At 34.8% G+C, this 66,561-nt stretch overlaps 3 protein-coding genes across 3 annotated transcripts in view; all 3 read right to left on the bottom strand.

Moving 5' to 3' along the window:
* Positions 1–16,549: 16,549 nt before the first annotated feature.
* LOC148951605 (uncharacterized) lies at positions 16,550–19,202 on the bottom strand. The gene is given in 1 exon segment (XM_089091216.1): positions 16,550–19,202. A coding segment is annotated over 1 exon segment (2,289 nt). The 3' UTR covers positions 16,550–16,913.
* Positions 19,203–19,289: 87 nt separating this feature from the next.
* LOC148951604 (uncharacterized) lies at positions 19,290–54,925 on the bottom strand. Its single transcript, XM_089091212.1, has 2 exons — positions 54,811–54,925; positions 19,290–20,400 (listed from the first exon to the last, which is right to left on the bottom strand). The coding sequence occupies exon 2, from the start codon at positions 20,286–20,288 to the stop codon at positions 19,320–19,322; it is 969 nt and encodes a 322-aa protein (XP_088947338.1). The 5' UTR covers positions 20,289–20,400; positions 54,811–54,925; the 3' UTR covers positions 19,290–19,319.
* A 3,305-nt stretch (positions 54,926–58,230) lies between these two features.
* Positions 58,231–66,561, bottom strand: part of LOC148951601 (uncharacterized) — a 277,040-nt gene continuing 268,709 nt past the window's right edge. Inside the window, exon 3 of the mRNA XM_089091160.1 lies at positions 58,231–59,174. Within this exon, the coding sequence (XP_088947286.1) occupies positions 58,231–59,112 (882 nt within the window). The 5' untranslated portion in view covers positions 59,113–59,174. The remainder of the gene's footprint in view (positions 59,175–66,561) is intronic.

Genomic DNA, 66,561 nt, shown 5'->3' with positions numbered 1-66,561 from the left:
TTACATATTCAACCTTGTTGGAATTGTTTGCTTTTTTAAGTCTTTATATAAATTACTGTCAAGATGATTTATAAAAATGCTCTGTTTTGTAGTCACAAAAACAAAGAAAATCGGACGTCATAAACTCTTAAATCCAGATTTTTTTCTCTTTTTATGTCTGTTAATGGGGCTTCACCCTGTCACTTTCTACAGGTCTAAGCATTTACCCCTCTCCCCACGGGAAATTTTCCCTCCTCCATCCACGGAAACCCCTCACCTACAAAATACCCCTCTCGCGGAAATTATGGTTTTCAAAATTTTAAAATCTTCTTTGAGTCGTTTTATTTTTGTATTTAAATGAGAAGTTTTAATGGAAGTTAAAACGAGGAAATTATTTTTAAATATTGCCCACCCCCCACCGTGGTAAAAATTTCTTATCATGAAAAATCCTCCAGAAAACTCCCACGCAAAAAATTTCCGTATTTTTCCCAATGACAAATACTATCTGAAAGCAATAGACAAATCAAGAAACTTAAAAAGGAACTGAAACTTCTCCAATGGGGTTATCCGATTGTTTTGTAGCTGGGTAGAGAGGGAGATACCTCAAAGGGAGCATTTTGATGCCGAAACATCTCAGCTCTTATTGAGCCTTCAAATAAATACAGAATTAGCTCTAAGGGAGAGACGACAGGAGGATGGAGGAAGAAATTGTTTGATAATCCCCAGGCATTTCTAGTCTGTTTCTATAAGCCGGAAGTGATTGGAAACTAACCAACCGCAAGAGGTATTTTTGGGGGGAGGGGGGAGGAGATTTTCTACAGGTAAGTATTTTCTTGGGGGGGGGGTATTTTCCGTGAGGTGTTATTTTCCACGGGTATTTCCTTAAAGAGATGTTTTTCACGGGGGGGGGGGGTAAACGGCGGCTCTCACTGTCTACATACTGTAATGTTTTTTTTACCACTTTGCTTATTTTGTTGTTGCCATTTTGTGGTATTTTCTACGCTCGTATTTGGTTATCGTTTGGTTTGAAAAAGGTTAATTAGCTGCTTCGGTGGAGCCAACACATAAGCTACTTTCTCTTTGTGTTTGGAAGCTTTTGGTTTGATTTTTTTCTTTTTTTTTCTTAGATGAATCAGGCCATTCCTGAACGTTAAGTAATAAAAAACTTTACTGAAAAAATCGGAACGTATAATTTAGATAACAAAAAAGTCGCTTTTGGTTGTTCTTTCTTTAAATTAATTAAAAAGATTCTTTCGAAAAAAAAATTTTAAATGAAAATTAAAGAGCTATATTAAACCAAAGAATACCATAAATAAATTCATATAATAATTCAAACCCAAAATTATCATAAATTAATACAAAAAAAAAAAAAAAAAAACCGAACACAAGTTAAAAAAAAAGATAAAAAAAAAAATGAGGGTTTAGGGGAAAACAAAAAAAGGGGCTATAGAGTTACATGTTGAATCCCCGTTCCAAAAAACCCTCATTTAACTCAAGCCTCTTTTAACCCAACCCTCATTTAAATCAAATCCTGAACCTAAGTCAAGGCCTAAAAATAAGTTTGAACTAATGCTGATTAAAAGCTCAAAATCTATTTCTCGCTTCATTTGCGGTTTCTAACTTGTATTACTCATCAGTGTAGCTCCTAAGCCCTCTAAATTGAAAGAAACTATATGGACTGGGCCTATCGCCAAAAGCATGGCCCGATAAAGTGTTTATTTTGTTTTTTTGCAAACTTTTGATCTTTTCATTAGTTTCAAGTCCCCCACCCACAACTTATCCTGAAAGGTCTAATTTATTAATGGAAGCCGTTCTTGAGATATTGCTGTTTAACCCTTTTGAGAATCTGCATAATCATAGTCAATTTGATTCAGTTCAATATCCGCCGAAATATTCCTTGAGAGCTTCACCTTAATACCTTTAGCTTGCGTAGTAGCAGTAGTAGAATTAGTAGCAGTGTGCACATAACACCTTTTATTTTCTTCAACGTTTTTTCAACACACCAAACTGTCCCTAGGATATTGCTGATGTGCCCTTTTGACAATCTGTATACAGATGGCGTGATGTGATTCAGTTCATCTTCCACCCTCAATATTCCCTGAAAATTCCACCTTCATACCGTTAGGAACAGCTGTAATGGTAGCCCCAGTAATAGTATTAGTAGTAGCATTAATAGTACTAGCACTAGTGCTAGTAGCAGCAGTAATATTAACATATTGCCTTTCGGTCAGCTGAAGATTCCTCTCATCAAGTTCTAGAAGCTTCAACTTAATACAAATTAGCTGTTGCTATCCCATTGCCGATATATCCTTTTGATAACTTATATGTTCATGTAATTCCTTAATTTTCATCTTAATACTTTTAGCTTACAAGTGGTTGCAATAGAAGTAGCAGTCGGACTAGTAGTAGTAGCAGTAGTAGTTGTAGTAGCAGTAGTAGTAAAGGTAATTAAAATAGTAATAGCAGTAGCGTGCACAGGGCCAGATTTAAAGCTTTGATGCTTAAGAACCAAGCCTTTTGCCGCTCGTTTTTGAAGAAATTCGGGTTATTCCCAAAAATTCAAGGCTAATGGAAGCAATTAACAGAACACAACTGATGAGCGAAAAGTGATGAAACAGAGGGGTAATACCAAATTCTCAGCTACCATTCTTGGGAGACACCTGACAGTTTATAAGTGACCATGGAATTCCTGTGTTGTTTTGAAGTCACTTTTCTGTGGATAGGCAGCGTGGCGGCAGAGTGCACCTGGCGACGATAAATTACATCAGTCCAGTTTTTGTCAAGAAAAAACTACTCAGTGATAATTTATTACTCCCCCCTGGCATAATGTGCCCCTAGGTCCGGGCCTAGGGACCTACCGGTAAATCTAGGCCTGAGCGTGCACATATTTCCTTTTGGTGAATTGACTTTCCGTTTAAGCACTCTCTGAAAGTTCCAACTTAATACACAAATCCTTTTTTGAGATACGCCATTTTCAAAATTCGCATGCACATAGTGTCTTTTGCTTTAGTTCCAAGTTCCCCCTCAAATACCCCATTTTGTCAAATTTTCAACTTGATATACATAGCCTTAATAGTGCTAGTTTAATAGTGTAGAGGTCGTAGTTGAAGCAGTAGTAGTAATAATAGTGTTGAATTAGTAGTAGTAGCAACAGTAGCAGCAGCAGTATTAATAGCAGTAGTATCAGGTAGATACCCCAGAAGTTTCATCTTGATACGCTAAGCCGTTCCAAAAAAAAATTGCCGATATACCTGTATCAGCAATCTGTATGTTATTGCAAGTTACCAATAGTTAAAATTTAAGGTTTTTAGAAGGGATGGTCGTAAAAACCTTGGAAGGAGGCTCATTCAATTGGAAATTGAAAGTTCAAGTTCAGTTTTGAAGAATCAAGGGTAATCAGAGGACAATCAGCCTTTCCCTCTTAACCGAAATTCCCCCCCCCCCAAATACATAAGATCAAAATAAAAATAAACGTTTTGTTCAAAATAGTCTAAAGGTCAAATAATCATGCCTTTGGGGTTAACAACCCCACCAGCAGCATCTGGGGTAAGGGATGTAAGTTAAGCTAGTTCCTCATTGCTAACACACAAGGTTTTTTGTAGAATAAATTTGTGTATGAACTTGGGGGGGGGGGCTCATTCGATTGGAAATCAAAATTTCCAGTTCACTTTTTAAGAGTTAGAAGTGATCGGAGGGTTTGCACCCCTCCCAATTTTTTACCAAAATACATCCGACCTAAATTTTGAGACGGTCATTTTATTTAAAACAGTTCAAAGGTTAAATAACTATGCAATAGTTAAATAACTATGGTTCACAACCCTCAGCCTCTGGTGCAAGGGCTGTAAGGTACAAAAGCTGCCTATTGTTAACATATAAGTTTTTTTTTTTATCAATAAAATTGATACAACTATAATAAATCAGTATCAATAAATAAATGAAATCCCAAAACAAACAGAAATTAAAATAAGTCAAACTATAAACGAGCAGAAATTAATCTGAGTAGGGTTCTAAACCCTATGGTTTCTAAAAGCCAGAACATAATTTGTACTTTACTGGAAAAACTCTATTAAATGTTTTCACTTTTATAACTTTAAGAAATGAAAAATTAATTAAGATTTTAAGGAATAAATATCAGCATATGTATATTAAACTGACAATGCACATTTTTTTTCAGTAAATTCATTTGAATTGTTTTCAGTAAAGTACAAATTATGTTCTGGCTTTAAAAAAGCATAGGGTTTAGAACCCTACTCTGATTAATTTCTGCTCGTTTTTAGTTTGGCTTATTTTAATTTCTGTTTGTTTTGGGATTTCATTTATTTATTGATACTGATTTATGGTAGTTGTACGCTTGGTAGATTATTTGATTCTATTTTTTTCATTTTTGGTTTAATGGAGTTCTTTACTTTTTTTTGAAAAACTTATTTTGTGCAAAAAGTTTTTTGATTAATTGTAGAAAAAGCCAAGACAGAACTATACTTCATAGAGGGTCATTACCACACCTTAAGGAGTTTGACCTTTGTTTTAATGACATACAATCTATAGATGTTTTGGTGACATACCCCTAATAATAAATATTTGGCATATCCCCTAGAAGTCTATAATTTCCCTGTAAACTTATTGAAAACAACAATAATGGAAACAATTGGAATGAAGATTTACCTTTAACTGGTTGGCTATAAAATAATCCTATGCACATTAATTTTTATATTTTCCCAAGAAACCTTGGGCTATGCCATTGTTGTTCCACATAATCTTCAAACACCCTACAAAGGGTTGATTGAAGAGTCGATGGAAGGTTGATTGAAGCACATGCCCATCGATTGATGGAAGCTTTTGATCAAAATAATTAACCGTCTAGAGTGTCCTTAAGAGCTGACAGTCGCAACAGCTTCACGATTTACTTATGTAACGTTCGCATCGTGCATCATATGCAGCGCAATCGCGCTGCCTAAGTAAAGAACGATGTTGGCACAATTTATTATTATTTTTTTTTTTTTCCATACCAAGGCACGTCGTATCGAAGGAGTTGTCGTAGAAACTTCGAAAAGGGCTCATTCGATTGGAAGGGCTATTGCCCTTTTTAATAGTGATTAAATAAAAAAAAAACAAATTTTTTTAACTGAAAGTAAGGAGTGACATTAAAACTTAAAACGAACAGAAATTATTCCGTATATGAAAGGGGCTGTCCCCTCTTCAACGCCTCGCTCTTTACGCTAAAGTTTTTTATTGTTTAAAAAAATATAGTTGTGAGAAAGTCAAACTTTAGCGTAAAGAGCGAGGCGTTGAGGAGGGGACAGCCCCATTCATATACGGAATAATTTCTGTTCGTTTTAAGTTTTAATGTCGCTCCTTAATTTCAGTTAAAAAAACTTGTTTTTTTATTTAATTTTTGAGCGTTTTTGAATAAATACAGGTTTTGATCTTGGCTCACCGTACATGAATAATTAAAACGAAATTTTCATATTAATTTACTTTTATTTGGGTAAATGACTTTCTCAATACTTGTTTAATTTTATTTACGAACGTTTTTATTACTAATAAATATACGCAACTAACTAATTAACTAAAGTAACGAGATTCTATATTAATAGATTTTTTTAATACGTTTATAAGGAGATTTACCCTCAAGTCATAACCTCATTCTTTGAGCGACAGTTTGAATTTTGTTTCACTTCTGTAAAAATAGCCCCTTAATCACAAAGGCGTTTAGTTCGAATAAATAAATTTTATGAAAGTATTAAAAAATATGTGGCTTAAAGAGTGAGTATTGACTAGGGGATGAACCCAATCATATATGTAATATTTTCTGTTTGTTTAAAGTTTTGATGTTGCTGCTGTTGCAGTCGAAAAACTTGTTTTTTTATATTTAATTTCTGATCTTTTTTTAAATAATGCTGGGAAGTCCAGCGTCCCCTTCATAGAAGTGTCCCTTCCCCCATGAAAACTTCCTTCATGGAAAGATCCTCCCCCATAACCTCCAACCCACCTCCCCCCCACTACCAGGAAAAATCTCCCCTGAAAACGTCTGTACTGTATACTTCCCAATAAACAATACTATATGTTAACATTGGGTAAAGTTCATAACTTTCAGCCCTCCTCCCGGGAACTCCGGGGGATTAAGTCATCCTAAAAGACATACTTATAATAATTTCGAACATGCTGAACAAAATGGAAATCTCAAAATTTTGATCGGGTCACTTTGGAAAAAAATGAGCGTGGGAGGGGGCCTAGTTGCCCTCCATTTTTTTGGTCACTTAAAAAGGGCACTAGAACATTTAATTTCCATTCCAATGAGCCCTCTCACGATATTCTAGGACCACTGGGTCGATACGATCACCCCTGGGAAAAAAAAAACAAAAACAAATAAACACGCATCTGTGATCTTTCTTCTGGCAAAAAATGCAAAATTCCACATTTTGGCAGATAGGAGCTTGAAACCTCTACAGTAGGGTTCTCTGATACGCGGAATATGATGGTGTGATTTTCATTAAGGTTCTATAACTTTTAGGGGGTCGTTCCCCCTTTTTTCGAAAATCAGCCAAATTTTCTCAGGCACGTAACTTTAGATGGGTCAGATTAAACTTGATGAAACTTATATATTTGAAATCAGCATTAAAATCCAATTCTTTTGATGCATCTATTTGTATCAAAATACCGTTTTCTAGAGTTTTGGTTACCATTGAGCCGAGTCGCTCCTTACTTACAGTTTCGTTACCACGAACTGTTTGAAAAGTGATTGGAAGGCAACTTATGATTTAAGAATCTTAGGTGAAATTTTGAGCAAAATGAATGAAGTTTTAGAGGTTTTGCGAGTTCAGGGGGCTAGAATTGGTTTGAAAATTAATGTTAAGAAGACTAGGTCACTAAGGCTAGGAATAAGTGAAGATGAAAAGGATACGTTGGGTAATGAAAAGAATGATCAGGTGGACAGCTTCAATTATCTCGGTAGTATTTAAGTAAAGATGGTGGGAGCAGTGAAGATGTCAAAAGTAGAATAGCCAAGGCTCAGGGTGTTTTTTCACAGTTAAAAAAAGTTTGGAAGAATAGGAAGATAAGTCTACAAACCAAGATTAGAATATTAGAAGCTACAGTGACGACAGTGGTCAAATATGGCTCTGAAGCACGGGCGCTCCAAAAAGCGGATGAAGATTTACTAAATGTTTTCCAGAAAAATAGCTTAAGGATTGTTCTGGGTACCCGGCTGTCTGACCGCATTTCAAACATGGGCTCTGCGAAAATTGTGGTTCAATACCGCTCTCTAGGGCTATAATGAAAGAAAAGTTGAGGTGGCTAGTGCTCGTTGTGCGGATGAAGGATGACAGATTGTCAAAGATTGTTCTTTTCGGCCAACCGCTAGGGCTAAACAAAAAGCAAGTCGTCCACGTTTAGGGTGGGAGGACGTCATAAAGAAAGATTTAAAGGAAATGGGAACTTCGTGGGTGGGTGTTAAAAGGAAGGCTTTGAATAGATTGGGATGGAGGAGGAGCATGCGTAGTTGTGTTGGCCTCAGGCGACTTGGTGCTGCGGTGAGTTGTCAGTAGTAGTAGTAGTAGTAACACCCCTTCCACGCCCACCATTTCCTCCAAACACATACAATCAAAATTTTGAGATAGCCATTTTGTTCGGCGTAGTTGACTTCCAGATAAAAATTATGTTTTCAAGGAGGACACTCCCCCACAGCCCTCAGGGCGAGGGTTAAAAGTTATGCCCTGGGGCATATAAGATTTTTCTAGAAAGCGTTGTCGTAGAAACTTCAAAAAAGGCTCATTCAATTGGAAATTGAAAGGGCTAGTACCCTTTTTAATAGTCGAAAGTGATTGGAGGGCCACTAGCCCCCCTCTCACGCCCACCTTTACCCCAAACACATCCAATCAAAATTTTGAGATAGCCATTTTGTTCAACGTAGATGAAAGTTCTGAAAATTATGTCTCTAAGGATGAAAAACCCCCTACAGCCCTCAGAGCAAGGGTTATAACTCATGCCCTGGAGGCATATAAGGTTTTCATAGAAAGCGTTTTCGTAGAAACTTCAAAAAGCGGCTCATTCGATAGGAAATTGAAATAGCTACTGCCCTTTTTAATAGTCGAAAGTGATTGGAAGGCATCTAACACCCTTCCACGCCCACCATTTATCCAAACACATCCAATCAAAATTTTGATATAGATATTTTGTTAAACGTAGTTGAAAGTCCTGGAAATTAGGTCTTTGAGGATGATAGCCCCCTCAGGGCAAGGGTTATAAGTTACACCCTGGGGGCATCTAAGGTTTCTATTGAAAGCGTTGTCGTAGAAACTTGAAAAAGAGCGCATTCAATTGGAAATTCAAAAAGCTAGTGCCCTTAATAGTCGAAAGTGATTGGAGGGCAACTAAACCCCTCTCACGCCCACAGTTTCTTCAAATACATCCAATCAAAATTGTTAGATTGACATTCTGTTCAACGTAGTTGAAAGTTCTGGAAATTAGGTCTTTAAGGATGAGAGCCCCCCCCCCAGAGCCCTCAGGGCAAGGGTTGTAAGTTATGCCCTGGACGGCATGTCAGGTTTTTATAAAAAGCGTTGTCGTAGAAACTTCAAAAAGGGCTCATTCCATTAGAAACTGAAATGGTTAGTGACCTTTTTAATAGTCGAAAGTAATTGCAGGGCAACTAACCCCTCTCTCACGCCCACCATTTTCCCAAACACATACAATCAAAATTTTGAGATAGCAATTTTGGTAATCGTAGTTGAAAGTTCTGGAAACCCTGTCTTTGAGGATGACAACCCCCCCCCCCACAGCGCTCAGGGCAAGGTTTGTAAGTTATAACCTGGGGGCATATGAGGTTTTTATAGAAAGCGTTGTCGTAGAAACTCCAAAAAGGGCTCATTTGATTGGAAATTGAAAGGGCTAGTGCCCTTTTTAATAGTCAAAAGTGAATGGAGAGCAACTAACCCCCCTCTCACGCCCACCATTTCCCCAAACACATTAACATAGTTAAAAGTTCAACATAGTTAGAAGTTCTGGAAATTAGGTCTTTTAGGATGACAACGTCCTCAAAACCCTCAGGGCAAGGATTGTAAGTTATACCCTGGGGGCATATAAGGTTTTTTATAGAAAGTGTTCAAAAACTTCAAAAAGGGCTCGAAACTTCAAAAAGGGCTCAAAAAGGGTAGAAACTTCCAAAAAGGCTCATTCTATTAGAAATTTAAAGGTCTAGTGCATTTTTAATAGTCGAAAGTCAATGGAGAGCAACTAACCCCCCTCTCACGCCCATCATTTCCCCAAACACATTCATTTAAAATTTTGAGATAGCTATTTTGTTCAACGTAGATGAAAGTTCTGAAAATTAGGTCTTTAGGGATGAAAGCCCCCCTACAGCTCTCAGGGAGAGGGTTATAAGTTATGCCCTGGGGGCATATAAGGTTTTCATACAAAGTGTTGTCGTAGAAACTTCAAAAGGGGCACATTCGAATGGAAATTGAAATGGCTTGTGCCCTTTTTAATAGTTGAAAGTGATTGGAAGGCAACTAACATCCCTTCCACGCCCACCATTTATCCAAACACATCCAATCATAATTTTAAGATAGATATTTTGTTCATCATAGTTGAAAGTTCCGAAAATTATGTCTTTGAGAATGATAACCCCCTCAGAGCCCCAGGGAAAGGGTTCTAAGTTATACCCTAAGGGCATATAAGGTTTTTATTGAAAGCTTTGTTGCAGAAACTTGAAAAAGGGCGCATTCAATTATAAATTCGCATTCAAAATTTTTAGATAGCCTTTTTGTTGAACGTAGTTGAAAGTTTTGGAACTTAAGTCTTTAATGATGCCGACCCCCCCCCCCCAACCTTCAGGGCAAGGGTTGTAAGTTATGCATATAAGGTTTTTTATAGAAAAAGTTGTTGTAGAAACTTCAAAAAGGGCTCATTCCATTGGACATTGAAATGGTTAGTGGCCTTTTTAATAGTCCAAAGTAATTCGAGGGCAGCTAACCCCCCTCTCACGCCCATCATTTTCCCGAACACATACAATCGAAATTTTGAGATAGCCATTTTTTTTCAACGTAGTTGAAAGTTCTGGAAGCTATGTTTTTGAGGATGACAACCCCCTAGAGCCCTCAGGGCAAGGGTTTTAGGTTATACCTTGGGGGCATATGAGGTTTTTATAGAAAGCGTTGTCGTAAAACTTCAAAAACGGCTCATTTGGTTAAAAATTGAAAGAGCCAGTGCCCTTTTTAATAGTTGAAAGTAATTGGAGGGGAACTAACCCCCTCTCACCCCCACTATTTCCCCAAAGACATATAATCAAAATTTTGAGATATTCATTTTGTTCAACGTAGTTAAAAGTTCTGGAAATTAGGTCTTTTAGTATGATAACCCCCCCCCGTGCCCTCGGGGCAAGTGTTGTAAGTTATACCCTGGGGGCATATAAGGTTTTTATAGAAAATGTTGTCGTAGAACTTCAAAAGGGCTCATTTGATTAGAAACTGAAAGGGCTAGTGCCCTTTTTTATAGTCGAAAGTCAATGGAGAGCAACTAACCCCGCTCTCACGCCCACCATTTCCCCAGACACATTCAATTAAAATTTTGAGATAGCCATTTTGTTCAACGTAGTTGAAAGTTCTGGAAAAAATTATTTTGAGGATGATAAACCCTCCAAACCTCTCAGGGTAAGGTTTGTAAGTTATGTCCTGGGGGCACATAAGGTGTCGTATAGAAAGCGTTTTTGTAGAGACTTCAAAAAGGGCTCATTCGATTGGAAATTGAAAGGGCTAGCGGCCTTTTTAATAATCGAAAGTGATTGGAGGGCAACTAGCCCCTCTCTTAAGCTCGCCATTTCCCCAAAAAATTCCAATCAAAATTGTGGGATAGCCATTTTGTTCAATGTAGATGAAAGTTCTGGATATTATGTCTTTCTGGATGATCAACACCCCCCCTCACCCCTCAGGGCAAGGGTTGTAAGTTATGCCCTGGGGGCCTATAAGGTTTGTTTCGAGCGTTGTTGTACTTAAAAAATTTCGAAGGGCTATTGCCCTTTTTAATAGTCAAAATTGATTGGAGGAAAACTAACCCTCTTCTCACGCCTACCCTTTCCCCGAACACATCCAATCAAAATTTTGAGAGAGCCATTTTGTTCAACGTAGTTGAAGTGTCTAGAATTTATGTCTTTAAGGATGACACTCCCCCCATAGGCCTCAGCGCAAGGGTTGTAAGTTATGCCCTAAGGGCATATAAGGTTTTTTTTTAGAAAGTGTTGTCGTAAAAACTTCAAAAAGGGCTCATTCGATTGGAAATTGAAAACGCTAGTGCCCTATGGTGGCCGGCGTTTAACCCCGGAAAATAACCCCCGTGAAAAATACCCCACCCGGAAAATACTCCCCTCCCCCCCAAAAATACCCCCCCCCCGTGGAAAATAAGGCTTTCCAAATTTGAGAATTTTTTTGAGTTTTATTTTTAATTTCCGTAGAGGGACGGAATTTTGGTACTTGTGTATTATGCGGCACTCACTCAAGTTTACATTGTGCAAAATTCGAGAACACACCGGTTTTTTGTTAGTTTCTTCTTTAATTTAGAAATAAATGTGCGCTATAGATGTGCACATAGGGGGGGGGGGGTAAGCATAGCGGGACTGCATGCAAAATGTGTTTGGTACAATTATTCTGCATATTAGATAGATAGAAAAATAAGTGTATTTTAAAGCCAAAACAGAAATTACAATAGATAGCCTAGTCAAACTCAAAACGAGTAAAAAGTAAAAGGAGTATGGCTGACAACACCCATGTCTTCTTCAGTTTTAATGTTACTCCTTACTTTCAGTTGAAAAAACTTTTTTTATTTATTTAATTTCTGATCGTTTTTTAAATAATGCTGGGAAATCCAGCGCCCCCTTCATAGAAATTTCCCGTCCCCCAAGGAAAGATCCTTCCACGCAACCCTCTCCTCTGACCCCCCCCCGGGTAAAGTAGTATCCAACTACTTTACCCCCCCCCCTTATATGCAAATATATAGCCCAAATCATATATCTCCCAATATTCTGTCACTTTTCTTTGTTTTGTCTCGCGCTAAGCTGAAAACCTGCTTTGTTCTTGAGTTTTACACAGCGTAAACTTGAGTGAGTTGCCCATAACACACAAGTACCAAAACTCCTTCTCCCTACGGAAAAAAAACTCAAATCCAATTCTCAAATTTGGAAAGCCTTATTTTCCACGGGAAGGGGTTTTTTTGGTGGGGAGGGGGTATTTTCTGCGGGGGGTATTTTCCACGGGGTGTATTTTCCGGGGGATATTTTCCGAGGGGGAGGGGGTATTTTTCGGGGGTATTCACCTAGAACTGGGGGCATATAAGGTTTTGTAGAAAGTGTTGTCGTAGAAACTTCAAAAAGGGCTCATTCGATTGTAAATTGAAAGCACTAGTGCCCTATTTAATAGTCGAAAGTGATGGGAGGGCAACTGATGCCCCTCTCAAGCCCACCATTTCCCCAAACACATCTAATCAAAATTTTGAGATAGATATTTTGTTCAACGCAGTTGAAAGTTCTGGAAATTAGGTCCTAGCCAGATTTTCGTAAAAACTTCAAAAAGGACTCATTCAATATGGAATTGAGAGGGCTAGTGCCCATATTAATAGTCAAAAGAAATCTGAGGGCAAATACCCCCCTATACCCATCATTTTCCCCAAACACTTCCGATCAACATTTTGATATGGCTATTTTGTTGAACGTAGTTGAAGGGTCCAGAAATTATGGTTTTGAGTATGACAACCCCCAACAACCCTCAGGGCTAACGTTGTAAGTTATGCCCTGGGAGCATATAATGTTATATAGAAATTAATGTCGTAAATACTTCAAAAAGGGCTCTTTCGATTGGAAGTCGAGGACTATTGCCCTTTTCAATAGTCGAAAGTAATCAAAGAGAGAATCACCCCACCCCCTAACGTCAATTATTTCCCCAAACATTTCCAATCAACATTTTGATATGGCCATTTTGTTCAGTGTAGTTGAAAGGTCTGGAAATTATATCTTTGAGGATGACAACCCTCCCCCCATAGCCCTCAGGACAAGGGTCGTAAGTTATGCCCTTGGGGCATATAACGTTTTTATAAAAAAGTTTTATTGTAAAAACTTCAAAAAGGGCTCATTCAGTTGGAAATTGAGAGTACTAGTGCCTTTTTTACTAGTCGAAAGTCATCAGAGGGCAAATGTCTCCCTCCTCAACCATCATTACCCCAAACACTTCCAATAAAAATTGTGATATAGCCATTTTGTTAAGCCTATCAGAGTGGTCTGGAAATTATATCTTTGAGGATAACAAATCCTCCCAGGCCTCATTGAATGGGTTGTAAGCTTTGCCTTGGGGACATATAGGATTTTTATAGAAAGTGTGGTCATATAAACTTCAAAGAGGGCTTATTGGATTGGTAATCAAACGCTCGTGCTCTTTTTAAGAGTTAAAGTGATCAGATGGCAACTACCCTCTCCCCCTACACACACGTCATATTGCCCCGAAATGCGTCTAATAGAAATTTTGAGATAGCCATTCTATTCAAAATAGTCTAAATATCATATAACAAGGCTTTTGGAGTTCAAACAAACCCCATAGATTAGGGGAAAGGGTTGTAAGTTATGCTTAGGGGGTATTAAAGGTTTTTATGGAAGGGACGGTTGTTTAACTTTAGACGAGGATCACACTTGCTCCTTGAAAAAGACTATGCGAATATGAAACGAACAGGAATTAATCAAAAAACTTTTTGCACGAAATATGTTTTTTTCAAAAAAAAGTAAAGAACTCCATTATGCCAACAATGAACAAAAATAGAATCAAATAATGTACCAAGCATACTAACTACCACAAATCAGTATCAATAAATAAATGAAACCCAAAACAAACAGAAATTAAAATAAATCAAACTCAAAACGAGCAGAAATTAATCTGAATAGGGTTTTAAACCATATGCTTTCTAATAGCCAGAATATAATTTTTACTTTACTGAAAAAGTTCTTTTTAATGTTTTTACTTATAACTTTAAGAAAACAAAATTAATAAAAATTTTAAGGAATAAAAATCAGCATATGTATATCAAACTGACAATGCACATTTTTTCAGTAAAGTACAGATTATATTCTGGCTTTTAGAAAGCAAAGGCCTTAGAGCCCTACTCAGATTAATTTCTCTGTAATTGTTGAATAGAAGCTGAAATAACAAGCTTCCCCCTTCTATTCTTGGTTGAAATCGTTAAAAAAAAGTCCTTAGATTCAGATATCACTTTATTTAAAAACTTATCTAATACAATCTTGCACACCAATGACAATAAGCAATTATTCTTTAGGATAAGAGTTAAGAGATAAGACAAGTATTTTTAACAGTCAATAAATTGTCAACATTAGAGAACAGGGTTTGGGGTTTAAAAAGGTGACTCCGATTCCCAATCCGAAAACTCCCCCTCCTCCTTTCAGCTCAGGTAGCTGCTTGAAAATACCAGTACTACCTATATTTTAGAATCAGAAATAGATACACTCTAAACTAAGAGCATTATCACCGTCAAACAGGGACACGTGCAGAGTTTGATCTTAGGTCCATGCATTCCAAAAAAAAAAGATTTTAATTCAATTTTAATAAGTAATGGAGGTTATGGAAAGGACACATCAAGATATAAAAGAAAACTTGATCAATTTGAAAGCAGATATCGCATATTTGACAGCTTTGTTCTAAGAATTTAATGAAACTAACTTACAATTAAAAGAGGGTAGCCTCGATTAAAAGAAGGTTTGCAGCTTTTCTTGAAACAACTCGCCGGCCTATATTTTTGAGTGCTACTGTTTTAATGCCTTGATCGCCTTGATGAGAATATTCAGAGACAAGGCTTAACACTTAATTGCGCTGCATGATGACTCCAAAATCAGATTTGAATGTTCTGAAGATGAAAATACCCTCATGGATCATAAATTTGTTTGATAAAGTGTTTGCAAAAACACTCCTTTGCGAAGAGTGATTAGAGGATAAAAAAAAGGTCTTTGCCTTTTTGAATTTGGGCGAGACAGAAAGTAAAAAGAGTTATTCCAGTGTGAAAGATTAAAATACAGAAAGCCGTGTTTCTGAAGGCAAACTCCCCGAAATACCATGAATATAATATTAAAAAAAAAAATGAAAACAAAGAACTTACTTTTCTTCAAATAAATTTAGAGCAAGATCAGAGCTCAAAACAAACAAAAATTATCCTGCACATAAATATACATATACGTTTATTTGTAAAAGCCAGTGACCGTACACACAAAAAAAAAACAGAAAAAAAAAATTAAATCAAGCAATAGCACTCAAAACTTTGAAATTATAACTTCTGTGTCTATAAAACATTCTTTATTAAACTTTCTACCACAATAATTAGCTCCCTAGGGCAGCTCTCCAAGACACATGGGGGAATGAAAGTGGAAAACGTGATTCTACAAGAGGATCTGCTCGAGTTTAGCACTAAAGAAGATGTGAAGGTGGAATTTAACAGAGGATATCAACTATTTTGGCTGCAGGCAGAAATACCCGAAAAATATCCTGGACTTTGGAAAATTGCGATAAAGGTTTTGATAGCATTTTCCTGGTCATATCTTGGAAAAAAAGTTATATTTTCGTTACAAACCTTTTAACAAAAAAAATAAGCAGATTGAATATCACAGAAAAGGAAAGTTTGTTGTTATTCTTAATAAAACTGAAGCCAAATATTGATAATTGGATGTCAATCGACCAGATATTAACATCCATCTCATTCAAATTATGACTATTTTGTGATTTGTCATTGCAAAAGTTACGTTGTGTTATTGACGTTTAATTTTAATTAATATTATAGCGATTAACATATTACACTGTAATATGAAAACAATAATAATTAATAGTGCAATGATGATGTATCCGAATAAATGCAACACAAGAAAATACACTCTTTTTTTCGAAATCGACTTGGGAGTTTTTTTTTTAAATAAAATAAGGAAGAAATGATTGGTTTATTTCAATGCGAAAAGTTGTCGAAAAAGCAATGTTGGCTAGTAAAATCTCCTTGTTTAATGCCCAACTTTACTTTTTTGGCATCCACTCACAGCAAAATTAATTAACTAAAATCAAACCAATCCCACAAGACTTTTTCAAAAACTCTAATTTGTCTAACCAAGAAAGGTATATTTTAGAAAATTGTGGAGAATATAGGCGGCGTAAAAACAGGAAAGAGCTAAGGCAGGAACTGGGGGTTAAGGATTAGAGGGGTTAAGGGGGTTAAGGTTAGAGCTAAGGTCAGAATCCGACCAGTTAAGGATTGCTTTAGAGGAACAGGACATCCAGAAATGATATTGTGATATAACCGCGTGCCCGTCTCTCTCTGTATGGTAGAAAGCATGGGGATCAAACTCATATTTTAAGGCGGGGCTTGAAAAGGAGAAACTAAAGTGGATAATATCAGTAAGGGGGATTTTTTTCCTGCTCAGTGACAAGAGAATATATCTTGGAAGGGTAAAGTCGAAGATAGGTCCTTACTTAAGCCTAATGTCTGGAGATTGGGAAGATGATTTTTTTTTTTTTTTGTAGGGATTAAATGGTTTAAGGGAGCAAATTTTACCGAATTTTATGTAAGGGGAGAATGGGTGAATATTATGTTAAATGATAGAAGTTTTATGGGTATTGAAAAATTGGGAAAGTTTGTGGGTACAGATATGATACATAGGTGCCATTTTCAGAAATATGTTTAAATTAAATTTGAAATTAAAGGTGTATCTTTGTGTGTGATACTTGTGTTGTTGTATTTTTGTATTAAGCAAGGCCAATAAAGGTTTTTCGGACCTGACATTAACAATGCTTAATAAAACATTTGTGCTAATAAATATTATATCATGTAACAACACTGTAAAAATCACAATGTTATTAAAAACTGACTCGGAATTAAAGTAGTTATTCCTCAAAAAGTAGTAGTTATTCATAAAGTATTCAATTCATATAGTAGTTATTCGATTGTGGTTGAAACGCCACAATTAACATTCTGAAGTCTTCATTACTCAGGTAACTCAATATTTTTTCGCTGCATTCTTGTGGCAACCCAGTAGCTTCGTTGAAAAGAAAATATAAAATTACACCCTCATGTCCAAGTAACTCTTTCCTCACCATTGCCTCTCTGAAATTGTGTTTTATCATGCTGGCATACATAGGAAATTTTGCTGCAATGTCCACTGATTTTAAAACTTGTACTATATTTTCATTCCTCATATATATTGCTAATGAGCCTTGGCTTCTTACCAAAATATCATAAAATGTCAACTTAGCATAAATAATCTTCTCACACTTCATGCTTGCTATTTCGAGTTCACATTCATTCTGAAAATCCCTGAATTTCTGTAGTCTGAAGCATTGATAGTAGCAAACTAAATTCTGGTCACTTACAAACAAATTCGCTGCTTTCAGTTTCACTATGTGGTGTACAAGACCACTAATAGCTCCTTTGCCCACAAATTCACCATCCTCAGTGTAATTGCAAGCGATGTGAAGTGCTGTTTTGCCGGCATCATCTACTGAGTTAATATCTGCACCAAATTCCAAAAGAAATCTAACAATCTCTGGTGAACCACATTGAGCAGCAATATGCAATGGTGTGATGTTATTTTTAGTTTTGGAATCAACTTTGGCACCATATTCTAGTAACATCTTTACAACCTTAATTTGACCAAACTTAGTTGCAATATGCAAAGCACTTAATCCATCCTTTTTCTTCGCATTTATATTAACACCGTCCCTCCTCCTCAATAGTATTCCTTTATCCCAAAGTATAACACGAATGATCTCTAAATGACCCAGTTCAGCTGCAATGTGCAGCGCAATGGTTCCATCCTTTTGCTTGGCATTTAAATTAGCCCCTTTATCTAAAAGCATTCCAAAACTATATTCATTTCCTTTTCGAGAAGAGATATGGAGTGGTGTAATGTCACTTTCCGTCTTACAATCAACATTAGCACCCAATTTTAACAATAGTTTTACTTTCGTTGTATTAGAAAATTGAGTTGAAATGTGCAGTGCAGTTGTTCCATCCTTTTGCTTAGCATTGACATTAGCCCCTTTTTCCAAAAGCATTTCACAAATTCTTAGATTTTTTCTATCGTCATGTTCGGCTCCCAAGTGCAGTGGTGTTACGCCACTTTCCGTTTTTGAATCAACCTCGGCACCAAATTCCAGCAATACCCAGCAAAGACATACATAACACTCTTGAACTGCAATGTGCAGTGGAGTGGTTCCATCCATATCCTTAGAATTCACATGTGCTCCTTTCTTCAAAAGCGTTTCACACATATCTATCTTAAGTTGCTCAGTAAGAAGGTCAGGTATCCCTATTTGTATGCAAGCAAAGTGAATTGCTTTACGGCCATACATATCTATAGAGTTAATGTTAGCACCAAATTTCAAAAGAGTGTCAATAAACTCCACATTACGACTGTACTCTTGACTGTACTCATCGTACTCTTGATGTGTATACCAAACCACTCCCAAGTGCAGCGGTGTAATACCACTTTTAGTTTTAGAATCAACCTCAGCACCCTATTCCAGCAATAATTTTGCAACATCCATCAAACCACGACGAGTTGCAATGTGTAATGGAGTGAATCCATCCTCTTTTTTAGCATTTACATTAGCTCCATTACTCAAGAGCAGTTTGCAAATTTCTTTACTACCGCTTTCAGCTGCTAAGTGGAGTGACGTAATTTCGCTTTTATTCATGCAAAAAAATTCGCGATACAGTTGGTTCTTTTCTTCAGAATCGAAAACTGTAACTCTTAAACGAAATGATTTAATTTCCATTTCCGTTTTAGAATCAACTTTAGCACCAAATTTTAATAATATTTTTACAACCTCTATATAACCATTTTCAGTTGCAATGTGAAGTGCGGTGGTCCCATTCTTTTCCTTAGCATTAACATAAGCTCCTTTACTCAAAAGTAGTTGGCAAATTTCTTTATTCTCCAATTTAGCAGAGAAATGGAGTGGTGTAACATCACTAACAGTTTTAGAATCAACTTCAGCACCACGTTCTAGCAATAATTTTACGAGCTCTATCTGGCCATTTGCAGTTGCAATATGCAGTGCAGTGCTTCCATCTTCTTGCTTAGCATTTATATCCGCTCCTTTGCTCAAAAGCATAGCACTAAGTTCTCCATTTCCTTTTTTAGCAGAAAGATGGAGCGGTACGATATTTCTGTTTGTTTCTAGATTAGCATATAGATTATATTCCATAAGAGCTTCTACAACTTTTGTATATCCATTTTCGATGGCATAATGAAGTGTTGTTACGCCATTTATATCTTGAGTATCTACTTTTCCACCTTTAATTATAAGTAGCTTAGCAATTTCTCACTTAAGAAATTGCAGATTAGGGTCAGGATTACATATTGAAGGCATATGAATAGCATTAATATTATGCTCTAAAAAAACTTTCACCATATCACTCAAAGTTTTATAAGAAGTAAAATGAAATACATATACATTTGAATAATGACTCAATGTAACACAACGCACTGCTATTGGTCCATTTGGATCTACCTTTAAGTAGTCATATCTTTCAAGCAGACTATCTTCAGGCAGTTCAAAGTCACTATAAGAGTCACTTAAAGCAGTAAAATGCAATGCTGTTAGCCCATTTGAATCACTAGCATTAATATCAGCACCATGTTCCAAAAGAGCTTGAACAATTTCTATGCATCCCTTTTGACTAGCAATATTTAGCAGGTGAGGACTATCTTTTATATTAGGTTTACTAGTTAAAAGTAACCGAGTAATTTTCAAATCACCATTCCAAATAGCATAAAATATTGGAGCTCGTCCGGTTTTGTCTTTAGCATTAATATCAGCTCCATAATCTAACAGATAATCAACAATTTGTAAACAACTCGTCCAAACTGCAACATGAAGTAGACTTAAATCGTTGTTATCTCTGGCATTAACATGAGCTCCGTGCCTTAATAGTAACTCAGTCAATATAATATTCTTATTCTCAATTGCACAGTGTAGCGGGGTTTCACCATATCGGTTTTGAGCATCGATTCTAGCACCATTGTCTAGAAGCATTTTCACAATCTCGGTCTTTATCATATCCTTAGCTTCAATTTTATCCTCAATAAACTTCCCTACATTTTCAATAGCATAGTGAAACGCAGTTTTACCAAAGACATCTTTAGTATCAATATTGGCACCTTTGTCTATAATCATCTTAACACCTTCAATATCACCATTTATAACAGCAAAAATAAGAGGATTGTTATCGCCAGGCTTTACTCCAGTCAATACAGCCACGGCCCAAATATCACCTTCATCACCTGACATTGCTACTTCAATCCTTGTCCTCAATATTCACAATATTGACTGGTGTTTATTGGTTAAAGTTACTGCTATTGAATCGAATGTTCTTTTCCCAATGAATTTTGTTAGTTGTTTTCTGAAAAATATAATACGACTATATAACCATCTTCTTTTTAAAATCATTAGTTAAATAAAATCAGGTTGACTCAATTATATTCACACTGCCCAAAAACACGATAAACAAAGAAATAATAAATATGATCAATCCTTTAAGTCAAGTCATCGCGTTCAAGTTAAAAGCAGAGAATTTTTCTTTATTTGATAGTGCATTAGAACTAACATTAACTAGATACGTAGAAGAAGAAGCCATTTCCATTGAAGATATTGATTGAGAATAAATATCCTGATAAATTAAATATTAACAGAAAAAAGAAAGCAAAAATTCAGCAAACCAACAGAAAAATGAAGAGGAGTGATACAACCACTATCTAGTACCCTGTCTGGTAGTAACTTGTCTTCCAAATTAGACACCCCAAAAGAATTGCATAGCCGCCAAGCTCTTTCTAGTCTTTCTTCCTCACCTGCAGAATAGAAACTCTAGCTAACGTCCTCGTTATTTGGCATTGCTAATCTAGCCCTTATCCTAATAGTCAAAATGTTGGTTGGAATTTATTGGTCAAAGCAACTGCCTCAGAATCAAATGTTTGTTCTCAAATGAATATTGTTACTTATTTTCTGGAAGTAGAAAACGGCTTTTTTTTATCCAAGCAAATCAGGTTGGTTTAATTTCATTCATATTGCAAATTAAAACGTCATAAATATAAAAATTATAAAAATTATTTAACCTTGAAACCAAGGCCATATCCAGGGGAGGGGTTTAGGGGGTTTGAACACCCCCCCCCCCCCCGAAATGTTAGTCGGACTCGTAAAAACATAACAAAAATGGATATAAACAATTTTTTTTCGTTTTTGGCATTTTTTTGTGTGCCCCCCCCCCCAAAAAAAGGAAATTCCTTTTGTACCCCCCCCCTCCTAAAAAAATACTGGATACGGTTCTGCTTGAAACCCTTCTAATAAGCTTAAAAGGAGTGTTTCTTTTACTTGAAAGGGTATTAAAATCAATTACCCATTAAACACACAAGGTTTTTATGGAGCAGATGGTCGTATAAAATTTGAAGGAATCTCACTGGATTAAAAGTCAGAAGTTCTAGTTTTTTTTTTTTTAAGAGTCAAAAGTGATCACAGAACAAATAAATCACCCCGTCCTCCACGTCCTCTTTTTCCCAAATGCATCCAATCGGAATTTTACCGTGCTATTTTGTTCAAAATGTCTAAAGATCATATAACAAGGCCTTTGGGGTTGAAAAAAACCCTCAAAACCAGGGGGCAAAGGTTGTAAGTTATGCCCCGGGGGCATATAATGTTTTTATGGAAGGGGTGGTCACATTTACTTTAGAGGAGGCTCATTTAATTGGAAATTGAACGTTCTAGTTCTCTTTTAAGAGTCAAAAGCGATTGAGAGCAACTCGCCCCCCGCTCCGACGCCCTCTTTTTCCCAAACGCATCTGATCGAAAATTTCAAGATGGCTATTTTGTTCGAAAGAGACTAAAGGACATATGAAAATCCATCCAGGGTTAACGCAAACCACCAGAGCACCGGGGCAATAGTTGTAAGTTAGGCCCTGGAACATATAAGCTTTTTATGGAATCGGTGGCCTTATAAAATTCGGATGGGGCTCCTTCAATTTAAAATTTAAATTTTTAGTGCCCTGTTTAAGAGTAAAAAGTGATTTGAGGGTAACCAGCCAACAGCCCCCCCCCCCCAAACATTAAACCAAATAAACATTAAATCAAACAAATATTAAGCCAAATTTTGAAACATTTCTATTTTCTTCCGCATTGTTGGAAGGCCTAGTAATTATAAAAATGAAGATTTCACACCACCCCACCCCCGCAGCCTTTAAGGCAAGGGCTGTAATTTAGGCAATTCGTTCATTGTTAACATATAGTAGCCTATACGTTAGTAAGAAAGGTATGCATGTTTGAGCTTTACTTTCCAAAACCACAAAGGGCTTTCAGCTGAGCCTTTCATAGAATGTCCAGGGAAGTGTTAAACTAAACCAAAACACGTTATGTGAATCAGGGTCAAACCAACATGGATTTTTCGGGTCCGATACCGATATAACGGTACTACACCGATACGATACCGAAATAATTTGCCGATAAACTCCCCTCTAGAAAATAAGACCTTTTCTGATCAGCAGCTTCTGAGCACACAAACAAAATGGCAGATATTGTGCAGGTAACAAATAAGAAAAAACTAAATCAAAGCCGGTTTAGTCACATAAACAAAAGCCGGTTTAGTTACATAAACACATGAAAATATGATTTAATAAAGTGTAAGATATTTATTGAAATCGATTATTTGAAACTCAAACTTCAATAACGCTGATTGTATCTTAATCATTCACATATTAACTTAAAAACGGTTCTTGTTAATTAAACGAAACACCTCAAGAATAACGCTTAGGTTAGATCTGAGAAAATCGGTTTCATAGCCACAAAGACAAGTGACAGAATAGATGGGAAATATATAATTTGACCTATGTATTTGCACATTGGGAGGGGGGGGTTAAAGTATAGCGAATCTGCATGCAAAATGTGTTAACTGCAACTATTCTGCATATTATGAAGTAAAAATTGTTTTCTAACTTCACGCTGCCTAAATACTTCCACCCCAGCCCTGATGTGCAAATATATAGCCCAAATTATATATTTCCCATCTGTTGTGTCACTTGTCCGAGTTTATCTATTCTTGAGTGTGTTTTGTTTAGCTAACAAGTGCCCTGAAATCTTTATGTTGATATGATATGATCCGTTACAAGCGAATCCATACTAGCCATACTGGATACAGGAGTGCAGCTAGGGTTTTAAGTTTGGCGCAGGGATTTAAGGAATATGTTGACAAAATCGTAGAGTATGCCAACAAGTACGGACACATAAGCTAAATTTCCAAGGTAAATAGGCAAATTTTCCTTGGAGCTTCCCCCTCCCCCTCGCCACCTTACGAGATCCCCTTCACTCCCTTAGCTGCACCCCTGAGTGGATATTATGGTTTTAATCATTAGAATCTTGGATTTTTCACACACGCTAGTGAACATTCATTAAACAGAAATCTATAGTTTATTGTATTCTTTTTAGTTGTTTTGGTAGAAGTGGTCCGTTCTTGAACTCACCATGCATTTCGAACATTGCTGCACCAGGAATGGATTGACAAGAATTGGCAACAAACATCTAACTTCATTTATCTCACCTCTGCTGCTCTCTCCACCATGATCAGACTTAGCTAGAGGCTCCACCCCCATGGACTGGACAAGCAAAAATTACCTGAGGAAATCTGGTGCTATCTTTTGGATAAATTGCACATACTCGTACAAAAATAAGCCGATATCCGATAGTAATACTGACCCCCATATCAGCTGGCCACTATATCGGTCGGGCCCAAATATGTATACGCGTTGTCAAAAAGTAGTAACTCAGGAATGACTGTGTATATTCATTTGAAACTTTCAGGAAATGAAAGGCAATATTCGCACCCTACTACTAATATTGCTACGACTACCACTGCTACATTTACCACTCCTACTTCTTGTAATGCTAAGAGCATTAGTAGAGATGCCTTATTGACTCCCACCCCTCACCCCTGCTGCCACCTACAACTTTTTTACATAGTTTAATGGGGACAGTGTCAATGGCCTCTTTCTCCAAGGTCTCTTTCTCCAGGTGTGTTTTTGGCCAAGTGTCCGCTATGGGAGAATGTTATGATCTAGGAAAGAATATTTGTTGTTTTTGGCCAAGTGCCTGGGAAGAATGTTATGATCCAGGAAAGAGTATTTGTTGTTGTTGTTTTTGGCCAAGTGCCGGCTAGGGAAGAATGTTATGATGTCAAGAAAGAGTATTTGTTGTTGTAAGCTCGATGCAAATGTTATGATCCAGGAAAGAGTTTGTTGTTTAGGGCGCTCTAGGAGAGAATGTTATGATCCAGAAATAGTATTTGTTGTTGTTGCTTGAGGCAAATGTTATGAGTTTCCCGGAAACAGTTAGATCACGTGCTTTATTCTCAGCCAATCAGAGGGCTTGCTTACATAACAATTCGCCCTTGAGATTTCGTATATAACGGACATGCAATGTAATTAAATTATCAGAAAGTATTTTGACACAATGGATAAATTTGATGAATTAGAAGCCATGCCAACTTCAATTTGCAATGTAAGTACATTTTTATTTTCAAATAAAATTATTTTCCTTGGTCACCCTCCAGTATATTCAGGTAAACCCCCCCCCCTCCCACTCTAGTACAAACATCACTATACAATCTTTATACTCGATAGAAAACGTAAAATATATTCTTTTTACCCTCAGAACCTAACCCCCCCCCATTGTTTTTTACAACCAAATTCTCGCAAATAGAAATAATTATCCTTTCGAAAAATTTAGCTTTTCCATATTGTAATATTTTCTCTAACTGAGACTTCCGTCACTGTTGTTATTAACCGTTCTGTTTTGACATAATGCTCTACGCGAGGTTAAAATTAGCTGTCACCCCTTTTCCCTCTGTGTTTACGAACGCGGCAGCCAAAGTCAAAAGGAACTGTTTCACTGTTAAAATTAAAACACTTTGAGACAATTGTAATAATTAGGCGCAGACACAATGCGCTATTTTGGAGAAGTGAAACAGATTATTTTCAAGCTTTCTTTCGATAAAGTTTCTTTTATATTCCCGGGAGGGAAGCGTGAATCCAGGATTTTTGCTGGGGAGGGGGTTAGCACTTTTAATAGTGACAAAATAGAAATGAAAGATTGTTTTTACCATAATTGTTTTCAACTTCAGTGTCTAACCATTTCTCTTTGATATTTTAGTGATTTTAGCTATAGCATTTGAATAAAAGGTAGTAAGATATATTCTTTATTTATATGCCTTTCGATTGAATATATCTCAAGATTAACTCAATGAGAGGGTGGACCTAGGGAAGGATTAATTTTCCTAAATTTAGGGGAGGGGCGGCGTGAATCCAGGATTTTTGTTGGGGAGAGGGTTAGCACTTTTAATAGTGACAAAATAGAAATGAAAAGATAATTGTTTCTTACTTCAGTGTCTAACCATTTCTCTTCGAAATTTAGCGATTTTAGCTATAGCATTTGAATAAAAAGGCAGTAAGATATATTCTTTATTGATATGCCATTCGCTTGAATATATCGCAAGATTAACTCAATGAGAGGGATGGCTTAATTTTCCTAAATTTAGGGGAGGGGGCGTGAATCCAGGATTTTTGTTGGGGAGGGGTTAACGCCTTTATTAGTGACAAAATAGAAATGAAAAGATAATTGTTTCTTACTTCAGTGTCTAACCATTTCTCTTCGAAATTTAGCGATTTTAGCTATAGCATTTGAATAAAAAGGCAGTAAGATATATTCTTTATTGATATGCCTTTCGCTTGAATATATCGCAAGATTAACTCAATGAGACGGTAGGTTAATTTTCCTAAATTTAGGGGGAGAGAGTCAATTTGAATCCAGGATTTTTGTTGGGGAGGGGGTTAGCGCTTTTATTAGTGACAAAACAGAAAATGAAAAGATAATTGTTTTTATCATAATTGTTTTCTACTTCGTTATGCGAACCATTTCTCTTTGACATTTTAGCGATTTTAACTATAAAATTTGAATAAAAGGTAGTAAGATATATTCTTTATTGATCTGGCATGCGCTTGAATAAAAAACTGATCTTTCGTATAATAATGCTTTGAGTTATTTCTGAGAAAATTTGAATTTATTATATTCAAACTATGATTTTCAGAGTTTAGGTTGCTTTCGACAAAGATTTCTCTTTACATACGGCAAATTTCCACAAGGTGATTGATCCATGACCCTTCTAAATGTGATAGAAGCTACTACACCCTGCTTCAATCTCTTTTTACGTATTCAAACTGAATGTTCGTATAACAATGCTTTGAGTTATTCCTCAGAAAATTGACCCCTCCAAATATTTACTCAGAGGAGCGGGTGCTGAAATGTAAAACGTTACTTATTTGCCCATCATTTTCACAGTTTTCAAGTTGGGGTCTTTGAACACACTCCCTCCTTCTCAGTTAATTCTATGAAAGTGAGCTGTATTTGTTAGAGTTTCAGAAACATTACATATTTATTTAATTTAAGCACTTTTTTCAGATATAATAATGTTTGGTGTGATTGACACAGAATATATTGGTCTGAAATATTCCTCAACTGGCATTATTTTTGAAGCAGCTTTCTTACTCCTAGACAATCATCGACGTGAAATTCATTGCTATAAATGGAACATCAGATACAATATGTATAAGTACGAGAAAAACGGATGGAGTCCAACACTAAATTTTATAAATCGAAATGGCTTTTACACTAAAACCATACGACCACATAATGAAAATGGCTATGAAATAAAACATGTACAAGAGGAAATTCAGGAAATATGCAGTTTTTTCGGTGTGCAAGCTGTTTATATTAAGGGAAACGTGCCAACTGATAAACTCTTACTAGAAAAATGTGATAAAAACATAGGACTATTCAATTTAGAAGACTTCAAATGTGAGAAATACCCGCATTCAGTCCATGACCCAGAAGATGAAGTTAAATATTTCGCTCAATGGATACCGGAAAAGATACCTGACATGGAAAAATGCATCAGATACCCAAAGTCTTAAACTTGCTCCTCCTCATATCAAATGGATTAAGCTTTTTTTTTTTTAAATATGTCATTATTTTTTTTTTCAAATGTTTTTAAATATGTTTAAGCAATAAATATCTTAAGCCTCAACCGTTTTTATTCTTTAGAATAGTCCATCGCCATGAAAATTATACTTTCAGATTCAACATGTCAGGGAACACACTTTCAAGTTCAGCATGTTGGAGAACCCTACATAGTCACCCCTAAAAAGGTAAGTTAACCCTAAGAGGTTAAAGAATTTCCCTGAAATTACACTTTCAGATCCAACAGGTCAGGGAACACACTTTCAGGTGCAGCATGTAGGAGAACCCTAAATGCTCATTCCATAAAAAAGGTAAGTTAACCCTAAACGCTTAAAGAATTTCTCTGAAATCAAACTTTCAGGCTCAGCATGTAGGAGAACCCTAAATGCTCATCCCTAAAAAAGGTAAGTTAACCCTAAACGCTTAAAGAATTTCTCTGAAATCACACTTTCAGGTTAGGTTAGGTAGGACCCCGACCCCCACTACCCCAACCCCGAAGTAACCCCCCGGCCCCAAAGGCCCCCAAAGACCCTCCGGACCCCGCAATACTTTTCAAAAGGCTTTATTATATCTTTTCAGTACAAGTTTTTTTATTAATATGCTTCTTAAACCAATTTTACAAATTCTAAATTTTTCCTTAGTAGATAGAGAAAGCTATATCATAGCTGTGAATATTTTCTCGAAAGATAAGCAATTCTATTTCAATTTTAAATTTTCTCAATGAAGTGAAGAAATGTTCAAGTTCTCTTCTGAATTTTCTCAATGAAAAAGAAATTAGTTTTTATTCAATTCTATTTTTCCAAATAATATAAACATTTTCCACTTTAGTTCAGATTTTTCTCAAAGGGATGAAAAATTAAAAATACTGTTCCAAATTTTCTCAACGAAGTGAAGAAAAGTTCAAGTTCTCTTCTGAACTTTACCAAAGAGCACACTTCAATTCTAATTTCTCCAGAGAAAACAAAAATCTTCCACTTCAGTTCTTTATTTCACAAAGACATAAAGAAATTTAAAGTTCAATTCTAATTTTTCGGTGGAAGATAGAAAAAGTAACCCCCAACCCCAAGGAACCCCCCGGTCCCCAAAGGCCCCCCGGTCCTCACAATGCCCACCAAAGGACACCGAACCCAAAGGCCCCCAAAGCCCCCCCCCCCCCGACACACCCAAAAGACCAACAAACAAAAATTTCTCTTAGAAATAATATTTTTCGTCAGTGATAACACTTTTTCTGTTCGAACTAACATGTTTTCTACCAAAGATACGAAATATTTTCGTAGAAGTAACATTTTTGATTGTGATAACGACTTTTCTGTCAGAAGTAGCAAGTTTTGCTTAACACTAACAAACCTTCTCATCAAAGTAATAATATTTTACCTTAATACTAACATACTTTTACTGAACAAACAAAAATTTCTCTTAGAAATAATATTTTTCGTCAGTGATAACACTTTTTCTGTTCGAACTATCATGTTTTCTACCAAAGATACCAAATATTTTCGTAGACGTACCATTGTTTTGTTTGTGATAACAACTTTTCTGTCAGAAGTAGCAAGTTTTGCTTAACACTAACAAACATTCTCATCAAAGTAATGATATTTTACCCTTAATACTAACATACTTTTACTGAACAAACAAAAATTTTTCTTAGAAATAATATTTTTCGTCAGTGATAACACTTTTTTTGTTCGAACTAGCATATTTTCTACCAAAGATACCAAATATTTTCATAGAAGTAACATTTTTTGATTGTGATAACAACTTTTCTATCAGAAGTAGCAAGTTTTGCTTAACTCTAACAAACATTCTCATCAAAGTAATGATATTTTACCTTAATACTAATATACTTTTACTGAACACACACAAATTTTTCTTAGAAATAATATTTTTCGTCAATGATAACACTTTCTGTTCGAACTAGCAAGTTTTCTACCAAAGATACCAAATTTTTTCTTAGAAGTAATATTTTTTTATTATGATAACAACTTTTCTGTCAGAAGTAGCAAGTTTTGCTTAACACTAACAAACACTCTCATCAAAGTAATGATATTTTACCTTAATACTAACATACTTTTAGTTAACACACACACAAATTTCTCTTAGAAATAACATTTTTCATCAATAATAACACTTTTTTTGTTAGAAATAGCAAGTTTTCTAGCAAAGATAGCAAATTTTTTCATAGAAGTAAAATTTTTTTATTATGATAACTACTTTTCTATCAGAATTAGCAAGTTTTGCTTAACACTAACAAACATTCTCATCAATGTAATAATATTTTACCTTAATACTAACATACTTTTACTGAACACACAGAAATTTCTCTTAGAAATAATATTTTTCGTCAGTGATAACACTTTTTCAGTTCGAACTAACATGTTTTCTACCAAAGATACCAAATATTTTCATTGAAGTAACATTTTTTGATTGTGATAACAACTTTTCTGTCAGAAGTAGCAAGTTTTTGCTTAACACTAACAAACATTCTCATCAAAGTAACAACATTTTACCCTAATACTAACATACTTTTACTGAACACACAGAAATTTCTCTTAGAAATAATATTTTTCGTCACTGATAACACTTTTTCTGTTCGAACTAGCAAGTTTTCTAGCAAAGATACCAAATATTTTCATAGACGAACAATTTTTGATTGTGATAACAACTTTTCTGTCAGAAGTAGCAAGTTTTGCTTAACACTAACAAACATTCTCATCAAAGTAACGATATTTTACCTTAATACTAACATACTTTTACTGAACACACACAAATTTCTCTTAGAAATAATATTTTTCGTCACTAATAACCCTTTTTCTGTTCGAACTAGCAAGTTTTCTAGCAAAGATACCAAATATTTTCATAGACGTACCATTTTTGATTATGATAACAACTTTTCTGTCAGAAGTAGCAAGTTTTGCTTAACACAAACAAACATTCTCATCAAAGAAACAACATTTTACCCTTAATACTAACATACTTTTACTGAACACACAGAAATTTCTCTCAGAAATAATATTTTTCATCACTAATAACACTTTTCTGTTCGAACTAGCAAGTTTTCTACCAAAGATACCAAATATTTTCATATAAGTAACATTTTTTTATTATGATAACAACTTTTCTGTCAGAAGTAGCAAGTTTTGCTTAACACTAACAAACATTCTCATCAAAGTAACTACATTTTACACTTATTACTAAAATAATTTTAATGAAAACACACAAATTTCTCTTAAAAATAATATTTTTCATCAGTGATAACACTTTTCTGTTCGAACTAGCAAGTTTTCTACCAAGGGTACCAAATATTTTCATAGAAGTAACATTTTTTGATTGTGATAACAAGTTTTCTGTCAGAAGTAGCTAGTTTTGCTTAACACTAACAAACATTCTCATCAATGTAATGATATTTTACCCTAATACTAACATACTTTTACTGAACACACACAAATTTCTCTTAGAAATAATATTTTTCGTCAGTGATAACACTTTTTCTGTTCGAACTAGAAAGTTTTCTACCAAAGATACAGATTTTGTTCATAGCAGTTTTGTGTTTTGAATGTGATAACAGCTTTTCTGTCAGAAGTTGGAAGTTTTACACAACACAATCAATCCTTCTCATCATACTAAAAGAATTTTAACTTAATAATAGCAAAATTTTACTGAACAAAAAAAAATTTATTATAGAAATAATATTTTTCGTCAGTGATAACACTTTCTGTTCGAACTAGCAAGTTTTCTAGCAAAGATACCAAATATTTTCATAGAAGTAACATTTTTGATTGTAATATCAACTTTTCTGTCAGAAGTAGCAAGTTTTTTTCTTAACACTAACAAACATTCTCATCAATGTAATGATATTTTACCTTAATACTAACATACTTTTACTGAACACACAGAAATTTCTCTTAGAAATTTTATTTTTCGTCAGTGATAACACTTTTTCTGTTCGAACTAGCAATTTTTCTAGCAAAGATACCAAATTATTTCATAGAAGTAACATTTTTGATTGTAATAGCAACTTTTCTGTCAGAAGTAGCAAGTTTTTGCTTAAGACTAACAAACATTCTCATCAAAGTAATGACATTTTACCTTAATACTAAAATACTTTTACAGAACACGCAGACAAAGTTCTCTTAGAAATAATATTTTTCATTTTTATGTCTGAATCTATTTGCATACATGTCTGGGTTGGTGTATGGTTAGGTTAGGTTAGCTAAGTTAGGCTAGGGTAGGTTAGCTAAGTTAGGTTAGCTAGTAAACATTTCTCCATGAAAAGTTAGGTTAGGTTAACTTATCATGAGCGCTCATGATAAGTTAACCTAACCTAACCTAACTTAAACATGGAGAAATGTTTACTAACTAACTTAACTTAAATAACCTAACCTAACTTAGCCAACCTAACCTAACCTAACCAAAAACCAACCCAGACATGTATGAAAATAGATTTAGAAATAAAAATGAAAAATACTATTTCTAAGAGAACTTTGTGTGCGTTTTCTGTAAAAGTATGTTAGTATTAAGGTAAAATATCATTACTTTGATGAGAAGGTTTGTTAGTGTTAAGAAAAAAACTTGCTACTTCTGACAGAAAAGTTGCTATTACAATCAAAAATGTTACTTCTACGAAAAAATTTGGTATCTTTGCTAGAAAATTTGCTAGTTCGAACAGAAAAAGTGTTATCACTGACGAAAAATAAAATTTCTAAGAGAAATTTCTGTGTGGTCAGTAAAAGTATGTTAGTATTAAGGTAAAATATCATTACATTGATTAGAATGTTTGTTAGTGTTAAGAAAAAAACTTGCTACTTCTGACAGAAAAGTTGCTATTACAATCAAAAATGTTACTTCTATGAAAATATTTGGTATCTTTGCTAGAAAACTTGCTAGTTTGAACTGAAAAAGTGTTATCACAGACGAAAAATATTATTTCTAAAAGAAATTTTTGTCTGTTCAGTAAAAGTTTGCTAGTATTAGAGTAAAATGTTGTTACTATGATGAGAAGGACTGTTTGTGTTGTACAGAACTTGTAACTTTTGACAGAAAAGTTGTTATCACAATCAAAAAATATTACTTCTAAGAACAAAATCTGTATCTTTGGTAGAAAACTTGCTAGTTCGAACAGAAAAACATGTTATCACTGACGAAAAATATTATTTCTAAGAGAAATTTGTGTGTGTTCAGTAAAAGTATGTTAGTATTAAGGTAAAATATCATTACATTGATGAGAATGTTTGTTAGTGTTAAGCAAAACTTGCTACTTCTGACAGAAAAGTTGCTATCACAATCAAAAAATGTTACTTCTATGAAAATATTCGGTACCCTTGGTAGAAAACTTGCTATTTCGAACAGAAAAGTGTTATAACTGATGAAAAATATTATTTCTAAGAGAAATTTCTGTGTGTTAAGTAAAAGTATGTTAGTATTACGGGTAATATGTTGTTTCTTTGATGAGAATGTTTGTTAGTGTTAAGCAAAACTTGCTACTTCTGACAGAAAAGTTGTTATCATAATAAAAAAATTTTACTTCTATGAAAATATTTGGTATCTTTGGTAGAAAACTTTCTAGTTCGAACAGAAAAGTGTTATCACTGATGAAAAATATTATTTCTAAGAGAAATTTGTGTGTGTTCAGTAAAAGTATGTTAGTATTAAGGGTAAAATGTTGTTACTTTGATGAGAATGTTTGTTAGTGTTAAGCAAAACTTGCTACTTCTGACAGAAAAGTTGTTATTACAATCAAAAATGGTACTTCTATGAAAATATTTGGTATCTTTGGTAGAAAACTTGCTATTTCGAACAGAAAAAGTGTTATCAGTGATGAAAAATATTATTTCTAAGAGAAATTTGTGTGTTTTCAGTAAAAGTATGTTAGTATTAAGATAAAATATCATTACTTTGATGAGAATGTTTGTTAGTGATAAGCAAAACTTGCTACTTCTGATAGAAAAGTTGTTATCACAATCAAAAATGGTACGTCTATGAAAATATTTGGTATCTTTGCTAGAAAACTCGCTAGTTTGAACTGAAAAAGTGTTATCACTGACGAAAAATATTATTTCTAAGAGAAATTTGTGAGTGTTCAGTAAAAGTATGTTAGTATTAAGGTAAAATGTTGTTACTTTGATGAGAATGTTTGTTAGTGTTAAGAAAAAACTTGCTACTCCTGACAGAAAAGTTGTTATCACAATAAAAAAATGTTACTTCAATGAAAATATTTGGTATCTTTGGTAGAAAACATGTTAGTTCGAACTGAAAAAGCGTTATCACTGACGAAAAATATTATTTCTAAGAGAAATTTCTGTGTGTTCAGTAAAAGTATGTTAGTATTAAGGTAAAATATCATTACTTTGATGAGAATGTTTGTTAGTGTTAAGCAAAACTTGCTACTTCTGACAGAAAAGTTGTTATCATAATAAAAAAATGTTACTTCTATGAAAATAATTGCTATCTTTGCTAGAAAATTTGCTATTTCTAACAGAAAAAGTGTTATTAGTGATGAAAAATATTACTTTTAAGAGAAATTTCTGTGTGTTCAGTAAAAGTATGTTAGTATTAAGGTAAAATATCATTACATTGATGAGAATGTTTGTTAGTGTTAAGCAAAACTTGCTACTTCTGACAGAAAAGTTGTTATCACAATAAAAAAATGTTACTTCTAAGAAAAAATTTGGTATCTTTGGTAGAAAACTTGCTAGTTCGAACAGAAAAAGTGTTATCATTGACGAAAAATATTATTTCTAAGAAAGATTTGTGTGTGTTCAGTAAAAGTATATTAGTATGAAGGTAAAATATCATTACTTTTATGAGAATGTTTGTTAGAGCTCAGCAAAAATTGCTACTTCTGATAGAAAAGTTGTTATCACAATCAAAAAATGTTACTTCTACGAAAATACTTGGTATCTTTGGTAGAAAATTTGCTACTTCTAAGAGAAAAAGTGTTATCACTGACGAAAAATATTATTTTTAAGAGAAATTTTTGTGTGTTCAGTAAAAGTATGTTAGTATTATGGTAAAATATCATTACTTTGATGAGAATGTTTGTTAGTGTTAAGCAAAACTTGCTACTTCTGACAGAAAAGTTGTTATCACAAACAAAAAAATGGTACGTCTACGAAAATATTTGGTATCTTTGGTAGAAAACATGTTAGTTCGAACAGAAAAAGTTTTATCACTGACGAAAAATATTATTTCTAAGAGAAATTTTTGTTTGTTCAGTAAAAGTATGTTAGTATTAAGGTAAAATATTATTACTTTGATGAGAATGTTTGTTAGTGTTAAGCAAAACTTGCTACTTCTGACAGAAAAGTTGTTATCAAAATCAAAAAATGTTACTTCTATGAAAATATTTGGTATATTTTGTATAAAACTTGCTAGTTCGAACAGAAAAGTGTTATTAGTGATGAAAAATATTATTTCTAAGAGAAATGTTTGTTTGTTCAGTAAAATTATGTTAATATTAAGGGTATAATACCATTACTTTGATGAAAATGTTTGTTAGTGTTAAGCAAAACTTGCTACTTCTGATAGAAAAGTTGTTATCAAAATAAAAAAAATGATACATCTACGAAAATATTTGGTATCTTTGGTAGAAAACATGTTAGTTCGAACAGAAAAAGTATTATCACTGACGAAAAATATTATTTCTAAGAGAAATTTTTTTTTGTTGGTATTTTGGGTGTGTCGGGGGGGGGGGGGGCTTTGGGGGCCTTTGGGTTCGGTGTCCTTTGGTGGGCATTGTGGGGACCGGGGGGCCTGGGGCCTTTGGGGACCGGGGGTTCCTTCGGGTTGGGGGTTACTTTTTCTATCTTCCACCGAAAAATTAGAATTGAACTTTAAATTTCTTTATGTCTTTGTGAAATAAAGAACTGAAGTGGAAGATTTTTGTTTTCTCTGAAGAAATTAGAATTGAAGTGTGTTCTTTGGTAAAGTTCAGAAGAGAACTTGAACTTTTCTTGACATCGTTGAGAAAATTTGGAACAGTATTTTAAATTTTTCATCCCTTTGAGAAAAATCTGAACTAAAGTGGAAAATTTTTATATTATTTGGAAAAATAGAATTGAATAAAAACTAATTTCTTTTTCATTGAGAAAATTCAGAAGAGAACTTGAACTTTTCTTCACTTCATTGAGAAAAATTTAAAATTGAAATAGAACTGCTTATCTTTCGAGAAAATATTCACAGCTATGATATAGCTTTTTCTATCTACTAAGGACAAATTTAGAATTTGTAAAATTGGTTTAAGAAGGATATTAAGAAAAAAACTTGTACTGAAAAGATATAATAACGCCTTTTGAAAAGTATTGCGGGGTCGGGAGGGTCTTTGGGGGCCGGGGGGACCCTTGGGGCGGGGGGGTTACTTCAGGGTTGGGGATAGTGGGGGTCGGGGTCCTACCTAACCTAACCTGAAAGTGTGATTTCAGAGAAATTCTTTAAGCGTTTAGGGTTAACTTACCTTTTTTAGGGATGAGCATTTAGGGTTCTCCTACATGCTGAACCTGAAAGTGAGATTTCAGAGAAATTCTTTAAGAGTTTAGGGTTAACTTACCTTTTTTAGGGAATGAGCATTTAGGGTTCTGCTACATGCTGAACCTGAAAGTTTGTTCCCTGACCTGTTGGATCTGAAAGTGTAATTTCAGAGAAATTCTTTAACCTTTTAGGGTTAACTTAACTTTTTAGGGGTGACTATCTAGGGTTCTCCATCGTGCTGAGGTTGAAAGTGTGGTCCGTGACATGTTGAATCTTAAATCATAGTTTTCACGGGGTTGTAATATTCTAAATAATAAAACGGTTCAGTCTTAATACATTTAATTACTAAAAATACTTAAAAACATTTGAAAAAAAAATAATGACATGTTTAAAAAAAAAAAGAAGCTTAATACATTTTATATGAGGTGGACCAAGTTCAGGACTGTGGATATATAATGCATTTTTCCATGTGAGGTATCTTTTCCGGTATCCATTGAGCGAAATATCTAATTTCATCTTCTGGGTCATGGACTGAATGCGGGCATTTCTCACATTTGAAGTCTTCTAAATTGAATAATACTATGTTTTTATCACATTTTTCTAGTAAGAGTTTATCAGTTGGCACGTTTCCCTTAACATAAACAGCTTGCACACCGAAAAAACTGCATATTTCCTGATTTTCCTCTTGTACGTGTTTTATTTCATAGCCATTTTCATTATGTGGTCGTATGGTTTTTTGTGTAAAAGCCATTTCGATTTATAAAATTTAGCGTTGGACTCCATCTGTTTTTCCCGTACTTATACATATTGTATCTGATGTTCCATTTATAGCAATGAATTTCACGTCGTTGATTGTCTAGGAGTAATAAAGATGCATTAAAAATAATGACAGTTGAGGCATATATGATTCTAATACATTATGTGTTAGTCACACAAAACATTATTTCATCCGAAAAAAAGTGCTTAAATAAAATAAATTTGTAATGTTTCTGAACATCTAGCGTATTCGGATCACTTTCATAGAGTAAACTGAGAAGGAGGGAGTGTGTTCAAAGACCCCAGGTTGAAAACTGTGAAAATGATTGGCAAATAAGTAACGTTTTACATTTCAGCACCCGCTCCTCTGAGTAAATATTTGGAGGGGTCAATTTTCTGAGGAATAACTCAAAGCATTGTTATACGAACATTCAGTTTGAATACGTAAAAAGAGATTGAAGCTGGGTGTAGTAGCATCTATCACATTTAGAAGGGTCATGGATCAATCACCTTGTGGAAATTTGCCGTATGTAAAGAGAAATCTTTGTCGAAAGCAACCTAAACTCTGAAAATCATAGTTTGATTATAATAAATTCAAATTTTCTCAGAAATAACTCAAAGCATTATTATACGAAAGATCAGTTTTTTATTCAAGCGCAAGGCAGATCAATAAAGAATATATCTAACTGCCTTTTATTCAAATGCTATAGTTAAAATCGCTAAAATATCAAAGAGAAATGGTTCGCACAACGAAGTAGAAAACAATTATGATAAAAAAAATTATCTTTTCATTTTCTATTTTGTCACTAATAAAAGCGTTAACCCCCTCCCCAACAAAAATCCTGGATTCAAATTGACTCTCTCCCCCTAAATGTAGGAAAATTAACCTACCGTCTCATTGAGTTAATCTTGCGATATATTCAAGCGAAAGGCATATCAATAAAGAATATATCTTACTGCCTTTTTATTCAAATGCTATAGCTAAAATCGCTAAATTTCGAAGAGAAATGGTTAGAAACTGAAGTAAGACACAATTATCTTTTCATTTCTATTTTGTCACCATTAAAGGCGTTAACCCCCTCCCCAACAAAAATCCTGGATACACGCCCCCCTCCCCTAAATTTAGGAAAATTAAGCCATCCCTCTCATTGAGTTAATCTTGCGATATATTCAAGCGAAAGGCATATCAATAAAAAATATATTTTACTGCCTTTTTATTCAAATGCTATAGCTAAAATCGCTAAATTTCGAAGAGAAATGGTTAGACACTGAAGTAAGAAACAATTATCTTTTCATTTCTATTTTGTCACTATTAAAAGTGCTAACCCTCTCCCCAACAAAAATCCTGGATTCACGCCCCCCCTCCCCGAAATTTAGGAAAATTAATCCTTCCCTAGGTCCACCCTCTCATTGAGTTAATCTTGCGATATATTCAAGCGAAAGGCATATCAATAAAGAATATATCTTACTACCTTTTATTCAAATGCTATAGCTAAAATCACTAAAATATCAAAGAGAAATGGTTAGACACTGAAGATGAAAACAATTACGGTAAAAACAATCTTTCATTTCTATTTTGTCACTATTAAAAGTGCTAACCCCCTCCCCAGCAAAAATCCTGGATTCACGCTTCCCTCCCGGTAATATAAAAGAAACTTTATCGAAAGAAAGCTTGAAAATAATCTGTTTCACTTCTCCAAAATAGCGCATTACGTCTGCGCCTAGTTATTACAATTGTCTCAAAGTGTTTTAATTTTGACAGTGAAACAGTTCCTTTTGACTTTGGGTGCCGCGTTCGTAAACACAGAGGGAAAAGGGGTGACAGCTAATTTTAACCTCGCGTAGAGCATTATGTCAAAACAGAACGGTTAATAACAACAGTGACGGAAGTCTCAGTTAGAGAAAAGATTACAATATGGAAAAGATAAATTTTTCGAAAGGATAATTATTTCTATTTGCGAGAATTTGGTTGTAAAAAACAATGGGGGGGGGGTTAGGTTTTGAGGGTAAAAAGAATATATTTTACGTTTTCTATCGAGTATAAAGATTGTATAGTGATGTTTGTACTATAGTGGGAGGGGGGGATTTACCTGAATATACTGGAGGGTGACGAAGGAAAATAATTTTATTTGAAAATAAAAAATGAACTTACATTGAAAATTGAAGTTGACATGGCTTCTAATTCATCAAATTTATCCATTGTGTCAAAATACTTTCTGATAATTTAATTACATTGCATGTCCGTTATATACGAAATCTCAAGGGCGAATTGTTATGTAAGCATGCCCTCTGATTGGCTGAGAAGGAAACACGTGATCTAACGGTTTCCTGGAAACTCATAACATTTGCCTCGAGCAACAACAACAAATACTATTTCTGGATCATAACATTCTCCCCTAGCGTGCCATAAACAACAAACTCTTTCCTGGATCATAACATTTGCATCGAGCTTACAACAACAAATACTCTTTCCTGACATCATAACATTCTTCCCTAAAGGTAAAAGGTAAAGGATGCGGCACTAGACCCTTAAGGTCCAAACCGGCGGTGCTGATCTCCGTTTCGTGGCCCTTCAGCCAGGAAGTGCAATGGGGGGCTGGGGGCCATCCAACCTATGCTTTCGCAAACCCTTCCTGTTTTACCTTCCCCAGATTTGTCCAGGTACCCATTTAGAGCTGGGTTGACTCTGGAGAAGCTTACAGGGTCAAACCACTGACCCGCGGCCCAAACTAAGAAACTGACTAAATCAGGGATCGAACCCGACTTCTCAGATTCTCAGCCCAGCGCGCGTCCACTTAGCCAGAACGGCACTTCCCTAGCCGGCACTTGGCCAAAAACAACAACAACAAATACTCTTTCCTGGATCATAACATTCTTCCCAGGCACTTGGCCAAAAACAACAAATATTCTTTCCTAGATCATAACATTCTTCCCTAGCGGGCACTTGGCCAAAAACACACCTGGAGAAAGAGACCTTGGAGAAAGAGGTCATTGACACTGTCCCCATTAAACTATGTAAAAAAGTTGTAGGTGGCAGCAGGGGTGAGGGGTGGGAGTCAATAAGGCATCTCTACTAGCATTAAGGTGAAAATTTCAAAAAGTATATGTATATACAGGTTTTCAAAAGGACATATACTATCTTTATAAACGAGCAATAATTTATATTCTATTTTTCGAAAACGGCTCCATATTTTTTTCGGGAAAATTGGCATCCTCGGATATTTCACCTGAAAAAAAAAACGATCTAGATCGGTCGGAAGTTTGAGAAAATTCGTTAAGAGCCTTAATTTTTTTTTTTTTTTTTGCAAATTACGAACTGTAATAAAATAAAAATTCCCTTATATTCCAATGACGTCATTTACTAAAATAAGTTTCCTTATATGACGTTATATGATGTCATTCTTATTATAAATAAGATAGCTGAGTTTCCAACGTAATCAGTTATTTATCCAACAGCATTGTCTGTAGGAAGGCCCAAAAAACGAAAATTTGCAGTTATTACATATATTGATCTTTTGACCAACACCCGAACTAACAAACATGATAAGACCGAGAGAACGGCGTGAAGAAATTAAATTCACAACGGGTGAAAATCAACCTGGACAACAAGAATCAAAAACGTGTCAAAATTGAAAATGATAGAGATGATGATTGGGTTTGGGATTTTGACTTGGATAAGGTCATCAATGCCTACTATACCTATGTTAAAAAAAACAAAGGTTTGACGATAAGTATTTCATAATGACAAAAGACAAGCCGAGGTAAAACGAACAAAACAAATTGAAAATGATAACAATAGTGATTGGGTTTTGGATTTTGACTTGGATGAGGTCATCAATGTCTACCATACCTATGAAAATAAAAAATCTGCACTAGATTAATCGTTCGAAGAAAAAAAAGTTTTTGTCCCACCACCTGAACAATTAAGAGAAACAAAGGTTCGGCGATATGTCTTTCATAATGACAAACGACAAGCAGAGGCAAAAGTTAAACGTCCAATAAAAAAAGCTGTAATTTTTAAAAGGCACCACTCCTAATTTAAGGTCTATTTCGTCGTCCCGACATCAAGAAAATGCTCAAATGGTCTGCGTTTGAACGACAAGAGATAGTACGAATCCATATATAGAAGCCTGCCACGTGCCGAGTATCTGGCAGCAAACGCGCCGGGCTCCCGGTACTCAGAAATATATTAGCAACGGCTAATTGTATTAAGTTAAAACTTTCAGGACTTGATGAGAGGAAGGTTCAACTGACCAAAAGGAAATACATTAATACTGCTGCTGCTACTAGTCCTAACGGTATTACGTATTAATACTACTACTATTAATACAAACACTACTGCTGTAACTACCATTATAACCAAGCCTGGTTGTAAGGTGATTTTATTTTGTTTCAGGGGGGGGGGAGTTAACTTAATCCGTACATGCCATCTGTATTCAGGTTGTCATAAGGGCGTATCAGCAATATCTCAGGAACAGATTGATGAGTGAAGTTGAGACTTACAAGGCTTGTTATGGGGGATACTGAAACAGCCAAAAGACAACATTTGCATCCTATTACTACTTCTTCAACTTATACTACTACCATTATTACTACCTCTACCCCTACTACTGCCACTAAAGCTCAGGCTAAAACTATTAATTCTACTGCTACTACTTCTTCTGGCACTGCTACTAAAGCTAAGGGTATTAAGGCAAAAAAAAAATTGAAACTGTATTGAACTAAATTGGAACACACCATGCCCACACAGGTTGTCAAGAGGACGCATCAGCAATGCTTGAGGAGCATTTGATGGTATTAAGTAGAAACTTTCATTGGGTGTTGAAAGGGATGTTGAAGAAACCAAAGGGGATATGCACATACTGCTACTAATGCTACAACTACTACAACAACTGTTTTACTACGCAAGCGAAGGGTATTAGGGTGAAACTTTGAAGGAATATTTAGTCGGAAGGTGAACTAAATCATAACGAACTATGAGTGTGTAGATTCTCAAAATAGGTGACAAAGCAATATCTCAAGAGCAGCTTACATTATTAGGTAAGACCTATAAGGGTAAGCTGTGGCGGATTTTGAACTAGCCGGAGGGCATTTTGTATACACTACTAATACTACTACTACAGTTACTGTAACTAATGACGCTAAGGATATTAAGATGATGCTTTTAGAGAACGCTTAGGGAAGTAATTTCTATTAAACAAAAAAATTATATGTATGCAGGTTTCCAAAAGAGCATATAAATAATATCATAGGCTGCGTCACTCTAAAATAGCTAGCTATATCATTGAAACCTTTAAAGGAGGAGATTCGATAGGAAATTAAAAGTTCTGGCGCCCTTTTTAATATTCGAAAGTGATTTGAGGGCAAGCAGCCATCTCCCCAAGCCCATTCATTTTCCAAACACATGCAGTCAAAATTTTTAGACAGCCACTTCGTTCAGCATAATAGAATGGTCCAGTAACTATGTCTCTAGGGATATTGGGTAAATTAACCCCGATACCTATTTATGCAATTTGCCTATTTTGCTTTAAAACTATATATTGCTTAAAAAATAAATCAAAATGCACTATGTGTATGGATGCCAATAAGACACCTCAAAACTTTCAGGACTACTACTATAACTACTTTTGCTCGTACTATTTAAATAAATCAAAAAAGTGTAAGTGTATCCAGGTTGCCAAATACTATTTGAGGAGGTACAATACTATTTGTGATAGGATTAAAAACTGTTAAAAAAGTTTCTCCGACAATAGCAAGGCAAACTATGAATTCTTATGGAAAAAAAAACAATTAATGATATAAAAATTTGTTTTGTTTCCATGGAAAAGGGGATGTTAATAAAGCCAACAGAAATTAACTTACAAACTTTTTCAACAAACAAGTTTTTTAAAGAAAAAAAAGAGTTCCATTAAACCAAAACTGAGCAGAAATGAAATCAACTAATCTTCCAAGCGTGAAACTACCATCACCGTCAATAAATAAATTAAGCCCAAAACGAACAGAAATCAGAACCGATGACTGAGTCAAACTCAAAACAAGCAAAAACTCAAGACCTGAACATAATTTCCACTTAACTGAAAAAATGACCATGGATTTTTAGTATAATATTAAGTCCTTAAAATCTGAATAATTTTTCATTTATTAAAGTCAAAAAAGTGAAAAGATTTTCTATGTATTTTGTTTAGAGTATGTTAAACCAATTCAAAGTACACTATATTCCTGGAAGTTGTAAAAAAGAGGGTATAAGCGCTATATCAGAAATGGCTGAGGATATTAAATTAAACCTTTCAGGACTACTACAATTATTATTAATGCTACTGTTATTACTACTACAACTACTAATTATGCTACTGCTACAGCCACTATTTAAGCTACTGCTACTGCTTGCGAATGTGACTACTTGCAACTGCAGCTCCAACTGTGACTTCGTATCTATTTGGGGATGTTAACTAAATCAAGATATTATATGAACTTAGATTTGCTAAAGAGCTTTTCTGTGATATTTTAGGAACAACCAAGCATAGAGGAGACCAGCCCATAATTAGCATGGCTCAATCAGTTTACCAATAATGTCTGGGGTAGGTTTGACAACCTGAACCAAGGTGTCGAAGCGTGGGCTCTGCTTATAAAAGCTGAGTAAACTGTCTATTTTAAGGTTGAAGGTAAACTTAAAACCCAAAACTTGATTAATTCTGGCATTATTTGACCCTATGAGATCAGTAGGTGAACTGAAATTATATTTTTTCAAGGTAAATTTCATTTACAACAAAATGGTTAGAAGTAAAACAGAGGAGAAAAGAAAAAAACAAGGATGGGATCCAGAAGTTATGAAAGCATCAGATTCTATGTCTTAGTTGACAAAAAGACAGTTAGAATCTCTGCAAGTGCCATGGCTGTCCCAAGAGGAATACTGCAAGACAACTTGAAAAAAGTTGAGAAGCTAAAATATTCCTCCACAAAGTCATGATCTGAGTTTCTTTACTCCTGGTTACAAAACAAGATCAATATTTGCACAGGAACAAGAAAAGGGACTAGAAACTTATTTGAAAATGACAGCCAATATGCATTTTGGCTGTCCTTCCCTAGAAGCGAGTGAGCTTGCATACACATATGCCATTACAAAGGGTATAAAAGTACAAAATAACTGGAAATACAAACCTAGGCTAGTTGAGACGGTAAAGGAACTTCAGGCAAGGATTGGTACAGTGGTCCTATGGCTTGGCATAAAACTCTATCAGGAAGAACGCCAGCGGGTACAAGCTTAGGACAGGCGACTGCTTTCAACCATCATACTGTATGAGCTAATTTGACAATTTGGAGCAAGTCCTAGATAAACACAAGTTCTAACAACAAGAAATCTGGAATATAAACGAATCTAGTCTGACGACTGTCCACAAGCCAAGTAAAATCATTGCACAGAAATGCCAGAAGCCAGCAGGGAAGTAAAGTCAGCAGAAAGAGGCCAGTTGACCAAAATGTGTGCTAGTGTTAATGTGATTGAGAACGAAGTCCCTCCTCTACTTATTTTCGAAGCAAACAGTGTCCAGATATTTTACTCAATGGAAATCCAGCAGGAACCTTAATGACCAGCTCATAAAATTCTTCGGGATGGATGACTGCCCCCATTTTTTTTTTTTTTTTTGCAATACTTGCAGCATTTCACAAATAATGTAAAACCCTATTAATTTAAAATTGTTAGGGCATGTTGAGTGGCAAATCGAACTAAATCAAAATGCACATAGTGCATCCAAGGTGGTCAAAAGGGTGTATATGCAGTACCTTATGAAAGATTAAGGAATTAAACTGAAACTTTCAGATTATGTAGAGGAGGAGGGTTAATTAATATTTGCTTATACTCGAAGTGGTAACATGACAGGGGTTAGCATATGTCAACCCTGTAGAACTCAAAAGATCATGCAGGTTTTCAACTCATAAATTTGAATGTATTTCCCTGTGCCTATAACCCCAAAGAATTATAGTACAGGTAATATTCAGAATTGTTGAAAATTTTGTCCAATATTCGAATTGAATGCTGAAATCAGAATTCTTATAGAGAAAACCCAAAAAGATTTAAAACGTTCTTTTCTTAACCAATGAAAAAGACAATGTCAATTAAAAATGAACATAAATTAAATAAAATAAAAATTCCACAAAAGAAGTTGTTCAAAGAAAAGTAAATAGCCACACTAAACAAAAGATGAGCAGAAATCAATTCAAAAATTTTTTCAAGGATAATACTACCATAAATCACAATTAAAAAATAGCTGAAACCTCCAAAATGAACAGGAATTACAATAAATAACCAAATCAAGCTAAAAAAAAGAAGCAGAAACTATCACAAAGAGGGATAGGACCATACAAAAAATAATTTGCTCATTACTGAAAACAAATAATATTTTAAACATTTTCTCTTTTTTAACTTTAATGAATCCAAAATTATTAACACCATCAGGAATTAATATCAATATATATTTATTTATTAATATCAACTGTCAATCCATATTTATTTATCTTTTTAATTAATATTGTTTATAATTTTCTTTCTTTTTTTTAATGTTATGAGAAAACGAATGACCAGCTCAGAAAATGCTTCTGGCTGGATGACTGCCCCCATTTTTTTTTTTTTTTTTTTTTTTTTTTTTTTTTTTTTGCAATACTTGCAGCATTTCACCAATAATGTAAAACACTATTAATTTAAAATTTTTAGGGCATTTTGAGTGGCAAATCGAACTAAATAAAAATGCACATAGTGCATCCAAGGTGGTCAAAAGGGTGTATATGCAGTACCTTATGAAAGATTAAGGAATTAAACTGAAACTTTCAGATTATGTAGAGGAGGATGGTTAATTAATATTTGCTTATACTCGAAGTGATAACATGACAGGGGTTAGCATATGTCAACCCTGTAGAACCCAAAAGATCATGCAGGTTTTCAACTCATAAATTTGAATGTATTTCCCTGTGCCTATAAACCCAAAGAATTATAGTACAGGTAATATTCAAAATTGTTGAAAATTTTGTCCAATATTCGAATTGAATGCTGAAATCAGAATTCTTATAGAGAAAACCCAAAAAGATTTAAAACGTTCTTTTCTTAACCAATGAAAAAGACAATGTCAATTAAAAATGAACATAAATTAAACAAACAAAAAAAATTCCACAAAAGAAGTTGTTCAAAGAAAATTAAATAGCCACACTAAACAAAAGATGAGCAGAAATCAATTCAAAAATTTTTTCAAGGATAATACTACAATAAATAACGATTAAAAAATAGATGAAACCTCCAAAATGAACAGGAATTACAATAAATAGCCTAATCAAGCTAAAAAAAAAGAACCAGAAACTATCACAAAGAGGGATAGGACTATACAAAACATAATTTGCTCATTACTGAAAACAAATAAGATTTAAACATTTTCTCTTTTTTAACTTTAATGAATCCAAAATTATTAACACCATCAGGAATGAATATCAATATATATTAAACTGTCAATCCATATTTATTTATCTTTTTCAGTAATATTGGTTATAATTTTCTTTCTTTTTTTTAATGTTATGAGAAAACGAATAGCTTGAAATCAGGATTTTTTTTTTATTACAATGCAAATTATGCTGTGCTCTTTAGAAGGCACAGGAGGTGTTAGCCATACTCTTCCTTGTAGTAGTTCCTGCTTGATTGAGCTTGACTTTCTGCTTATTTTTAGTTTTACTTGGTTGTTTACTGTAACTTCCCTTTGTTTTGATTTTCTTTTGTTTATTGATGGTAATTTATAGTATTTAATGCTTGAAAAATTATTTGACTTTATTTTTGCTCATCCTTGGTTTAATGTGGCTACTTACTTTTCTTTGAAAAATATCTTTTGTGGAAAAAACTTTTTAAGTTTCACTTGGCTTAGATTTCACTTGTTTGCCTGTGAGTCAAAGCAAATTCAGTCCCGGATTTTGCATACAAGTCCAGTGGTCCATTGTCCATCATGCATCAACCCAAAATCCATCTAATCTTTCATCCCTTAGTTCTATGACTATCTATCTTAATTCTGCCTTAGGAATGACAAATGGACAGATGTTAGATAGACTTATCTATAAACAAATGAAATAACATCATTTTCATAAATCCTAAAAAGCGCTTATACCAGATTTGCCTCTCACTCACTCAGACTATCTGTCTTGGCTTTTTCTACAATTAGCCATGGCTTAATGCCCACAACTACTTGATTTTTAATTAAAAAAACAACAACCCATAAAACAACAAAAATTTATTTAATATTTACCCTTAATAAGAAACTTTATATTTGTCTCTTAAAGGAGCCAAGTGTTTGTGACTGCAGGATCTCAGCAGGAACCAAGTTCCGAGCACGCCACACAGTCACGGCCAGACCCAATGTCTGAACAAACCAAGGGAGTAGCTGGAATCATCACATCCTCCCAGTTTTGAACTGTGTACAAATTTACTTTCCCTACTAGTTTAAGTAGTTCAGAAATACAACATGGGAGATTTCCATGGAGGTATTGATATGCCAATGAATTCTAATTCATTTAATTCAAAAACAAGACATAGCTCTCGTGGGCAAAGCCCAAATATGATGTCTCTTAGTCATGAATAGCAAAATAAAGTTGTCTGATAAAACTTCATTAGGATAAATAAACTAAAGCATAAAAACACTTGAGATTGAGAATAAAATTGTCAGATAAAACTTCATCAGGATAAAATAAACTAAAGAATAAAAACACTAGAGATCATTGTAATATTTCACAAAGCTTGGCAAAAAGCTTTTACTGCAGGGCTTTGTTTTAAATTGGACTGGTTTCTGTTTTGGAACCTTCTCCGCCCCTTCCCAGGGGGGGGGGGGGCAAGATCTGAGAGGGCCACAAGGTGGGGGACGGAAAAATTGGTAGATGGGATGTTGGAGGAGGGAGAATCCAAAACTTTGGTATAATTTTTCTTGGCAGGAAGAAAAGGATTCAAGATTAAATTCTTTGAGGTAAAAGGAGTAAGTTAGAGGGAAACCACCATAAACGATTTGCAGTGATCCCTTCTGAACTCACTCTATTTTATCAGTTTCATCCTGGGTAAGGGCAAAGTGCCAAACCAGACAAGCATATTCAACTAACGGCGGGATGGAACTGCAAAATATTAGTTTCAGCTTGTCCTCAGGAACTCAAAATTTTTACAGTGTTTTTAGCATTTGGATTACGCCATTAGCTTTTTTTTACAATTGTCTTTGTATTCTCTCACCATGAGAGGTCAGAAGAAATCACCACCACACCAGGTAAAGTTATTTATGACTTATTAGCTCAGAAGCAATAGGAGGTTTGAAAGATGGTTGAGTTTTCTGAAGAAAAGAAAATGTTATGACTGAGCATTTGTCTTTATTCATAACCATGTTTAGTTCAGCCGCCTCTGAGGTAACTTGGTCAACAAAACCAGCAGCATTGCTCTTCAAATCCTCAGATACAACTTCTGTTGAAGATAGAGATGTAACATGAATATCTTTAATCTTAAGGAGATCAGCAGGGGTGTGTGTAGTCAACTGGAGAACTCTTGATGCTTTCCCATGAAGATGGTGAACAGGAGCAAGTAAAGAAGGAAATGTATACATCCACACAGACAAGCGGTAACATATATAAGTGTAAAATGATAGAGAAATATAAAAGATGGAGGATAGGAAAAGGAAATGAATGCTTTAGTTTTCAGATGATTTAAAGTCCACAGGAAATTTTCACTCTTATTACTTGAACATGCCACTTAAACAATAGATTTTCAACCAAAAGAACTCCCAGGAATTGCACATATCAATCCAAGGGGTGACTTATGGAACCTCTTGGTGTACAAAGCTCAGTAATTGTATGGCAGCCCACACCTGTATGAGAAAAAAACAAGAAGATACAACTTTTTTACATTTAAAGCTAGTTGATTTAAGTCAAACCAATTAAGTATCTTCTCAGTCATTGCTTACAGCTTTAGAATAAGAGATGTTTCATCCAGAACTGCAGAACCTAGAGTAGTGTCATCTACCAACTGCAGAACCTAGAACCTAGAGTAGTGTCATCTAAAAATGCTACCAATTCTTCTCACCTATCAGATGTGAATGCTGACTTAGTCTGAGAGTAAAATTTATGACACAATCCACAGCAAACATTGGGGCGTTAAAAAGTTGGTAGAGGTCGTTCATGTAGATGAGGAAGAGGGTTGGCCCAAGAATAGAACCTTGGGTAATCCATATTCAATTGGACTTTGTTTGTCTGAATCTTCCATGATGATAGATCTGTCACTGAGGTATGAAGAGAACCAAGACACTGCTTACCCATGCACACCATGATGAGAAAGTTTACCAATGAGGATCTTGTCTGTAAGGCTGTCAAAACCTTTCTTTACATGAAGAAAAATAGCTGCAGGAATGAGACTAGAATCTAAAGATCGTTGTATAAACTGAAGAAGTCTATTACAAGAATGTTCTGTAGAATACTTTGTGAAAAACCCAAACTGATGCTGATGTAAAAAAAAATTTACTTCAATAAATCTCACCAGACATTTGAGTATTGGCCTTTCAAATATCTTGGAGAACACTGACAAAACAAAGATTGGCCTGTAGTTCCGAGAATCCTCACAGTCACCTCCTTTGATGAGACCTATCACATGCACCAATTTAAAACGTTGGGGAAATACTCCTATTAGACATGACCTATTAATCAAATGGGAAGGTGGGGTGATAATTGATGGAAGGATATGTCTAATTACTTTAGTAAAAGATGCTGAAAATACTTTCATTGTGCTTCATTTAAACCATAGGATGGCAACCTGCAGGTTGCAAGCAGCCAACTAGGCGTTTTGGTGTGGTGTATTAGTATACTATGCATTATGGCCAAGTATATTAGTATATTACAGCCAACAAGGTGTATTAGTATATTTATCACTTATAAGAGTTTCAGTTACAGGAATCATCCTTCTGAAATTTTATGGAAGATTTACCTTTAACTGCTTGGCTATAAAATCACCCTATGTACTTTAATTTTTATACTTTCCCAATAACCCTTGGGCTATGCCATTGTGGTTCTACGTAATCTTCAAACACCCAACAAAGAATCATTGTGGGTCAGTCAAATTCCTGCATCCATCCAAAAAGAGGTCAGGGAGTTTGGGGTAGTTTTTACCTCACCTAACCACTAATGTAACAAAAGGACCAAAAACTACCAGGGTCAAATATTTTGATAAACAGTTGCTAGGGGGTCTGAATGGCTAACATTTGATAGGGAAATTATGGTTGCACAAATCCCATAATCTATGTTTTCTTATATACAGAAACTGATGGTTTTTTTTTACCTTTTTACAAGGAAGCATAGCATTCCTACCAGTCTATAAGTATTTGCTACCAAGAAAGTTAATGTTTTCACCTTCTTTGCCTTTCCATTTTATTTGTTACTTTTTAGAAAGTCCAAATGAGTAGTCATCAGAAACTAAGAGAGGATGAAGTCATAGAGCACTTGAAACCAAAGAAGATGCATTGGGTGAAGGTTGCAACAGAGATCCTAATTTTTAAGGTTGAAAGAACATTGAAAAAAATGTCACCCAGGAAGAAACTATAAAAAGGAGAAGGTAGACACTGTCCTGTCAAATTTGTTCTTCAGATATATAGTAGCCCCAGACCTTGTTTGACAAAAATAATGTTCCTCTTGTAAGGCAGCAGAAGAAGCCTGTGAGTTTGCTTATAAGTAAAGACAGCAAAACAAAACAGTCCAAGCAGCCACTGCCAAGTTCAAAAATCAAATTACAAGTTCCTATCTGAATTTTTTTTTTTATTTACAATTGTTTAGTGGTGGGTCAGTTACATAACCAAAAAACATCCAACCAGTTAAGGGCTAAGTTCTAAGGGTAGATCAATAGTATTTGAGCTTTCAGAAAATTTAGAATCAGCAGGGGTAAAGAAACTGATTTTAAAGGACTGTGCAATTAAAAATTTTACTTGGTTGAGAACAGCCACAGAAAGAACCTTTGTACTTTTGATACTGGCATAAATGAATTAATTTTTTATTTTGAGAATGCCAAGATTGTACACAAAACTGAACTTCTAGGTATGGAAACTTTGAAATGTCAAGATTAAGTAATTAGTGTTAATATGTTCATCAGTTTCTAAATCTAAGATGACTTAAGACTTTGACAAACTTATAGCTGCATAAGTTTACAAAATAGTCCAATTTCTAGAATAAGGAAAACTTTAAATAGAAAAAATCTACTTATCAAGCAAGTCAGATCTAATGAACTAAACAAATGGCAACTTTTTTAAGTCTTTCAGATTATTAGTTAAAACTGAGAGAAATACTATGCCTCTGTTAAGTTCTGTTGTTAATTTTTTATCTATAGTAATTTTCTTTTTTTTATAGACTAAGCATGATTATTTCTTTTATTCCTCTAAAAATACCCAACAAAGACTTTAGGAATAGCCTAGCCTAGAGTTTATCCCCTTTAAGAATATGCTCCCTTAAAGGCTCAAGATGCACTTTGCCCCAAAAGCAATTATTATATTATTAAAAAGCATCAATGAAGTAGCATAGACATAGACTCAATGCTTTCAGACTGAAAGGAACACTATTTCCCTGCTAAAATATGTTGCTACTTTTTTTTTATCTGAAATAATTTTACTTTTTTATTAACTAGCCTATGTACAATTATTTCTATTATTCAGCCTCTATAAATAGCCTAGAAAGACTTTAAGAATAGAGTTTATCCCCTTTAAGAATATGCTCCTTTAAGGGCTCAAAATACATTTTGCCCCAAAAGCAATTATTGCATTATTAAAAAGCAATAAAAATGGCATGAAGGGCTATAGACCTCTTCACTTTCATCCTTACTAAATTATGTGGTAAATTGAAAATTTAACCAGGCAGTTGGCCTATACATTTTCACATTAAAGGAGGGTATGGGAGTAAGGTTTAATTACTTATTCTACCTTTACCAATGATATAGCCTACACATACACTAAGTAAGTGTTGAAATGCTTGAAGTGGTTAACACAATTTGAGTTTTCATTTTAGAGAGTTGGTAGGTAAAATTCTACTTTAGCTGCTTTTGACTATCTTGGAAAGGGGACTCCACCCTTTGACTATTGGAAAAAATTAATTTATAAGCTTATATAGAATGGTACTATCCAATCTCCTTATAATTAAAAACATTTTAGTCATCTAGTTGGGAAATTTAACCCATCTGTATAGGAAAAATCTAAATTTGCCAACTAGTTGACTAATAACTTCTCCCCAGCAAAACTTTCATTTTCCAACTAGTTGACTAATAACTTCTCCCCAGCAGCACTTAAATTTTCCAACTAGCCTAGTTAACAATAAATGTTGCCCCAGCAAAGCTTTCCTCTTCCAACTAGTTGACTAATAACTTCTCCCCAGCAAAACTTTCATTTTCAAACTAGTTGACTAATAACTTCTCCCCAGAAAAATCTTAATTTTTCCAGCTAGTTGACAATAAATGTTGCCCCAGCAAAACTTTCCTTTTCCAACTAGTTGACTAATAACTTCTCCCATGCATACTCTTTCTCTCTCTTTCACTATTTCTGTAACACTTTTCTCTTTTCAAAGTATGTGTCTTCCTATTAGTCGCTTATATTGTATTTTTTTTTTTTTTTTTTAGGCAAAGAAAACAGCTTCATCTGCTACTAATTTAGCTGTGCGAGCAAAATCATCATTAAATGGCTCCATTAGCTCAAAATCTCCACTTTTGAATCAAAATCAAAGTACAAAACCATTATCTCATTCAAATGACGTTTTTATTGACATTCCTAATAATGATTACAATGAAGTTAGCATGGATTTGCCCTCACCTAGAAGTATTTCTTCAAAAGATGTTGATAGAAATATGATTGTGAAAAGTGAATTTATAAGTGATATTAAATTTTTACAAGAATAAAATTATATTTTACAGTTTATTGCTGTAATTCTTAGCAATATAAAACTATATAATGTGGTAGAATTAAATATTTACGTTTGGTGACTTGAGAACATTGTCGACTTCTTATAGCAACACATTATTTATTTTGTTTGTTCTCAGTGGTTGCATTTCCATTTCCTCCTTGTAAAATTGGTTTACAGCACAGATGAGATTCAAGTATGTCAAAACTTTCCTTTTCCAACTAGTTGACTAATAACTTCTCCCCAGCAAAATTTAATTTTGCCAACTAGCTGACTAATAACTTCTTTCCAGCAAAACTTAATTTTGCCATCTAGCTGGAAAGAAATATTGCCCCAGAAAACAATTTATTTTCCAACTAGTTGAATAATAATAGTTATAATTTATTCTGAATAGCATAAAATATGTTAATAATAAAGGGTTTTTTTAATTATCACTACTGTTACTATTCAGTTACAACTTCTGTCTCTCTCCCTGTCTCCCTCTTAATGGGAGATGTAATTTGAGTTATATGTTGGGCTTTGAAGCCAGAGATTTTTTTTTTATTAATTCCCAGGATAATTAGTCTTATAATACCTGGTGCCAAAAGTCAGATTGAATTTGTCAAAGCTTGGAGGTTTATTCCTCCTGTCTGTTAAAGAAAACGGATGCATATTTGAAGTTTTGTTCATTTCTATCTTGAATTTAATGGACATAAATTGTGCATGTTCTTTCATTGATCTGTCTTTGTTCCTTTACTGAAGGAATATTTTTGTCTCATTTTTAATTTTTTGGTAAAATTCCACTTTAGCTACTTTTGACTATCTTGGAAAGGGGTTATGTTAGAAAAATGAAACTTTCAGGGATGGGTCTATTAGATAGAGTATGTCCTGGGAAGGTATTTTGAAGTACCTACCTCCACCCCTTCTCCCTCTAGAGGGTCCTGACCTTTGATGACCTTTAAAATCTGTGTGTTACAAAAGTGAAACCTTGCAAAATAGATTATCTGATTAAATGAAGTACAACACTAATTTTTTCATCTTCATAATTTTGCTCAAACATAATTTATAAGGTTTTAAAGATATGTAAATACATTTCCTAAATTTTTGAAAAAAAAAACATAAATTTGCCAACTAGTTGACTAATAACTTCTCCCCAGCAAAACTTTCCTTTTCCAACTAGTTGACTAATAACTTTGCCCCAGAAAAATTTAATTTTGCCAAATACCTGACTAATAACTTCTCCCCAGCAAAACTTAATTTTGCCACCTAGCTGGAAAGAAACATTGCCCCAGAAAACAATTCATTTTCCAACTAGTTGACTAATAATAGTTAGAATTTATTGTGAATAGCATAAAATACGTTAATAATATAGGTTTTTTTTTCAAATTTAATTATCACTATTGTTACTATTCAGTTACAACTTCTGTCTCTCTCCCTGTCTCCCTCTTAATGGGAGATGTAATTTGAGTTATATATTGGGCTTTGAAGCCAGAGATTTTTTGAATTCGTCAAAGCTTGGAGGGTTATTCCTCCTGTCTGTTAAAGGGAACAGATGCATATTTGAAGTTTTGTTCATTTATATCTTGTATTTAATGTATATAAATTGTGTATGTTCCTTCATTGATCTGTCTTTTTTCCTTTACTGAAGGAATATTTTTGTCTCATTTTTAGAATTTGTTATTAATTTTTTGGCAAAATTCTGCTTTAGCTACTTTTGACTATTTTGGAAAGGGGTTATGTTAGATAAATGAAACTTTCAGGGATGGGTCTATGGGCTAAATTATGTCCCAGTAAGGTATTTTGAAGTACCTACCTCCACCCCTTCTCCCTCTAGAGGGTCCTGACCTTTGATGACCTTTTAAAATATGTGTGTTATAAAAGTGAAACCTTGCAATATAGCTCATCTGCTTAAATGAAGCACAGCTATAATTTTTTCCTCTTCATAAATTTGCTCAAACCTAATTTATAAGGTTTTAAAGATATGTAAATACATTTCCTAAATTTTGAAAAAAAAAATAGACATAAATTTGCCAACTAGTTGACTAATAACTTCTCCCCAGCAAAAATTTCATTTTCCAACTAGTTGACTAATAACTTCTCCCCAGCAAAACTTTCATTTTCCAACTAGTTGACTAATAACTTCTCCCCGGCAACACTTAAATTTGCCAACTAGTTGACAATAAATGTTGCCCCAGCAAAACTTTCCTTTTCCAACTAGTTGACTAATAACTTCTCCAATGCATACTCTTTCTCTCTCTCTCTCTCTCTCTCTTTCACTATTTCTGTAACACTTTTCTCTTTTCAAAGTATGTGTCTTCCTATTAGTCGCTTATATTGTATTTTTTTTTTTAAGACAAAGAAAACAGCTTCATCTGCTACTAATTTAGCTGCGCAAGCAAAATCATCATTAAATGGCTCCATTAGCTCCAAATCTCCACTTTTGAATCAAAATCAAAGTACAGAGCCATTATCTCATTCAAATGACGTTTTTATTGACATTCCTACTAATGATTACAATGAAGTTAGCATGGATTTGACCAGGATGAAGTTATCTCCTGGCTCCCATCTTCGGGTTTATCTCCCTGACCTAAAATTGCTTACCCTATAGCTCTGAAAATAAAAACTATCCTTAAAAAAAACTGCTGACACTTACAGCTCTCAACTGATACTAGGTTTTTCAATTTTTTTGCTGTTTTGATATTTTACTTAAAAGTACAAATATAACAAACAACAAAAGTACGAAGAACAATAGGGAAATCTTTCTGCAAGACAGTGGAGATAATTTGAATGAATATTTCGGCCCTATGTCCAAGGGCCGTCCTCAGCAAGACAAAAATATATGAAAGAAAAAAGATTCACAACAACATGCGACCAATAAAACCGAAAATTAAAAATTTTTCACAGCAGTCCTAGCATCCTTACTTCAGCGAAGTTCAACCAGGACTGATAAAAAGTATGGTAAAATAAGGCGATTCACTGAGATGAAAGAAAAATAATTTAAAAACACGTTATTATTGCTAATGCCGCCATTTTGGCAGCTAACCTTAAAGGTCTTTTTGTGACCAGTTCAGTGTTAATGTCTATTTGTTTTTTAAAATATTTTTTAAGATCATTTTTTATTAAATTTGTGTATAGAGCATTTAGTGTATATTCCACCAAGTCTCTATATAAGTAAATATTATTATTAATCTTAAGTCTGATTTCAATTGATTCTCGGACTACCTGCTTTATGCCTAGGTCATTGCTAATAAGGGCGGATTCATCAAAAAGTATATTGTGGCTAGGATTTTCAAAAATATGGCTGCCTAAAGACTGGTTCTCACGGCCCAGATTTTTTTTCTGGGCAGATTTTTTTTCTGTCCAGAAAAAAAATCTGGGAATTCCGCATGTTCACACCGGAATTCAGTTCTCACTGTCCAGATAATTTTTCTGGACAGATTTTTTTTTTCTGGCCATCGGAAAAATCGGCGTAAGATTCAAAAAATGGATCATGAGGCTACAACTGTTTTGCTCTTGTGCTTACTTCGAAGGAGAAAGAAGAGAAAAGGCCTACAAGCCTCAGAGACTATGAGAAAAAGAAAATTTTGGGTCAGAGACTTTTAAAAATGAGAAGTGAAAATGGTGCTTCAAACCTACTAATCAATAACCTGCGTTTGAAAGATGCAGATTGGTTTCATGACTATTTCAGAATGTCACCTAAGCAATTTGATAACCTGCTTGGTCTGGTTACACCATATATTGCAAGACAAAATACAAACTTCAGAACAGCTATTTCACCTAAAGAAAGGCTTGAAGTGCCCAAGATATTAAGATATCTTGCAGCTGGTGGCACACAGAGAAACCAAAGCTTCACACATTACCTGGGGAGGTCGACTGCCAACCAAATTATATGGAACACTATGGATGCAATCTGCCAAGTACTGTCCCCATTATTTGTACGATTTCCCAGTGAGCAATCTGAGTGGAAGGAAATTTCCCATGAGTTTGCAGTAAAATGGAACTTCCCACACTGTGTTGGAGCTATTGATGGGAAGCACATTAGAATCCAGGCTCCACCGAATTCGGGGTCACAATATTTCAACTACAAGCAGTTCCACAGCATAGTGTTGATGGCTATGTGCGATGCTAACTATCGATTTGTCTATGTTGACATAGGCAGTTATGGCCGGCAAAGTGATGGTTCTGTGTTTGGCAATTCAACTCTTGGTAAGAAAGTGATTGCCGGTACTTTAGATCTTCCAGGCAGTGATACGACTGATACAGGAAATGCCACCTACTTACCATATGTGATTGTTGGAGACGCAGCTTTCCCCTTGAAAACAAACTTACTTAGACCCTATCCTGGTGATCACCTTCCAGTACCAGAGGAAATTTTCAATTACAGGCTTTCTCGTGCACGAAGGATAATAGACAATGCATTTGGAATTCTTGGTGCCAAGTGGAGGATATTCAGAGAAGCAATTAATGCAAAGCCTGAGAATATTGACAAGGTCATACGCACTTGTGTTTGCCTACATAATTACTTGCGTACCGAAGATCTTACAACTCCACGGAGACACTCGAGGTATGTTAGTGCTAACTTCGTTGACACAGAAACTGACGGTGTTATAACATTGGGGCAGTGGAGACAAGAGCAAGTAAATGGGCTGTTACCAATTGTCTCAACAGCAGCACGAAACCCAGCTGAAGCTGCCAAACATGCCCGTGACAAATTTCGAGACTACTTCATGACGCCAGAAGGAAGTGTTCCTTGGCAGCTGAGTAGAGTGAGTCAAGGCCGCATTCCTGAGTAGGTCAGTGTTGTGTTGTAGCAGCAGGCTGTATGCAAACTTATCACACTCAAAGTTGTGTGATTAACTATCAGAAATGAATGTGTAAATGTGTGCGTCTATTTCTGGCTGTAGTTTAGTTACTTTTCTATAGTAAAGATTAAAGTCTATAGTAAAAACGGCTTATTTCGCTTTTTCTGGTGGATTTTCCTGCTTTCAATATATTGCTGGTAAATTTATCAGATAAATATGCTGCATGGGTTCAGGGGAGGATAATTGATAGTAATGACTGGCAACTGTTAAATAGCGACTATTTTTTCTAATAGTGAGATAAAATACTGTTTAATACTGAGATAAAAACTAACTTTCAGTAAAGCACAAGTATAGTACAAAGTACAAAGCACAAGCTATACATAAATGTTTGGGTCAATGTGCGACACAGTTATAACACTTCTGAACCGTAATCTTTCCGTTGAGAAACCAAAGTTAACGCGAAGCGCTGAATACCATTAAATTTATTGCCTAGCTTGCAATCCAGATGCATAGTTTCCAGCAAAAACTTATCTCAACTAATTCAACGACTGTTTAGGCCTTAAATTTGTTTGTTCATTTTTAGAATCCATAAACATATTTCGTTACTCTCCCCAAAACCGCTTTTCTTTCTAAGCCGCTACGTTAGGCACAATCTGTTTTGGAAAGAATATGGCGTGAAAAAGTGGACATACTTGACACTGAACTTTTCTCGCCTGAAAGAAAAAGAGAAAAAACAAGAAATTGCACAATTTCCATGTCTTTAGCCACTGTCCTAAAGTAAAAATGAAGATTTTCGAAACAACCGGCTTTAAAAAAAACTTTCGATTTCGCCCTTAATCTATATCCAACTTTTGAATACGTCAAGGCATCAATATTTGCACTACGGAAGTCTTGACAGAGGAAAAAAAGAAAAAAACGGATACGGTAGTTATGCAGCATCCGAGCTCGTCCACTATAACAAGCATTCGAAAGTAGAAAAAAGAGCTAAGCATGAGTGAGTGCAGTAGAAAATGTTGGGGTATTGAGATTTTGCATACTGATAAAACTCAGAGCAAAGAACTGCACTGAAATGAATTTATATGGATACTATTCTTCTACATAGGCACTACTTTTTTCAATATACTTTCCTACCGCTTTTGAATGCTCTGCTGCATAGCCATAAGCCGCTCTAACTCACTTGCCTTTGAAGCATGTCTTTGTATATCTGAACCATAGCAGGATTGCCAACCATAGGTCTAATCAACCATAGAGTCTAGTTGTAAACTAAGAAATTACACAAACACATTACTCATTTCCTGGTCATCACTTTCATATTTTTTAAGCACTTCAGAAATTTCATGACGTGCCGCTGCTTGTGCTTTTTTTGGCAAACCGTTCAACACGCTACAGATGTACTGGCTCAAATGTAAGTTGGGTGTTTTTTTCTCTTGTAAAGACGAAAGAGCTTTGACAATTTCTTGGTCAATGTCTGTATGTGCCTGGCTACCTCCAGGAGTATTCTGAGTCTTGTTACCTCCACTACTACCACATGTCTCTTGGGATGTTTTGCGCTTTCGTTCAGGCTGGATGGGAGCTAAAGGTGACATACATGATGATGAGGTTTCAGACTGCTGATTCTCCGCGGAGTTTATCCTAGCTCTTTTTGACGGCTGAAAAAGAGATTCTGCTGTCTGCTCAAACTCTTCTGAGCTCAATTCTATATGCTGAGTAAATTCGTCTTCATCATCAATTGAAGTATCTATCCTGGTCAAAGTTTCACTAACAGAAGCAATCTGCAGAGGCTCAGTCATGTTGTCCACAGTTTTTCTTAGCTGACCCGACTCTGTCATGAAGCTGAAAAGGTGGAAATACTTCCATGTTTTTCTGTTTAATTTTGCACCATCTCCACTTTTACCTTTTTCACTGCGTCTACACTTCATATAAGTATCTCTTAGAATGTCAAACTTTTTCTTCAAAATGTATGCAAGATTCTGAACAGGCAGTCCATAATCTGAAAACAAAATCCCGGATTCTGCCATGGCTGCAAAAGAGTTTTTCTTCTTCCTACAATCTTTGAAGTCTTCTCTAGAAGAATCCCATAGCCATGGATAGTTGATACAGGTGTTGACAAGGAGTTCAATGTCACTGTCAGACCATTTTATTTTGTCCTCCATGACGATAATGGTATCCTAGGGGTTTGCAAGGTACCAGCTGGCTTCAGCTCTGGTTCTTATGCCTAAAAAGAAAAAAGGGTACAGATTACACTATTATATTATTACATTATAACATATTTACAGTATATATTGTAATATCAGTTGACTTATGCTGAGTTCCGACCTACTCACCATGGTAAGCAAACATGAAAAAAAGTTAGCAAATCCGTTCCAACCTTCTTCTCCTTACCATAGAGTTACCATGACTATTGTTCCAACCTGACATTTTTCCCTTGATTTTAGTTACCATAGTAACTTTTTGTTTACCATGCTGCTCTGCAGGGTAAGGAGCTTACTATGGTAGCTTACCATGGTAACTGGGTTGGAACTCACTCGCCAGTTGCCTCTGAAACAAATTTTTATGTAAAAAAAGTAATTGGTTTTAAGAGGTTCCGAGAAACTGGTGTTCTTTTAAAATATCTGAAATTAGCTAATTACCTTACTAATTATCAAATTAGATACACTTGAAAAAAAAAAAACTTATTGGTGTTAAGAGGTTCCTAGAAACTCGTGTTCTAAAGGTAGCACCAGGGGTGCTGCATCCCTCCCCCCTACACACCCCCTATGCAACACCCCTGGCGCATTCTGATTTCTGCCTAACTACTATATTCATCGATTAATGTGATGGAGCATTAGATTTATGATTATGATGTCATCTCAAACCTGTGACAATTTTATAATTTAAGAGAGTCCTGTAACTTTTGAATTTGCTGAAACATTTATGGCCTTTTCTCCCCATCATATTTCTGTACTAGACTGATTGAGCTCTACTTCTACAAAGTCAGGTTACCTAAATAAAGGTGCAGTTTAGTTCCCACTGTAGTGTGGGGTACAGAGGCCCTACCAATAGAACTGGGATATACAGTAAGAAGTGAGCTGCTTATACCCTGCTTCTACTGGACAGTAGGCTATCTGTGCAACTTTACAGCCCAATTGACTAAATAAAATACAGTAAGAAAAAAGTTGTTTTTATCAGGGGGAACTAATCTACACCTTCTCATGTATCTCCAACGAATTTTTCTCTAATATTCTTGTGAAGTCAGCTTCTTCAGTTTTTTACCTTGATCTTGGTTGGTGGTTGTCGTTTTCTGAGTGATCTTTAAATATCTGCTTGTTCTTCAGCTACATCAACCATGCTTTGAACTACTTTTAAGGCTAAAATCTGACCAGATTTTTTTCTGGCCAGAAAATATCAAACTCGATCTGATCGAAAAATCTGGTCAGAAAACAGTAAAATCTGGGAAAAAAATCTGGCCAGAATTCTGGAGACGAAAATCTGACCAGATTTCTGGTCAGTGAGAACAGCAATCTGGGCAGTGAGAACTTAGCTTAATGCAGAATCAGATGAAACAACGGAAATACTAGAATTTAGAGCTTTGATTATATCATCTTTATGCTGTTGTATGCGCTTTTCTAAATTCTGGCCTGTTCTACCTACATAATGTTTGCCACAATTGCATGGTATTTGGTAGACCCCTCTTTGGCGAAACACTGGAGTTTTATCTTTCCTAAAATTTAGAATATTTATGATTTGAAAATTATTTGTGAATACTATATACAGATTATTTTTTGTACAAACTTTTTTAAGATTTGTTGTGATTTTGTGGATGTAGGGGAGGTAAATTATGTTTAAGGGCTTGTCAGAAATATCACATGGTGAACTATCATTAATTTTACGTGAATGTCTCTTAAGTCTACAATTAATTACATTATTAGTAAATAAAGTAGGATACCCATTTCCAAAAAGTATGTCCTTGATAAAATTTAATTATGCTGTTATTTGGGAATGAGAACAAATATTTAAGGCCCAATCGACGAGGGGTATTACAACTGCTCTTTTAGCTTGTGGGGGGTGGTTTGATTTAAAATGTAAATATTTATTATTTTGTGTTGGTTTTCTATAAATAGTAAAATTGAGTTTATCGAAGCTACGAATAACTAACACATCTAGGAATGGGATTTTATTTGCGATTTCGATTTCTAAAGTAAACTGTAAATTTCTATCGTATGTATTAAGGTGATCTTAAAAACCCTTCAGCTCATTTCCCCCATAGTTCCAGAGTGAAATTACATCATCCATGTAACGTCCCCAAAAGACATGTTTTAAAAAATACGAATCTAATGCCCAATTTTCAATATGTTCCACATAAATATTCGCCAGTAACCCGGAGAGGGTCGCGCCCATCGCTAAGCCATTAATTTGCTGGTAAAAAGAATTACGGAATTGGAAATACATTGAGTACTTGTTACAGAGTTTAACTATTAGCAATGACCTAGGCATAAAGCAGGTAGCCCGAGAATCAATTGAAATCAGACTTAAGATTAATAATAATATTTCCTTAAATAGGGACTTGGGGGAATATACACTAAATGCTCTATACACAAATTTAATTAAAAATGATCTTACAAGATATTCTAAAAAACCAATAGACATTAACACTGAACTGGTCACAAAAAGACCTTTGAGGTTAGCGGCCAAAAAAGCTGGATTAGCAATAAGAACGTGTTTTTAAATTATTTTTCTTTCTTCTCATTGAATCGCCTTGTTTTACCTTACTTTTTATCAGTCCTGGTTGAACTTCGCTGAAGTAAGGATGCTATGACTGCTTTTAAAATTTTTAATTTTTGGTTTTATTGGCTGCATGTTGTTGTGAGTCTTCTTTCTTTCATATATTTTTGTCTTGCTGAGGACGGCCCTTGGACATAGGGCCGAAATATTCATTCAAATTATCTCCACTGTCTTGCAAAAAGATTTCCCTATTGTTCTTCGTACTAGTGTTGTTTGTTATGGAAAGGCAGTGTGGTCTTCGTCACTATTTTAGAACAAATATAAGCGTGAACTTAAAATTAATGACTAAAAAAATTTTTTCACAGAATTTTCATTGTTATTTGGAATTACTTTGTCAGGAGCTTTCAAATGAGGTGTTACATGACTATATTCAAAAAAAAAATTATTTTGACTGCTAGGCCTATTGAGGTGGAGGCAGACCAATTTTTTATTCAAAAGCTTTCAATCCGCACATCATTTAAAAGCTATCTTTCTTCTAAACATGTTTCAAAGGTTATTTTCTATATATTAGGTTATTTTCAAACCTAAAATGGCCCCAAAAATCCTCTTTTGCCTCCCATCTCCCCTTTCCTCCCACGCCCTCCTTGTCAAAACAAGAAAAATGAAAATTTGTAAAGAGATATTTTATAGTAAGATATATCTTAAATGGAGAAGTTTTCATTGCCTAGGAATGTCCTAGCTCCATAAACTCCCCTACCCCTGAATATAAGTACCTCCCAAAGAAAAACATGGCAAATTTATCTTTGGTTGAAAAACTATCGGATAAGACTTGGATATTTAAAATCTTTATGTCAGGAGCTTTCAAATAAGGTGTTGCATGACTATATTCAATTATATTGTATCTTTACTGTTACAGAGGTAGTCTAGAGGTAGGCCAAATGAGGTCTTTAATTTTTTGTCAAAGCTTATCAAACAGCACATCATTTGAAAGCTATCCTTCTTCTGAATATGTTTCTAGCATTGCGTTCTACATTAAACCTAAAAGGGCCACTCAAATCCTCTTTTGCCTTTCATCTCCCCTTTCCTCTCAAACCCTCCATGTCAAAACAAGAAAAATGAAAACTCGTAAATAGATTCTGTACAGTAAGGTATACCTTAAATGGAGAAGGTTTCCTTCCCTAGGAATGTCCTAGCTCCCTTAACCCCCCTACTCCTGAATATAAGTACCTCGCAAAGAAAAACATGGCAAATTTAAATTTGGTTCAAAAACTATTGGATAAGACTTGGATATTTAAAATATCTATGTCAAGAGCTTTCAAATGAGGTGTTGCATGACTATATTCAATTATATTATATTTTTACTGTTCTGGAGGTAGTCAAGAGGTAACCCAAATGAGGTTTTTCACTTTTTGTCAGAGCTTATTAAAGAGCACATCATTTGAAATCTATCCTTCTTCTGGACATGATTCTAGCATTTTTTTCTACATTAAATCGACAAGGACTACACCAGTCCTCTTTTGCCTCTCATCTTCCCTTTTCCCTAAAACCATCCATGTCAAATAAAGAAAAATTAAAATTCGTAAAAAGATTTGTTGTAGTAACATATATCTTAAATAGAGAAGTTTTCCTTGCATAGGAATGTCCTAGCTTTATAAGACCTCCTACCTCTGAATGTAAGTACCTCCCAAAGAAAAACATGGTAAATTCAAATTTGGCTCAAAAACTAATGCATAAGACTTGGATATTTAAAATCTTTATGGCAGGAGCTTTCAATTGAGGTGTTGCATGACTATATTCAATTATATTTTATTTTTTATTGTTATGGAGGTAGTCTACAGGTAGTCCAAATGAGGTTTTTCACTTTTTGTCAAAGCTTATCAAACAGCACATCATTTGAAAGCTATCCTTCTTCTGAACATGTTTCTAGTGTTGTTTTCTACATCAAACCTAAAAGGGCCACACAAATTCTCTTTTGCCTCCCATCTCCCCTTTCCTCTCAAACCCTCCATGTGTTATGTAAAGTTTTTAGTAGTAATTAAGAATTATTGAACTATAAATTTTGACGCCTCAAGGCTTTGTTTCCATGGCACAATTAGATCTGACTTAAGAGATACGAATTGTTATAGGCTAGCAGGGGTTAGAAACTTTTTCTAAGCTGTGGCGATAACGACTTTTGGTGTTTGTAGGGATGAAAAAATGTGGCCTCTTCTTTCTCGAGCTATCTGGAGGTCAGATTCCTTTGGGAGCATTTACCTTGGAGACTTACGAACTAATTACCTATTATTAGACTAGACGCAGACATATAAATGAAATAAACACAGATAAGAAAGACAATAGATTTATTGAACTTACATGCTTAGTTGTACAGCAACGGGTCACTTCAATGACAATATTTTCTACCGGGATTATTTGCGGTACTAATCGTTTCAGATCTGACTTAATATTAAAATTAAAAAACACATCTACCCCATTACCAAACGCAGTTCTTTCGTCCTGCGCTGTAAGGACTGGCTTGCCATTGGCTCACGTGGCCCAAGGACGCTAATCCTTGTCCAATAAGCTCTTGAATATATTTCAGATTATTCAGGCTTTCACCCGGTTTTTTTGCAATTTAAACTTCCTTATAAATATTGTGAATAGCATTTTTTTTTGCTACTAATTATCCTAGAGAAATTCAAACGACTTGCGTCGTTGTTTGACTGAAGCTAGAAATGCAATTTCTCTTTTTGCTGATTAAGAATTTAGACTCTTGGAAGCGGTATTTGAACTCAATTAGGGGACGTTTAATTTCTGCCCGAATCATCTTTAGAAGGAAAGAATCCTGTATTTTAAATATATCGCCTTTTACTCCTGGTACACATCACCCTTCCCAACAATTAATGACGTCCCGTCATTAGTAACTGCTTATTAGGAGTGCTTAAAATTGTTCAATTATTTTTGTTATTTTATTCTACATCCCTATCTAAAATTCATCTACCTGACTAAGATTATTTATGGTTCTAGGTTAGCTACTATACTAAGGATTTTTTTTCTATATCTAGCACTGATTACTTTTACATTTCCGACAAAGTCGGGGTATTCTACTTTTACATTAGGTTTTTTTTTATTTTGCAGTCTATATGACGTACTACATACTATCTACACTACGTTAAATGAATAACATGATAATATTACACCTAATTCTACTTGTGGTACATACATGAATGATTTATAACATACAATATTGGGTTCACTGATAACATTAAAACACTTTCACTATTGGGATTTTTCGAATTATTCAAGTTATTAAGAAATAAAATCTATAGATTAAACTTTATTAATCACCTTCGTGCCTTTATTGCACCACACCCTGCTTTTTTAAAATATTTTTCATCATTTATTTTATAGTGGCAAAAAGTTTGAAGTATGTGAGTTAGGTATTCGTCATGAAACAATTAGAGCCTAGTTGTCTTTAAACGACTAGTTTTCTCTAAAAGTCAACTGGGAAATGACCGTTAAATATCGTTCTAATAGTCAACTGGGAAATGATGCTTCCCACACCAGGTGTTGGTGTTTTTCTTCTCAGCATGTAATTTTTAGGATTTTTTTTGAGGCACATAGAGAATGTATTCTCGCGTAAAATTGTTCATTTGTGCCTTCTGAAACGGGTTGTCGTCCTACTATGGTGACTCTCTTAATATATTGTATTTAAGTTCAGCTTCGAACATCTTCAACTATCATTTAACTTTAACTATCGTTAAATATCGTCCATTCCGCACTGCTCGATGGTGTTCTCAGAATTAAACCTCAAATTGTCCCTAACTTCAGCTTCAAATATCTTCAAATGTCTTTAAATATCATTCAACTCCAAATATCGTTAAATATCGTTTATTGTGTGCTGATCGATGGGGTTTTTTAGAATTAAACTCCAAATTGTCTCTAACTTCAGCTTCAAATATCTTCAAATTTAAATATTATTTAACTTCAAATATCGTTAAATATCGTTTAGCTTCAAGTATCATCACTATACTGTCAAATTCTGGGGTCCATAGTGAGTATCAAAGGCGATATCTATGTATTTACATCTTGTACAGACCAATGGGTTTCTCAGCATTTATGTGATTATATAGTTCGTTAAAGTACTTGATACTGAGGTTCAAATATAGTGTTACCTGATACGTAATATGGTTCATGGTCGAAGAAACAACGATCGAGGGTAACTGTTGTTCTCGTAGACGAAGTTGGGATGAAAGTTGCCTGGGGTTATGGTGAGTACTCTTCATTGGTTGAGATATGATGAAAATAGATGCTACTGGGTCGTATCTGTACTGGGCAGCTCATTGTAATGCTCAATAACCAATTTGTCCATTTACTTTCCTGTAATAAAAATAGCGAGGCAGAATCACGCGTTCTTTGAAGTAAATACTCATACAATAATTCACGCATTAATTGGGTTAAAACAAAATTGTTTCCATTGGGAAATTCAATACATAGAGGTTTCTTATAAAATATTAATTCTTTAGCTATAAGTATGGTCTCTTATTATACTTTCTAATATACGCTACTACATACACTTTATTTTAACTTCTTTTAACACTTAGTTAATTTCACAATAGATTGAAAATAATCATTTAAACAGAGTTTATGCTACAGGATTAATTTTTGAGGTCTAATTTTACAACATATTTCATGCCTGCATTGTTCACGCACGTCCGTGCTGTTGAAGAAACGCATGTGCAGCGTCATAACCACACGGTTTTACGTAAACGATACTACAATGAGGGACCAAGACATAACAAGGACGAATGGAGACCTCTCTACCCACTCGTTTTCTAATGTCTTCCCTATTTCTTGGCTTAGGCGTTCTCATGGGGTTTCAGGTTTAACGTCAGCTGAAATGCAGAGGTGTTCTTAGTCTCAGC

This window comes from Artemia sp. Qi Xiang Cuo, chromosome 6 (assembly GCF_049724085.1).
Source record: "Artemia sp. Qi Xiang Cuo chromosome 6, ASM4972408v1, whole genome shotgun sequence".
Classification (NCBI taxonomy): domain Eukaryota; kingdom Metazoa; phylum Arthropoda; class Branchiopoda; order Anostraca; family Artemiidae; genus Artemia; species Artemia sp. Qi Xiang Cuo.
The sequence above is the reverse complement of the archived record's forward strand: the minus strand, read 5'-3'. Positions and strand labels throughout refer to the sequence as shown.

Coding starts and splice junctions, on each gene's coding strand:
- LOC148951604 (XM_089091212.1), bottom strand. CDS start 20,288: ATGTCAGGTGATGAAGGTGATATTTGGGCCGTGGCTGTATTGACTGGA.